Source organism: Leucoraja erinacea, chromosome 32 (genome assembly GCF_028641065.1).
Source record: "Leucoraja erinacea ecotype New England chromosome 32, Leri_hhj_1, whole genome shotgun sequence".
Classification (NCBI taxonomy): Eukaryota; Metazoa; Chordata; class Chondrichthyes; order Rajiformes; family Rajidae; genus Leucoraja; species Leucoraja erinaceus.
Window position 1 is genome coordinate 13342072 of NC_073408.1, and position 72089 is coordinate 13414160.

Below are 72089 nucleotides of genomic sequence, written 5' to 3' on the forward strand. Positions count from 1 at the left end.
ACTGGATCTGAACCCCTGGCTCTGATCTAACCAGCACTATGGGTCAGAAGAACTACAACATTTTAAAAAAGAAGTCTCACCATCACCATCTCAAGGAAATTAAGGATGGACAAAGGACATTTATGGCTTTATTAATGATACACACAAACCAGGCCTCACAATCCACAACTCTTCAAACCTGTATCACACCTATTTTTCTTATCTCTGGCCTTTGTTCCAACCATCTGCTGGTCAAAAAATCCCCACACCTGTGTTGACCTATTACCTGCCACACTTTGCCCCGCCTCTCTCCTTTTCTAGCTTTTTTTTTCTCCCCCCACTACAATCAGTCTGAAGAAGGGACTTGACCCAAAACATCACCTATCCATGTTCTGCCAGATGCTGCCTGACCTGCTGAGTTACTCCAGCACGTTGTGCCCTTTTCTATTCAAGAACAATAACACTTGTCAATTTATATATTGCTTTCTCTCAGTCCAACCAAAACGCTACTCCATAAAATCAATAGGTGGAATAGTTTGCATCATTTACCTGATACATCAAGTAATTTTTCTTCCAAGCCATTTTGTCTGCTCATTGTTAAACTATCATGATGTTGTCAGTCCAAATGTCTGTCCTTCTTTGTGTTTGAGATTTTTTTTTGTTAAAACAAATCAATATTAATATAGTTCTGATGTGTAACCTATATGGAGAAAAGTGACAAATGACATGTTGAGCTGTTGGAACTGACATGTAAACCCCACGACACATGAGAGGAATAGATTAGGTAGAACCAGAGTGTCTCTTGCCCAGAGTTGAGGAATCGAGAACCACAGGACATGCGTTTAAGGTGAGGGGGTAAGGATTTAATAGGAACCTGAGGGGTACCTTTTCACGCAAAGGGTGGTGGGTGTATGGAATTAGTATGGAATTGGTTGCCGGAAGAGGTAGTTGAGGCAGGTACTATCAAAACGTTTAAGAAACATTTAGACAGGTACATGGATAGCACAGGTTTAGAGGAATATTGGCCAAATGCATGCAGGTGGGTCTAGTGTAGATGGGACATGTAGGTTGTTGTGGGCATGTTGGTCCGATGGGCCTGTCACCGTGATTTATGAGTCAATGACACTATGCTCCGATGACAGAAATATATAATATATATAGAAACGCCATAAAGATAGTTCACATTGGTGAGTTTTTTAAAATCAGAATACACATACTCATTATGCAATCTTCCGATGCGATGAGATTTGGGGTTGTTATTCAGCCACTGCATCTTGGGAGATTACAACAACTGAAAATAGATCTTCCATCTATGGTTTTTTTAGATCGAGTGACACCACATATTCTGATGTAAATTAAGAGATCGGAAACAAGCAATTTGAGTAGATGTTAAACTCATCATCCAAAATGTTAATAGCGTAAAAGATATTATCCAAATGTGAGATTATGGTTAAATAAGTAATGAATGTGCTTTGTGGCATTTGGAGATTTTGTATGTGTCATTTCAATGTAGCTGCTGGCATTTCCTAACTAATGGCTGCTGTTGCCAGCCTTTTTATCATTACATTTACATCCATTTAGATTGAACTCTTGTGTTTTAAAATATTTTATATCAGTTTGTTATTAGTTTATTTATCATTAAGAATTTCGAAATATCTTTAAAATGTTTCTGAATGTTGAAAAAATTCAGAGACAGATTGAGTGTTTGATATGTTTGGCAGCTGGCTAAACTAGGAATGAACCTTGTGTCGAGTCAATATTTTCAGGTTTCATGGATAGCATTGTTTTACTCCCGAATCCTAATATCCACCCTCCTTCCCCCCCCCCCAACCACCTTTCTCCCAGAGATGAAGGTTGGTGCTGGCTTTATCCTGCAGGTTCTCACTAAGTGGAAGCAAATAATGCAAGTGGGAATGGGAACTTAGTCCAATGATCAAAGGACTAAGTGGCAATTTCCACTTCAAACAAAATGTATACCAATTTCCTACTGTGTCACTCAGTGCAACGGACTTCCAAACAGAAGTAGAAAAAACTGTCCATCAAAGTTACCAGATTGTGGCGACAATCCTATTTATACTTTCTCCAGTATGAACTTCATACAATGCTGATCTCAGAGTGAACCATAATCTTCTCTGCGGCAGTGCAATACTTATCTTTTCAATAACGCTAGTCAAACTATTCTGGTCAATATTGGTTAAAGTAAAATACATCCAGAATTGGAGGCCATTACATAGTAGTTACGATTACTCAGTTTATTTCCCCATGGGCAATAACAGAGCTAGCACAAATACCTTTGTATTGTTATCAGAGCCTTGCTGGCAAATATTTGTCAAAGAATGTCATATAAGGATTGTTTAGGAGTCATAGCATGGCACTTCAGCAGCGTAAGCCTGGTTTATTGTCTAAGGTAACATTGAGAATGCCCAGTTTAGCAAGGCGCTGAGAAGTTGCCAATGGCCATGAAATCTTTGTAATTAATGTACTACAGAGTGGGTTGTTCCTACAACAGATGTGGCAATTGTATATAGCAAAACCTGACCTTACATTTCACCCCCATATTCAATTAATGATTTTTGATAACATTGTTACCTTTTAGTTTGGTAGAGTAGGCATTTTTATTAATAGATACATGGTAATATAGTTGAAAAATTCTCCTACTGTTGGAGAATTCTTTTAAATGAAACTTTAAAAAATGGAAAAGGAGAGCTGCTGGAAGAACTCAAAGGGTCAGGCAGCATCTGCAGAGGGACATGGTCAGTCAACACTTCAGGTCAAAATCTGTCATCGGGACTGTTGTGGATGTGACTTTCTGAAGTTCAGTGCCTGGAATAGCAGTTGAGGAGGTCATGACCTGAAACATTGACTCTCCATTTCCCTCCACACATGCTACCTGACCTGTCGAGTTCACTTTTCTTTTGCTCCAGAATTCAGCATTTCCTATGCCTTTAAAAATGGATTAGGTTCTCTAAAAGGAGGGCTGTTTGTTCTGACAGACTTTTGCTCAAATGACGTGGATGAAAATTGACTCTAAGGCGCTATATCATCTGGTGCCTGATGGACAACATTCATTAAATGAACCACTCTTTTATCATTATCACACTCAAAGTGAAGCAACTCTGTCATGTAATTCTTGCGTTTATCGATACCTATTTGTTTTGGAGAATTCACAACATAGCCCAACTCCAGTAACCTTTACTGCCTGACAATAGCCACTATGTGTTATACCACACTGCAGTTTGCCATGCCTGTTGTCTGACTTTTAAAATAATATTGAAGGTGATATGCTTAACCTGCAGTTTGATTTTCAATGTGCATTAATTAAATGTTTACTGAAAATTGTGCATGAGTATCATACGACTCCTAGCAACGAACATTTTTTAAACGATTTGTCAAACCCTTGGAAACATCAACATTAAAACATGTACATGAAAACTCTAATATGGAGATCTACTGTACATGACCACAGTCTCTTGGCCTGAGTGAAAGAGAACAGGGAAGACAAAGGCAAATTTAAAGTAGGGTACGGGATAATTCTTAACATATTCCACCCATTATTTAACTTGTAATAAATGAATTCACATCATGACTTGGCCAACTAAGGGGCATCATGTGACTCTTCCACTTTGTGTGGGACTATATGTTAATCTACAGAAATCAAAGCTGATGCTGTGCGGCAGGCTTGAGTTTACAACTCTAATCGGGGCTGACACAGAGCTTGTAGAACTGGTGGAAGTGTTAAATTACCTTGGCAGAGCTGTCACCATGAAGAACAAAACATCCTGAGGAGGACTGACACAGCCACAAAATCTTTATTGAACCATTTGGAACAAAGTATCTTGGAGAAAGCCAGGCGACAGCTCTGTAATGATATGGTGATGGTATGTCTACGATATGGCTGGAGACAAGGTTGGGTCATTTTCCTGGAGATTACATCTTCAAAAAGCCAACTGTCGCCTCTAATTCATTCTCATCCTTACCGTGAATGATGTGTAACTGAGCCATATTTTCAGTCTGGCACAGATGCAGGGTTCTCGTGCAGCCTGTGAGGTTGAAAAAGAAGACAATCTGTAAACTTGTTTCCCAATGTGCTGGCGTTAGACAGTTTCCCCTACGTACAACTGGCTCTTGCATTCCAGCAGCTGGGTCATAAAGCTTACAATGGAGACCCTTAATAACTCCAGAATTGCTGAACATCACTTCAAAAATAACAGAGCAACAACAGCCCATCTTTAAATTCCCCACTTGCTAAGAAAGGCTTATCATTCTATGAGCATACCTTAATCTGTGGAGCTGAGCAGTTAAATAAACCCAAAGCAAGACACTTTCAATGAAGGGAATCTGAAAGAAAAGCAGAAAATGCTGGAAATACTCAGCAAGTCAGGCTGCATCTATAGAGAGAGGAATATTCATGAAATCATGCACTCGAATAGAAATTTTTGGAGCCCATACAATGAGTATTGATTAACTCTGTCAGCATTTCTGATTAATAGGTCTCAGCATTGCTCCTGAAAATGCAGTGAATCAGGAACATGGTAGCCATGTTCTCCAGGCCCGTTTCGCATTTCCAAAATTGACTTTAAAAACTCCTTAAGAAAAAAATGCAAAGGCCCATTAAAGAATAATTTTCACTTTGGATTTAAATTAATTTGTCCCTAAAACAGGCACAAGATTATGACCCAGGTACCACATTACTCACATAATTTCCAACAGTCAGCACTTAGCCAAAATTCATCTCTCACGGACTTAATGTTTTGTGCCTCACAACCATGTCCTAAAGCTAACCATTTAACCATTTATATCCCTCAAATACATTGCGGCATTGACTGCCATAATTTCCTTCCCTAGTCCCTTGCTGAGAGGAAAGGAGCAGTGCTGATCACATTTCTTAATCAAGGCAGTGTTCTTTCTGTGCTGCCGCTTATCATAAACCATTTGAAGATAATTTTCTTACTTGGTAGTTCAGTGATTTGAAAATTCACTTTCTTGCCTCACTGATTTTTCGAGCTGGATTTTACAATGAGAATTCCAGGCAATACCTGAGGGTCATTATCATTAGAACTGCAACATGGATGTGCTGCATTTTCACTGATTGTGAAACTCCACCTCTTCAGACTGAGGCAGCCAACATGTAATAAGCAAGAATAAACATGGTAAGTCCACACATTTTTCACTGATCACACAGTATGATGCCTCCAGTGATTATGCATGTACTGTTCATGTTTGACAAAACATATGAATTTTGAAGATAGACACAAAATGCTGGAGTAACTCAGCAGGACAGGCAGCATGTCTGGATAGAAGGAATAGGTAATGTTTCGGCTCGAGACGCTTCTTCAGAATTTTGGATTCTTTTGGCATATATATAATATCTGGCAAATATATGCTTTAATTTTGTGTCATCCAAGTAAGATTATTTCATATTTGTTTCAGAATGCTTCAATCTATAATAACTGAAAATTGTATTAAGTTCTCTTAATTTTTAAGAAAGTTATGGGCTTTTGACTGTTCTCGATCACAGCTTTTGAGAAGTCAATGGAAAAGCAATAGGAAACAAGATGTTAATTTCAGAGTAAGAAAATGACCATAACTTTTTTAATACTGAAGATATGAAAGTGAATTAGGTGTCAAATGAAACTTCTTTTTATGCTTTATATGATGGGATAAATTGCAGACTTGATTTTCTAAATCTCAAAATTTTGTAACATTGCTACCATATTTCATGGCAGTTGCTGTGGCTTTGCGTTTCCTTTACAGAATGCAAGTAATCAATAGGTTATTTTACTCAACGAGGCATTATCAAAGTTCCGTAACAGTAAGCCGGTTGGTACCAATTTAATGATGCACAACCAGTTATCCGTTGAAAGATGTTTCTGATTGTCCATATCTTTCTGTGATGTGTAACCAAAGTACCACACTGCATTCATTTGGGGACCAAATTGAAATTGAAATATTCAATTTGCTGCTCTCTCCCATCAATACATGTTGCAGAGTTTTGTTGCACGATTGTTTTCCTTATAGGGAGTTTTAATTTTCCAGTCTAGTGAAATCAATTTTGAGACATAATACAAATCGCAGACCAAGAAACAGGTTTAGTTGTGAAGAAAATTGCACTTGATTGTTCAGCTTTTTGTTATCTCATTTTTAATACATCTTGGCTTCCAATAATCTGCAATGTCCTGAGATTAATGACAAAGTGTGAAAATTCCAGGAGAACAAACTCTTGAACATCAACCAGTGATGAAAAAAAGTATAAATAGGTGAAGTTGTATATCGGGAAATCTATTCTTGGAGCCTGGTGATAAGGAAGCCTTTATAGGATTGGATAAAGTGTCCGAGGAGGTACGCATGGAAAAGGAGGGATATCTGGTTCGGGAATTGCTCTGCCAAGGACAAGAAGGCTCTTTTTGAATTAGACACCCCCCTGCCTCACAGTGGTGGGCAGCAAACAAAATCATTCTTTAGAGAGGATCCATTCCTGGGGGGTCATCCAGTGAGGTTGAATGGGTAAATTGGGAAAAGAAAAGGGGAAGATTAATTTGATGGGTCTGTACAATAGACACCTCAATAGTTAGCAGGAGCAAAAACAATGCAGATAACCTCAAGAATAATAGGCTTGTAATAGTGGGAGATTTTAACTTTCCAAATATCGTCTGAGACTGCCATAGCTCAAAGGGTTTAGAAGGGGCAAAATTCTCTCAATGTATTGATAGCCCTACTATAGAAGGGACAGAACTCGACCTCATCTTGGGGTACAAGGCAGGGCAAGTGACTGATGTGTATCAATGGGGGGGCACTTTGGGACCAGTGATCACAATTTTATGAGTTTTATAATAGTTAGGGAGAAGGATAGGACTGGGTCAAAAGTTGGGACAAGGCCAATTTTGTTGTTACTACGTAGAATCTTTAAGTAGTTGGTTGGGGAGACTGTTTATAAGTAAAGGAGCATCTGGTAAGTGGGAAAATCATGGTACAACGAGAGCTCAAGGCCACCATATTTCTATCAGAGTGAAAAGCAAAGTTTGCAATAGTACAGAATCTTGGATGTCAAGATGATTCTGGTCAAGAAAAAGTAGGCATATGCCAGATATAAGCAGCTGGGATCACCCGATTCCCTTGAAGAGTGTCAGGGATATAGAAGTACACTTTAGGGCAGCAAGTAGTAGAACTGCTGCCTTAGAGTGGCAAAGACACAGGCTCGACCCTGAACTTGAGTGCTGTCTGTGTGGAGTTTACATATTCTCCCTGTGATCATGTGGGCTTCTGTTTGGGTGGCTTCAACAAAGCATAATGTAGAAATCACTCCCTAATTACCACCAACACATGCCGATCAGCTGAATTACAGATGGCGATGAGTCACAGTAAAGGAGGGAGACCAATCGATTAGCCGAAAAGTGCCAGAACAAACACCTTGCGCTCAACGTCAGTAGTTCAAGTTCAAGTTCAAGTTCAAGTGAGTTTATTGTCATGTGTCCCTGATAGGACAATGAAATTCCTGCTTTGCTTCAGCACACAGAACATAGTAGGCATTTACTACAAAACAGATCAGTGTGTCCATATACCATAATATAAATATATACATTTATGTAAAACCAAGGAAGTAACTTGGCTGGAAGAGGAAAGCAGAGGATCCACAAACTGGGTCGATGCGATGGAATGCTGGTGGAGAGAGTAAAAAATTCCTGGGCATGCACATCTCTGAAGACCTGTCCTGGTCCCCAGCACATTGAAGCAATTAAAAAGAAATCCCATCCATGCCCTTACTTCCTTAGAAGATTGACAAGTTTTGCTTTGTTGACAAATATTCTTTTGAAAGTCTACATGTGTACTGTAGAGAACATATTGACTGGTTGCATCACAGCGTGGTTTGCCAACACAAACGCCCAGGAATGAAGATGATTGCAAAAACGGTGACCATCACACAGTCCATCACATGCACTGACCTTCCCACCGTCAATGGGATCTACAGTAGTTGCTGCCTCAAAAAGGCAGCCACCATCATCAGAGACCCACACCACCCTGGCCACACTTTCATTTCATTCCTGCCACCCAGAAGGCATAAAAGCCAGAAAACTGTAATTTCCATGTTCAGGAGCAGCTTCTTTCCAACCCCCATCAGGTTATTAAACACTACAACCTTCTAATAAGCTCAGAACGATGTAGAGATTGGGACATTGTTTTTGTCTTTGCATTTTTATTTTTTCATTTATTATCTATTTTTCTATCAATAATTATTTATCCATAAAACTGTCTGCCTATCGTGTTTGCAGAGTACAGCTGATTGGCCTAGTTCCCCCATTAAGACAGTCAATGCCGTTTACTGCTTGCAAAGTAAACTACTAATCGCATGAAAGAGTCAGCCACAATAGCTGTTTTGGACACTAGCCAAGTGTATTAGGAGAGTCTGGGTACAAAAACTCAATAGCAATTGGCAGAGCACTCTGTTCTTCCTGGGGTGAATCACAATAAAGTAGGTAAAAGTATTTGCCCTAAGTAGCAGTCCTCGGTGGAGTCTGTGAAGATTTTACTAGCTTACAATGATTGTATTGTTGAGAAACAAACACTGATAGATCTTCAGATCTTTTTGTTTGGCAATCCCTTGAGATGAATTACTTCCATTCCACTGTTTTTGGGTTCTTAATGGGGGGGGGGGGACACTCCAGATTTTTTTGTTTGCTGATGGGCAGGCAATGCTTAAAAGAATGGTTGGGTGGGTAGCTTGTATGGAGGTTAGCTCCTTCCACTTCTTATGTACAGCCTTTGAGTGCTCCCAGTGCACTTGAACTCCCTTGAAGTTCTCCATATCATCCCAAATGCTCAAATGGTTAAAATCAGAGTCATACAGCATGCAAAATTGCCCTTCAGCCCAACTTACTCATGCCGTCGAAAATGCCCCATCTACGTCAGTCCCACCAATTCACATTTGCCCCACATCCCTCTAAACCTTTCCTATCCATGTACATGTCCAAATGACATTTAAGTGTCATTTTAGTACCTGCCTTAACCATCTCCTTTGACAGCTCATTCCATATACCCAACACCTGCAACACGGAAAAAAATTGCCGCTCAGGTTCCCATTAAATCTTCCCCCTCTCACTTTAAACTTATGCCCTCTGGTTCTTGATTCACCTACTCTGGGTAAACAACTTTGTGCATGTACCCTATCTCTTCCCGTTATGATCTCAGGCCCCTCTATACAAACACCACTCAGCATCCTACACTCCAAGGAATAAAGCCCTCCCCACTCAGCCTCTCTCTATCGATCAGACCCTCAGGTCCTGGCAATATCCATGTAAATCTGAAGAAGGGTCTCGACGCAAAACATCACCCATTCCTTCTTCCCAGAGATGCTGCCTGTCCCGCTGAGCTATTCCAGCATTTTGTGTCTACCATTCATGTAAATCCTCTCTGTACTTTTTCCAGCTTAACAACATACTTCCTCTTGCAAGGCAGACCAAAACTTAACAAAATACTCCAAATGTGGCCTCACCAATATCTTGTACAACTGTAACATGACATCCCAACTTCTGGACTTTCTAGGTGATCTTTCTCCACCTGGTGATTTAGGGACTCAGGTATATAAAATTAACACAATAATGTGGCAGAGAGTCTCAGAAGTCAGCAGGGACACTTCATTTCTGCAAAGAGGCTTTGAGCCCATCTTTCAATCTTATATCCTTCAATCTGGCAATTATTTCTTATGACAGAGCTTGGGGTCTTGCCTATGCAGGGTCTTTTACAGGAATCTAGTGTTGTGAACAATATTACTTGAACAACACTGTTGACAGAGCGTAAAAAAAACTCTGGATACTGCCTTGAAAAGGACAAGGATATTGTACAGACCCAAGGAACTGCAAATGCTGCTTTACTAAAATAAAGTGCTGGAGTAACTCAGTGGATCAGACTGAAGAAGGGTGCTGACCACAAAACATCACCTATCCATCGTCTTCCAGCGATGCTACATGTTTTGCTGACTTATGCCACCATTCTATGTTTTTTTTTTCCGACATTGTTTTCTCCCAATCCAGTGAATTTGAAGGATTTTGAAGAATCAGTTTTTCCAGTGCCTTGAAATTAATGGAATGAGGTATATGAAGTCAATATAGTAACGTTTCTTCAAATTAAAGGACAAACCGTTATTTTATGAAATATAACAGACAGCAGGAGCCAAATTAACTAGTACTCTTTCTATTTCCTTCATTTGAATGCCTAGGGTTTTGTTGCAGGATATTTCTAAACAGTGACGATTCAAGTGTAAGTAATGCCAATTAGTCCACTATGACATCAAATGTGCCAAAAAGCAAACAAACCGTTATTTAAAAAAATATTTTATTGTATTCAGACAATTGAACAGTAAGAAAATGGCTTAAAACTGACCTTATTTTCATTCATATGTCTTTGCTTGGGAACAAAGGTCATTAGTACATGTACCTGTGTGTGTGTGTGTGTTGGTGTGTGTGTTTACATTGCAATGCATGTTAATGAGACACGTTACAAGTCTGTGGGTCTGCTGCCGCTGCTGATGGATATGTAGTTGTGAAATTGTCATTATCCATGAGCACTTTGCATGCAAATTCAAACACTAATTGCGGTATGTATTAATTGACTACCTTCTGCCTCAATTAATACATAACACTAATTGCGGTATGTATTAATTGAGGCAGAAGGTAGTCATTTATTCCTGTCTCCGGATTGTCCATTTATAACACACATGGCCAGTAATGGCGCAATTAGCCACAGTGGCCTTTAATTACAACACAGCCTTATCATTTAGAATGTTAAACATAGTTTAATTACAAGAACAAATCTGAAACATGATTGGCTTTTGACATTTGCGGCTAACAAGTGGGAAAATAAATCCTGCTTTCAAAGCTGTGACAAATTGGAAGAAGATGAAACAGAAAAGGAGAATGTCATGCAGCTTCATAAGGCTGCTTATTTATCCACTAGGATTAGGTCAGATTTACTTGCTCAAGCCCACATCTCAGCTCCGATTCCCACATACTCTTGATTCCTTGGCATGACCAAGAATCAATCAGTCTTGATCTTAAATGCGTGATTGAGCATCCTCCTCCCTCTGTAGTAGATAATGAAGGATTAGCAACCATCTGAATAGGAATACTCGATTGATTGAATGGACTGAGAGATACAACATGGAAACAGGCCGTTCATCCCACAGAATCCTTGCAACATAGATCACGTTCACACCAGTTCTGTTATCTCACTTTTGCAATCACTCCCCACATGTCAGGGGCAAGTAATCTACAAAATTCTCTTCACCTTGGTCCTAAATGGCCACCCTGTTATATTGACACAACTTCCCCATGACAAAGGGGCAGTCACCAGCTCAACACTCCTTAACGTGATTGAATTAAATAATGTGAAACAGCATTATTATCATTTCCATAAGAAATTCAGGTTATTTGTTATGAAAAAATTCTGAGGAATTGAGATTTGTGCATGGAATGGTTACTAAAGACCAGGTAGAGCCACAAGGAACTGCAGATATTGCTTTACAAATAGCAAGTAACCATTCAAGCATCTTTTTTTACAAACCACGACATGCTTGGAAAATTATGAACAACTGTCAGCAAAGAGATATTTACCAAAGGTTCTGTTGAAAAGTTAAAACTGAGGAAACGCAGAGTACAGGGTATTGCAAAATTTTATTAACATAAATATTGAACATCAAATCCTGTGCCACTGCAGGGACCTAATTGGCGAGTTTAGCAGAGTTTGCCCTCGACCCATACTCGCAGCGTGGTCGAGGGCATGTCCTAGGAGGTCTTTGTAACACTCCTTCATGATCAAGTGTAGTCCCCGCGTACTCGAGGCCTCAGGTTGTGGCGTATTTTTTAGCATGCGGAAAAATGCCCCCCCGAGTAAAAAAGGTCGCCATTGGGGGGGGGGAAGATATTTTTTTTTACTCGTGGGTTTAGTCGGAGTAGGACGTAGTAGGTCGGCATGTTACTCGTAGGTAATCAAAGGCAATCCAAGGTAGTCAAAGGTAATCGAAGGTAATCAAAGGTAGTCGTAGCTAGTCTTCAACATAGTCGAAGGAGGTCTTCAACATATTCTTAAGAGGTTCTTTACATAGTCGAGGAAGGTTGAAGGAGGTGTTCTACTTCGGCGATACAAAAAACTTATGACCACTGACACTTTTCATACTCTCAAAGTCTAAGCCCCCGGCTGGCGATGGCTTCTACTCTTGCAAGGTCGCACATTAGGTTAGAGCCCCACAGTGCAGGACAGGCCATTCCAAAGGGGCTGTCCCACTGCGGCGACCTATTCTTAGGAGGTTCTTTTGGCGAGTTTTAAAAGTGTTTGCCCTTGACTCTCCTAAACACTTTGCAGCATGGTCCCACAGTGGGACAGGCACTTAAAAGGTTTTTGTTAACTCTCCTTCATGGCTCAAGAGTAGTCCTTCCCAAGAGTAGTGCCCTCGTACTCGAGGCCTCACCTAGACCTGCTAAAAAAATGCCCGCGAGTATAAAAAGGTCGCCATGGAAGAAAAACATATATATTTTTTACTCGTAGGTTTAGTCGAAGTAGGTCGTAGTAGGTCGGCATGTTATTCATAAGTAATCGAGGGTAGTCAAAGCTAGTCTTCAACCTAGTTGAAGGAGGTCTTCAACATGACACTTTGTCAAACTCTCCTAAACTCGCCAATTAGGTCACCGCAGTGGGACAGCCCCTTAACCATGACTAATAATTGAATTGAAAAATGTTTCCCTCCCGTTACCGTTTCTAAACTAATTATCAACGATTTGTCCAGAGAGAAATGACCAATGGCATTTTATAAGTGTTTCTGAAAGTGTGAAGGATGTTATAAATGTCTAACATAAATGTCTTGTAGATTGCCAGAAGTAGAGGATAAATTATATAAAGGGAAAGATGGGTCAATATTGTTTAAGGTAGGGAAAACTTCAGTGCTTGACTGGAGTAATAGTTAAAATAGGTTATAACCTTAGAAAGAAAATTAAATAATCAGAAAAATATGAATTAGCCATACTCTGAAAAATACTCATCTAAATCTGTAGGCACATTCCAGGAATATTTTGGCGTTTTACCTGTGTAAAATTTGCAATGTTCATTTTTTCAAATTGCCCATCCTATGACCACATTTGGACTCTTTCTTTCAAGGTGTGTTATGGTACGTGTAACCAAAAAATTAGCTATGTTTACACATTCATTTTTATTACAATGCATTGTTATGTGCTATACAAGCCCAAGGAAAACTAATATTTTTCAAAAAATTTAGCCTGAGCTGTTGCATAAATCTAAAATTAAAATATACACCATTTGCAGTAAGAAATTGATATTATCTGATACTCGTTCTAGTGTGAAAACATATTTAAATTTTAAATGCATGGATGTAGTTGTGTATAGCAATTAACATATGATTGCATCTTTAGCCCTATTATTGTCATGAACTACACTACACATGTGATTGTATGACATAGAACAATTAATTCCAATTAATCAAAATGTCCTATTGCAGTAGTATAGATTTCTTTACTGGGATGCAAGTTCTGAAAGGTCTGAGATTACATGACAATGTGATTTTATTTTCTGATAACTAATTTAGCTAAATGAGTTTTCTGCTAGACTAGGCATATGGTGATTTTGCTTGTAAAAGTGTTGGGAATGGTTAAGTCATAAAACAACTTAAACTGCAAGTGTCATCAACAAAGAGTGCTGTTGGGAGAAATAGTATGGATACAGTGGGGGAAGTCTGGAGATTGATGAAGGACAAATTCTGGCTAAAAACTATTTTGGAGATATCTAGGCCTAGGGTAACTGTGTTGTAAGAATGTTCAAGCTTTCTTTTAACTTCCCCACGATGCTTTCCACTAGACATGTCTTGAATGTGGTTTTGAATTAAACATAACATGGCAATGATTATTTCATTCTAACAGGTAAAAATGAGCTGGAAAATAGAAAGTGTTTTTTTACTGGTAGAGATGAGCAGATTTGGAACATTAGACCAGGCAGCAAATATTCCTCGACAAACACATCAAGCTGATGCAGTTCTTAATTGCTCTAAACACCCTGGCCAGAAATATATAAGTCTTCAATCTTGCAATATATGTAGACTACATTAACTATGGAAGAAAATAAACAGGAAAGTCAATGGTATCAATGTGACTGCTCTTGGAAAAAAAACTAACGAGACATTTGGGGAGAAAAACCATACAACCAAAGATTAAAGAGCCATAAACTTAACTGGCCAATTGTGATTTGTGAAGAATTCATCACAAACTATGCAGAAAACTAAACTAAGGAAGAACAGCTATTAAAAACAACATGAACACTTTTGTTTTCCCAAATAGCGTATCTATATTACTAAAACTCTGATCTTGACCGCTTTTGGACACTGTGCTGCAATTTCCGACCGAACGCCGCCACCTACGGCCGTCATTTTTGGCCACCTCGTTCAGAGCCCCCCTCCGCCTTACGGATGCGGAGGATTTTTCCATCGATGACATATCAGAGAGATATTAATGTTTTTAAAGCATTCACCATCCTCTCTGCTGCCCCTGCTGGAGGGAGAGGGGACTATAAAACCAGGAAGTGGTGTGCCTCACTCAGTCTCTGCAAGATGGATGAAGCCAAGGGTAACGTCTCTCTGAGCTCTGAATAACACCGAACAAATGTCATAATCGCTGATAATCACTTATAGAAATTAAATGATCTTAAAAGCATTTGTAGGAGAATAATCTCTGGCAATAAATACTTTTGCTATCTGCATCAAGCAAACAAGTGAAAAGCATATCTGAAACTGATACTCGTCAAACCAAAAAAATCAAACATTTGAATTTAATATTCAAGAGCCAGAAATTTTAACAATGCCGTCCTTATTCAAGCAAATGGATAATTCTTCCTGTATTAGCTGTGCATGTTTATTCAGATTTAAAAACATTTTAATACCACAATTGATTTAAATGCTGGTTTTGTTGATGTTGTTGTGAATCTTTGCCTCCCATTCTCTCATCTGACATTCCTAATCTACTTCAGAAATCTCAGTCTGAGTACCATGTTCACTTTGATTGTCACTTTGCTCACATTAGATGGTATTTTAATACAAAGGAAAGTTTCTGCTCTATTACCCTAAAAAAATTAATTGAAATAGACATCACCAGTTCAGACAACTCGGAATGGGGAATGAAGATTTCAAGTGGGGAAATAAATAATTTTTCCATAAAAAAGTATTTTTTTTACAAAATACGCTATAGAACTTGATTCAAAAGAACAGTGGAACGGAAAAGTCTTTTCAGCCGCATGAGCTCCTCGAGCTTATTCCAGCATTCACAGCTATGTGCCTTTGTTCTATAATCTTTGATACTCTGAGCCGGCGGAACATTTCCAGCATCGGTTCAAAAACATTTTCTGAAATTAAAAACCCTGCAAAGTGGAAAATAAATTTCAAATCAAATTTACTTGAATTATTTAAAGTGGAGGTAGATATGTTTTCGAATGTCTGGGTAATTGAAGGTTATGAAGGAGATTTGAGGCCAGTGTGGATATGCAATGATTATATTGAAAGGCAAGGCAGGCTTCCAGAATCAAAGTCTATACTCCTTATGTTATTCTGTTCATGTTTTTGCAAGGTAGGCTAATTATGAAAAAGCAGTGGTCTTCTTCTCCTTTGAACCGATGTGGGGAATGTACTATCATTATTGTTACAATGCTGTTTGGGAGGATGGGTCAGCTAGAGATTATGTTGATATCCAAGGCAGGTTTGTGTGTGATTGGGAATGTATTTGTAGAATTGCTCATGGTCCATACTGGGATCACAAGAACCTCTTGTTTTTCTATCATCATTTTCAGTGACCATCTCCTGTGATTAATCTCTCAATGGGTTCACCAGTACTCTATCAACCTAACTCTTCACCATCATTTGGATAGGCCTCATATGGAGTGCTGTGTACAGTTCTGGTCGTCCTGTTACAGGAAGGATATGAAGGCTTTGAAAAGGTTACAGTGGTGGTTTACTGGAATGATGCCTAGTTTAGGGGATATCAGCTACAGGGAGAGTTTGGACAGACTTTGATTGTTTTCTCTGGAACGTGAGAGGTTGCGGGGAGACTGGAAGTCGTATATAAAATTGTGATAGGGTCAACCTTTTCCCCAGTGGGAAATTAAAAAAAAAAAATCATATACTAGAGGGCATAGGCTTCAGGTGAGAGGGACATGGCAGATGTGCCGGCAAGTTTTTTTTTAAATTAATACCGAGGGTGATAAGTGTCTGGACTGCACTGCCAGGGATGGTGATTGAAGCAGATATGTTAATAACATTTATAAGACTTTTGGATAGGCATATGACTATGCAGGGAATGGAGGGATATAGGTTGTGTGCAGGTAGATATGTGATGGTCTTGGCATCAGGTTTGGCCCATACACTATGGGCTGAAGGGTCTGTTCTTGTGCTGTATAGTTCTATAATCACTGATGCTGCATATGTTCACCCTTTCAAATCACTGATAGCCTTGATCACCAATGCTCAAGGAGTATTGACCCCATGATCAATAACACTCCCAACCAAAATCACATCATCTCTGATAATCAGCGACTGCCCACCTCCTCCCCAATCACCTTCCCAGCTATCATGGACCTCAACCCCATGCACACCCATGATCAAGCTTATGCATTCACAACCACAGTATCTACTTCTCATCAGTTCATGTCCATTCACTGATAGTCCATGGCATTCCTTTATCTGTTTGACTCTTCAGGCCATCCTGTTCTTCTTCGACACTGCTGTGGCCCTTCAATCTCTACTAGCCCATCGCAAATGCCAACCTGGCTGCTCTGAAACCTGCCCCTCATGGCTTGCAGCATTCCCTTACTAGTATCGAACTAGCCTGTCAATCAGCCCCATTTCCAACAGGACACTTGCTAATAAATTCTACATGCATGCATGCTATAATCCTAGATGTTCAGGTGAACCTGACCATAACCCCTCTCCTATGATTGGAAATTTAGTTCCATAATATTGTGGAACTGTGTTATAAGAGGGGGGCATTTTACATTCGTGTGGCAATGGACTTTGTGAGAGGAACATTCTCAACATCTGCAAGTCAGGTTTCATACAAAGTGAGGAGTTTGTTCATCTACAATACTTACAATTACATAGACATTTCCTGCTCAGATCATTCTTGCACACAATAATTTGCTAGCGGTTATGTGTACCCCAGCCTGGTTCTTCATTGTTTAATTCATTCAACATTTAAAAAAGGATCTCGACACAAAATGGCATCTATTCCTTTTCGACAGTGATGTTGCCGACTCCGCTGAGTTACTCCAACATTTTGTCTAGCTTCGATTAAAACAATGGCTTTGTTCATTAACTAATTAACCTTCTTGTCCTCCCCATTCAATTCCTTCAGATCGGTTCCTGTTTGTGTTCTTTTAATGTGTTAACAATTTAATCCATTTTAATTAAAATAACAAATGTAGAAATTTTAAATCACCCTTCCTCGAAATGTTATGCAGTGTCATTTATTAAGAACTTTATGCTTGGCATCACACATTGCAAGTGGGATAATCCGATATGTGTACAGTAATATGGCTATGTTGTGGAATCAAAACTGCACATCCTGTGAGATTTGGTAGAGATTTTTCAGTAAAGCGTTGGAAATAATTGTTCCTCTATTGTACTTTCAATGGATGTTGCTAGGCAACATTTCTCTGTTGAGCTGCAAGGGAAAGAGGTGGATAAAAGCTAAACAGCATGTTTGTCAGGCATATAATTTGACTACTGCAGAAAGCTGACTGGGGACTGCCGAGCAAATACACAACAGTGGAAAAAAAAGAGAACAGACTTCCTCTATCATCCTTTTGCATGTTATGGCTTTCTGAGAATGAATTTTGAATAATCTTTTTTGAGATGCAGTATTTATTGTTTTGCCTCTACATTGCATCTGATAATATGCTCTATAGTACTATGAATGATGATATGAATATTGTATTCATCTAAGCAATTTCATTATATAAAGCACATGATTAAAGTAAAAATGATTGTCCATATGACATTCTATAATAATCCAATTCATGAAATATGAAACCTTTTTTGATCTCGCATGCAACAAGATATTGCACAATTACACCATAAAGTTGGTATTAAAAAGGGCAGTCATAAACATTATATGTGTTACAATGTCAGGCGCAGCAATAAATATTGAACCCTTTTACAAATTAGATGAGTTAATTGCGATGTAGAAAGTATGAACAGTTGGTTCCTCAAGGAAACAAAGCAATTATTTTGCATAATCGCTAATGTAACATACAGCTAGCCGTTATTACTGCTAAGACCCATAAACCATAAATATGTTTGGGGAGATGCTGACAGCATCGCATCTGCTATTTCTTGCCCATTCACGAACTGATTGCACAAAGTCCCAATGGGTCAGGCACCCTCATGTTATCTTGAAACTTTCAGTTCAGAACCCTTTATTCAAAAGATGTAAATTTGGCCTTTAATGTGAAAACATAGGTAGGAACTAGAATAGGTTCTTAAACCTGTCAGTCTGTTCAAGGACAACAGGACCAAACTTTTACATCAATTTCCATTCCTCATATCCTAACCCTCGATTCTCAAAGTGCACAAGATCCTATCAATCTCAGTCTTGCAAATATGCCATGATTCAGCATCAATAACATTCTGACTGAGGGAATTTCAAAAATTAACAACCCTCTAAGTGAAGATATTTCTCATCCCAATCTTAACTGAACAACTCCTTTTTTCCCAGCCTGACTCACCAGCCAGAAGAAACAATCTCTTCTTATCAAGCCCTCCATGATTGCCCTCAAATTTCAACCTCCAGATGAGCTGGGTCCATTCTCCTTTATCTATTCAGATTCAGATTCCGATTCAACTTCAGTGTACAGTACAGAGACAACGAAATGCAGTTAGCATCTCCCTGGAAGAGCGACATAGAATATGATTTCAATAAATAAATCTATTTACATGCATACAGTCATAATGTTTTTCCTGTGGGAGGAGTGTCCGGGGGGGGTGATTGGCAGTCACCGAGGTACATTGTTGAGTAGTGTGACAGCCGCAGGGAAGAAGCTGTTCCTGGACCTGCTGGTCCGGCAACGGAGAGACCTGTAGCGCCCCCCGGATTGTAGGAAGGTAAACACTCTATGGTTGGGGTGAGAGCAGTCCTTGGCGATGCTGAGCGCCCTTCGCAGACAACGCTTGCTTTGGACAGACTCAATGGAGGGGAGCGAGGAACCGGTGATGCGTTGGGCAATTTTCACCACCCTCTGCTGTGCTTTCCGGTCAGAGACAGAGCAGTTGCCATACCATACTGTGATACAGTTGGCAAGGATGCTCTCGATGGTGCAGCGGTAGAAGTTCACCAGAATCTGAGGAGACAGATGGACCTTCTTCAGTCTCCTCAGGAAGAAGAGACGCTGGTGAGCCTTCTTGACCAGAGTTGAGGTATTGTGGGTCCAAGAGAGGTCATCGGAGATGTTGACCCCCAGGAACCTGAAGCTGGAAACACATTCCACCTCCGTCCCGTTGATGTGGATGGGGGTGTACGTGCCGCCCCTAGACTTCCTGAAGTCTACAATGAGCTCCTTGGTCTTCTTGGAGTTAAGGGCCAGGTTGTTGTCAGTGCACCATGCTGCTAGGAGCTGGACCTCCTCCCTATAGGCCGACTCATCGTTGTTGCTGATAAGGCCAATCACCATTGTATCATCTGCATACTTGATGATGGTGTTAGTACCATGTACAGGTGTGCAGTCGTAGGTGAAGAGGGAGTAGAGGAGGGGGCTCATCACACAGCCCTGTGGAACGCCGGTGTTCAGGGTGAGGGTTGAAGAGGTGTGCTTGTCTAACCTAACAGACTGGGGTCTGGTGGTTAGAAAGTCCAAGTATCCAGTTGCAGAGGGAGGGGTCGATGCCCAGGTTACCGAGTTTGGTGGTCAGTTTAGAGGGTATAATGGTGTTGAATGCTGAGCTGTAATCGATGAACAGCATTCTTACGTAAGTGTCTCTGTTGTCGAGGTGGGAGAGGGCGGAGTGAAGTGCCATTTAGATAGCATCCTCCGTACCCCTGTTCTTGCGGTAGGCAAACTAATAGGGATCCAATGTGGGGGGGGTAGGTGTGCCAGGACCAGCCTCTCAAAGCACTGGGTGATGATGGGAGTAAGTGCAACTGGGTGGAAGTTGTTGAGGCTTGCCGCAGTGGAGTGTTTTGGCACCGGCACGATAGAGGTGGTTTTAAGGCACGTGGGGAGAACGTATTATTGTTTTGTGCTATTAAAGTTTCCTGGGGTAAACGGGAAGAAAAAGGTTGGGAACCCCTGATAGATGATGGTGGTGGTAGCAGAATTAGCTCTGGATACTTCTAGTCTCCAGCCCCGCGAGATGGACACTTCTGCTATGGGGTCCTCGCCCAAGTATCATTGCATGAAAAATGTACAAAACAATGAATTTTCATTATCAGGGAAACAATACTACCCAATCTTCCCTGCACGGATGTTTGTATTGATACTAAATTTAAAGCATCTTGCATCTATTGCTCTGCTCTTAGACTGGCTCTTTATTCACAACCTAGATAGTTAAATATTAAAAGTGATTAGCACACCTTAGAATCTTTCATATTTCACAATAAATAAAAAAAATCAAACCAATTAAAAAAAAAGTGTAGATTAGATTTACAGGTATGATTGCAGGGTTCTTGGAAATAAAGGGATTTTATGATGGCAAATGTCTAAATAAACATGTCTGAGAAGTTTGCAGCCAAGCTCTGCAGCCTGACACAACAACAGATTTGAGAGTTGCCTCCGTGTTTTAGTATTTGCAAGAGTTTTGCTCCATTTGTCTTTATTTGTGCCTTGACAGGGATTTTGTACTGATAATGATGATACCCATGTTTTATGGATGAAAGGTGCAAGTCAGAAATTTGACCTTTAGTTCAATTTGCAGGTGTTTATGATAAGAATAAAAATGTGGCAAACAGCCCAAGCTATATCTGGCAGCAACTTCTGATGTCCAGACTGGACAATAAAATACACAAATGTTGCCGTCGGAGAAAAGATCTACTCATTCCTTTTCCTCAGCGCGCATTGTCGCAGACTTGACCTGTAAACAACACTAAAATAGGTGCAATAATCAATCTATAGCTATCCATTCAATATGGCTGAAAAATGTTACAATGGGTATATTCGGTGAAGGTTAAGTAGCAACAACGTTTATGTTGTCCTGAAAATGTATATTTTCAATAATTCAGCCTCATTAGATTTAGTTAGAGTGTTATACAGCATGGAAACAAGCTCTTCGGCTTTACTCATACATGCTTACCCAAGATGTCTATCTACGCTAATCCCATTTGCCTGCATTTGGCCCATATCCCAATAAACTTGTCCTATCCATGTACCTGTCCAAACATCTTTCAAACATCCTAATTGTACCTTCCCCCACCATCATCTCTGGCAGCTCGTTTAGTAAATCCACCACCCTCTGTGTGAAAAACATACCCCTCAGATCTTTACCCATTCATCTTAATTCTATGCAGTCTAGTTTTAATATTCTCCTACTCTTGGAGAAAGACTGTTACTTATCTATGCCTCTCACAATTTTGTAAGCCTTTATAAGGTCAACCCCTCAACTTCAGTCACTCCGGGGAAAACAACCCCAGTCTAGCAGATATCTCCTCATAACTTGAGCTCTCCAGCCCGGGCAACACTCCCGAGTCTTTTCTACACCTTTGCTTGCTGAATCACATCCTTCCGACAGCATGATGACAAAACTTCACATAATATTTAATGTGCAGCCTAATCAACGATCTGTATAGTATAAATGCCCCAACGCCTGTACTCAATACCTCTGCCGTTGAAAGCAAATATACCATATCTCTTTTCACCACTCTGTCTACCTGTGCCACTACTTTCAGGGAACTATATACTTATGTTCTTGTCTTGTTGTTCAATTAAACTCCCCAAGACCCTATCAATCACTGATTAAACTTTCCAAAATGGACCACTTTGTACTTCTCCAATTTAAATTCCATCAGTCATTCCCTTACCTATTTCTTCAGTTAGAGTCATAGTCACAGAGTGATACAGTGTGGAAACAGTCCCTTCGGCCCAACTCATCCACGCCAGCCAACAATGTTCCAGCTACCCTAGTCCCTGCGCTTGGTCCATAACCCTCCAAACCTGTCCTATCCATGCACCTGTCCAACTGTTTCTTAAATGATGGGATAGTCCCAGCCTTAACTACCTCCTCTGGTGTGAAAACGTTACCCCTCGGATTCCTATTAAATCTTTTTCCCTTCACCTGGAACCTATGTCCTCTGGTCCTCGATTCCCCTACACTGGGTAAAAGACTCTGTACATCTACCCGACCTATTCCTCTCATGACTTTGTATATCTACCCAGCTTACTCAACCTCTCCCTATAGCTCACACCCTCTAGTCCTGGCAACACCCTCGTGAACCCGTCCAAGCTTGACAATATCTTTCCTATAACGTGGTGCCCAGAACTGAACACAATATATTAAATTCCGTCTCACCAACGTCTTATACAACTCCAACATGACCTCCCAACTTCTATACTCAATACTCTGACTGATGGGCCAAAGTGCCAAAAGCCTTTTTGACTACCTTATCTACCTGCGACTCGACCTTCAAGGAACCATGCACTTGTACTCCTAGATCCCTCTCTCTGCAACACTAGAGGTCTACCATTTACTGTGTAGGTCCTCACCTGCTTTACCCGTCAAGCCCCTTGCATTAAATTATGTGCAGTTTAAACCAACCCTCCTTCCCTGTTCTCCGGCTTTTTGCCTATTCTGTCCATTAACCTTTCCCACACCATCCTCCATACCGACATCTAGTCTCTCCTGTGCCTCTGTCCTGCATGAGATCCCACCCACCTGCCAATCTAGTTTAAACCCTCCCGTGTAGCATTAGTAAACCTTCCCGCTAGGATATTGGTCCCCCTCCAACCACTCTCACCACTACGGCTCTGCCCAATGTCACTCTTCCCCGTTGAACCTCAGCATCAAAGTTGGAATCACAGTGCTGGCTACCACTCAATCTTTTTGTGTCGTCCGCTTCCAAGAGGGTGTACCTGTTTTCAGCCACCAGAGTCTCCTGCACTCCATGTTCACTCTTATTTCTCACAGTCACCCACCTTCGCTCTTCCTGTATTCTTGGTGTGACAACCTTACTGTAGGTCCTGTCCAGGAAATTTTAATTTTCCAGGATGACCCCGAGGTCATCCAAATGCTGATCCAGTTCTCCAACACCATCATTCAGGAGCTGCATCTGGACACAATTTCCTCAGGTGTGGTTTCCAGAAGTACCAGCAGTGTCCATGACATCCTGGAGGAAACACACTGCACCAACATCCCTGCCATTTCTCAAACGGACAAAAAAACCCTACAACTTTCGAATCAAGTGTAGCCTCCTTGCCTCAGTCATCTCACCGAAGACTCTCGAGCCAAAGACTCACACTTCACTCAAGGCACTTCACCTCAGCAAGGCCACTCCCAACAAGGCCGTCCCACGACAGCTGCACTTATTTTTTAATCTCGTACATAATTAAATACTCTAGGGCTAATTAGTAAATTACCTGTATCTGGGTCTTGGCGCTCTTTTTAAACTGTGTTTCCCTGTGACTCACCTTTCTCACAGCCTTTCAAGCCAATATTCTCTTCTCTCTGCTTCTGCTTGCTGCTTCTCCGAGCTAGTTGATCTAGATCCTATTGGAACCCTAGAAAACCTTCTTCACAGGCAACTAAACCACTGATTTGTGTCATCTGAAAATCTATTCATGCCACATCCATTCTCTTTGAAATCATTTATGTATCCGACTAACAATAAGAAATTATTGCCAAACCTTGTGGCACACAACTGGTAAAAGGTCTCCAATCCAAAAAGCAACCCCCCCCCCACACTATCACCTTCTGCCTCCTACCATCAAGCCAATTTTGTATTCAACTTGCTTTCTCACCCTAGATTTATGTTGTTTTGGACTGTTTGTCAACTCTACAGAGTATAATTTTGAGGGCAGCTGTCGAATCAATGTTTTTACTTCACCATTAACAGCAAAGTCTGAGCCATTATTAACTTAGGGAACAAATTGTAAATTCACCAGTTTCCAAGAAATGGGACTGGAGATGGCATCTTCCAACTGGAAACATACTCTTAAAGAATTCTATACAGAAATGTTTTACTGCCAGTATCCAGTTGTATCTTATGGGTGATGAATTCCAATGCTGGCATTTGTCGACATTGGACCGGAATTTTAATTAGCAATTTCCATCACCTCTCCCATGAATTGCCAAATGAATCATGGAAAAGTGTCTCCTGTTAACAAATGAACAAAAACTAAGATTACTGGTTCCATCTTGGAAATACCCAACCTTGTGGGTGGATTAGCAGCAGAATCAATGATGACAAATATGAAGCAAAATAGAATTAATAAAAAATGAATGCAAGTAATATTGATTGTAGAAATTGGTAAATCGCACTTTAGTTCAGCAGTTACGCAGGTCATGACATAATCATGTCACCACTAGAGGGTGCAATTGCACAGGAACATTACTCATGGATTTTTCCTATATGTAGAATACTGCAGGTGACAGTTAATTTGCAAAATTAACACGTAAACAAAAGGTTTTAAATGTACCATTTTTCATCATATCTCAGCTGTATGACCCAGTTATTACTGTGACAGCACTAGTCCTAAATAATACATTATACTTGAGGCATTAAGACTTTTTACAGCGATTCTTAAAATACTTTATGAGAGGGAGACACTCGTCCGAAGATGTGGTAGAACATAAATCATTCATGTCCTTGTAACTCTGCCAGAGATCTATACTGTTCTTGCCTTCCCTATTCTTTTCTCCCAAAGGTAGTTAGCTTGCATGGTGGTTTAGTTCCTGGGATCGCAAGTGCCCAGAGCTTTTTGCCCAAGAGACCAATTTGCATGCGAGTGCTTGTGGTCTATTTTATTATAAGGAGTCTCAAGGCTGAGGCATAAAAATATTCGCACATGGAGAGAATCTGACGAGGAATGTTTTCATAATTATAAAAGTGGAAAAATAAATCATGACTTATACTTGCATCTCTGGAGGTATCCAGTTTAATTATAATGTCATTCCACCTCTGCCTGAACACAATGACCCCGAGAGGTTCTGTTAATTCAGGCAAACACAGGACACTACTTGGTCCCTGATGCCTGCTCTGCCATTCAATACGATTGTGGCTGATTTGATTGTAATGTTATATTCCCCCTAGCCCTGCTAACATTTCACTCCCACCTCTTTGTTTATCAAGAATCTATTTACCACTGTTTTCTGAAAAAGTAAACTTGCCTAACTGCTGCAAAATGGATATGTATGGAACAACAATTGCAGTGCGCCTATGACTTTGGCCGATTTCTCAATTTCCAGAAACCACTGTGGACTCCTCAAGAATATGAATTGTAGCTCTGTGCTACTGGGGGAAATTATTAATACGTGGAGAATGAGCCATGAACTGAGAATAATAAAAAAAATATTCAGGACATTAGAAGTACAAATATCAATTATAATTCAAATATCACCCATGACTAAGTTGCTATCACTTGCATGGAATCAGAATGATTTGGGAATAAAAATAAAAAGAGTACTGGAACCCTAAAATACAAGCAGAAAATTATGGCAACAACTCTGCAGGTGAGGCAGCATCTGTGGAAATAAAAACAATGTTAATCGTTCATGTTGGAAAAAGTTTGTCAGAACTATCATACCTCGAGTGCCATTCCCTTACACCAAGGGTTCTCAACCTGTGGGAAGTTTACCCCCAGGGGGTAATTTTTGCCTACTCGGGGAGTAAACCGATTCTGGATTTATACATATTTTTTCTCATTGACTGACTATGGTTCTTATATACCGGTATCTGTTCATCATTAGTTGTTCATATATATATATATATATATATATATATATATATATTTTACAACAGAGAATGAATCTTTTAGGTAGCTCATGACACAAGTGTGCAGGCAGAAGATTCTATGAAGAGCATCAGTACTCAAGTGGTTTGTTTCATATTGCCAAGAATCAGTGTTTCATGCAGGGGGAAAGCTTCATTTCTTACAATCAAATTTGAACAAGCTTGTTATATTGAAAAGAGAGTGGAGAGTTTTGTAGCCATTTCCAGTGGGCAAGGACATTTACTTTCTTGACAATTACATTTAATTTTAAATGGAACACAGGAATGATAGCAACTACTTGTCACCACTGGCCTGATAAATTTCTTGAGATATCACTGTGAAAACCTCTCGGTATATTGTGCATCTGGCTCTCAGAAGTCAATCTTCATTAAACATTGGACATCATTTTTAATTGCTATATTTCTGGGTAGAGTTGACCAATTTATTAGAACATGTTTTATTTTATCTAAACTGTATGTCGATTTTACCATTTGCTTCCCTTTAAACTGTCTTGATTCTGTGTCAGTAGTCCAAATTATGGACACTATACAATGGGAAGGAAAGGGGGGCAATATCTGCTGCTGCATTCCTCCTCCATTTTACAAAGTCTGGCCTAACAGTGCTTTGAATTAACTTTCAGACGGAGACTAATTTCACAGTACTCAGTGAACATTGATATATTCTGAATACCATTACTTCATCTGGCATGTGCCAGTCTGAAGAGAGGTCTCAACCCAAAACGTCACCCATTCCTTCTCTCCAGAGATGCTGCCTGTCCCTCTGAGTTACTCCAGCGTTGTGTGTCTATCTTCGGTTGAAACCTTCGTGCAAGAACGAACTGCAGATGCTGGTTTAAATCGAAGGTAGATGTAAAATGCTGGAGTAACTCAGCGGGTGAAGAGAAACGTCACCCATTCCTCTCCAGAGTCGCTGCCTGTCCCACTGAGTTACTCCAGCATTGTGTCTATCTGCAGTTCCTTCCTGCAGATAGACACAAACGTTCAAGAGTTCAGTGTTCGTCATATGTACCAGGAATGGAACAATGACATTATTTGCTGTGGGTTTATGACTACATTAACACATAATACCGATTCAACAAACAGAAACAATAAATTATCAACTATATTAGTTAACCAGACCATAATCGTCCAAGTTGAAATAATGCAATGTTGTACAAAGTCCATAGTATTTGGTGCAGAGGTCAGGCAGAATCTCTGGATAGAAAGAATGGGTGACACTTCAGGTCGAGACCCTTATTCAGAAGGTGTTTGTGTGATGAAGGGTCTCGACCCAAAACATCATCCATTCCTTCTGGCCAGAGAAGTTGCCTGTCCCACTGAGTTATTCAGCATTTTGTATTTATCTGGATCAGTTTACTTGTTCAGGCTATTCAAGCCTTCTAAGTAGTTTACAATACTCTGAGGTTTTACTCTGCAGCCTTGGGTGGATACAGCTTTAGATCCCTGGAAAAAACCAAATCAGTTTCTATCCTGCCAAAAATGGCTACTAGTTATTTCCTGTGTTTCCCGGTGCATCTTATCAGGCAAGTCCATTTAATGAGTTGCTACATTTCTATGAGGTTGCTGAACACCTGAACAAAATAAACAGTTCAGGTGAGTAGCTCCACTGCTTCTAGTATAACTGCTGTCAGCAGCTTATTCATTAATAAATGTTTTAATCAATGCAATTGTTGTAAGCTTTATAAATCTTTCCTTTGCACATTCAACATTGCATTAAAAGCATTTATAAAAAAAAATTAAAACCACCATTGAAATAATTGAAAATAAGATTATTTTCACATTAAGTCACATAAGATTATTTTCACCCACTACAGTTATTTTGTTGGATCTGGTGGTAATCATCAAGGTTTATAACTATCTAAAGTCAAGAGCAGTTGTTTTTCTGTTGATTTACATTTTGCATAACACATTTGCAGTATGACATAGCAGTTTTCCAACAGCAAGATCAAATTAGAATCTACCCAAAAGACTTTTATATAATTTTTTTTTTTTTTTAAAAGCTGGAATAATTCAGCTGGTCGGGCAGCATCTATGAAGAACATGGATAGGTAGTGTTTGGAGTTGGGACGGTTCTTCAGACTATCCAGCAATGCTCCCTGACCCATTGAGTTACTTCAGCACTTAAGATTTAAAAAATATATATTTGCAGTTCCTTGTAGAAAACATAGAATCTACCCCGATTGCCACACACATTTTCACAAAATGAAATATCCATTAAAATCTATTCATATCAAAACTGAGATAATTTTTTATTGTGAATGACATTTTCATTGTAATATAACAGCTTCTTGTGAACAAAAGATAATTTAAACATGCAGACAGAACAAAGGCATGTTGGCCCTCCATTGTAAAATACTGCAATAACATGGGGCTTTGGTAAGGCCATATCTTTAATTTCTCTCATTGTGTATAACACATTTTCAGTATTACACAGCGGTATGGCAAAACCAAGATCAAATTAGAATCTATGGTAAGATAGGGTAGCACAGTGGTAGAGTTGCTGCCTTACAGAATCAGAGACCCGGGTTTAATCCTGATACAGGTGCTGTTGTACGTTCGCCCCGTGACCGCATGGGTCAGTTTCCCCCCCTGCACCCTAAAGACAAATAGGTTTGTATGTTAATTGGCTTTGGTAAGAAAATTTGGAAACTGTACCTAATGGGTAGGAAAAAGCTAGTGCACAACTGATCGCTGGTTGTCGTGGAGTCGATGGGCTGAAAGGGCTGTTTCTGCACTGTATCTCTGTAGGATAGACTTTCCTTGGAATCCATGTAGAGCAGTTTTACTGGATTAACCTCTGGGATGAAGGCTGATCCGATGAGATATTGTAAAAGGAGGTCTACAGTCTTTGGAGTTGGAAAGAATGCGAGGCAGTCTTGTGGAGATGTACAAGATCCCGGAAGGTTTGTCAGGGTTGATGGGGTCAACTATTTAGAAAAGAAAAAGGTGTCTTTGCTCAGAACTTTGTAAATATTTGCAATTCTCCAGTTCAGAAGGCCATGGATTGAATATATTCCACACTGCCATTAGTGTGGGTGCTGTCAGGATTGAAGGATATGGAGGTTGGTGGGAAAATAAATGATCAGCCACAATTTTGTTGAATGATGGAACTGGCTCAAATGCCCAATTACTCCTGATATTATTTCTTATGCTTTTATGTTAGTAAACTGCTTTTGAATAAGTTAACAAGAACTGTTTTAATACATCAATACCATTTCAATCCAGTAAATGGAAGTAAACTTCCACTCTTCTCTGCTTGAAGTTAGAAAACAAATTTAGAGTCAGTGGAGAAAAATAATTTTACATCAGTAACAGACTGCGATTTAGTTATTTTCCCTCTGAACCATTTGACAGCAAGCTGTTTAATAGATTTTATTTTTGGCAATGCACTTAATTTGCAGGTTATTGCACTTAAAACGAATGGCTCGAGAACAATTTATCCTGACACAGCCTTCCTAAGATTGATTCACAGCAGTGAACAGCTGAATTCTTGGTAACAGCAATTTGAGCTGAGGGCACGTTAGCTGTCAGAAGGATTTGACTCAGTCTCCATGCTAGAGGCCTGGATCTTAAACCTTTTCCAATGGATGATTGTCATCCCACTGCAGTGGAGAACTCATGCTATTAGAGAGACAGGACAAGGTTCAAGTGAAAGTAATTAAAACACTTCCCTTCAGTTGACTCAAGGTGAAATGGCAGGAGGTATAGCAGTTCACAAAGGATGCTGGAAGAAATAGGTTAATAGCAAAATAATATGTTAGATAATGTGTTCTGAATGGAATACTGTATGATCAGCAAACTGTACAAGTCTATGGAGACACAAGAGACTGCAGATGTTGGAGTCTGGAACAACAAGCAATCTGCTGGAGGGCTCAATATTTCAAGCAGCATTAACATTTTGGGTTGAAACCCTGCATCAGGACCAGCCCTTTCCACCCACAGATGTTTCTCAACCTGCTGAGTTCCTCCAGCAGATAGCTTGTTCCTACAAGTCTTGTGCTGTGCAAAATAATTGATCAGGCCGGTGGAAATAGGAGAATTGCAGACCGTATATGGTGAACAGTAGTGAGATAAAGGTTATTTTTAAATAGTGGCAAATAGGCCATTACTTAATGCAAAATAGATTAAACCTAGTTGTAACCAATATAATACTATGCTAGACAAACAAAGAGCACTATTCTTCTCTTTAAAACTCTCTGGGCTTAATTCTTCTCTGCTCTCCCATCTGGCAAAAGCTACAGAAATATGAGAACGCATGCCACCAGTTTCAGGGACAGTTTCTTCCCAGCTGTTATCAGACAACTCAACCATCCAACCACAATTAGAGAGCAGCCTTGAATTATTTTCTACCTCGTAGGAGACCCTCGGACTTATTTGATCAGACTTACCTTGCTCTAAACGTTATCCATGTTATTCCCTTTATTCACTGTGAATTGCTCAATTGTAATCATGTATTGTCTTTCCACTGACTGGTTAGCACGCAACAAAAGCTTTTCACTGTACCTCAGTACACGTGACAATAAATAAACTAAATTCATTCCTGTGTGTTGGTTTAACTGCTCAAATTTGGAATGGAGTGAGGTGACTCAAGTAGGCTTCAGAAACAATATGCATCTGTGTCATCACTTTTACTGAAAAATAAATATGACCCATTGCTCACTGGGATCATGATCAGATATTACCTAGTGGTGTGTCCCTTCTCACCCCTCCCTGCTATTAATATTAACCCGCTATTGTTTAGCATCACACTTTATAAATAACAGTTTGGACTAAGTTCAGCCCTATCATAGGTGATGAGGAAACTGCTGTGGGATCAGATTTTGGACATGAGAAGTGAGGCTAGGGGGCATCAACAGTGCTCTTCATCAGTGATTACTCACAAGTAATTTGTCCACCAGGCACTGTGTGGACTCCACCAGGAGACCCCACTCCAGAGCTTACAGCCTTGCCTCCATTTATATTCCTCAGATAACATGTCAAGGAATATTATTACAGTATGACAGTAATACTTGCACTGTTCCATTGATAAGCGGCAATCAATGGAGAATCCAACCTTCTGCTTCTGTTACTTCGATCATCAAATTGTCCACTGTAACCATCTTACTGGAAACTAATCATACCAGTTGCAGCCATGAGATCAGATACTTCCCACTCTAGATTCCTGATTTCTCCCCCAAGGATTTCACCATATAGTGTGAAATTTGCACTTACCTAGATGGATGTGGGATCTAAAAACCGAAAGACCTTAATGCCATCCATGGAAAGCCACCTAATTAATTATCAAGCCATGCACCATCTAAGTCATCTATTTCTTTGAGCAGGCTACACAGGCATGCTATTGATAAAATGCATTGCACAACATAACAAGCATTTAACTAGGAACTCTGCATTCCAACTTGGATGTACATTATTTTTCCACCATTTCCTCTGAGCTATAATTGAGAAACGCCCTGTCAAATAGCAAAGGAGAATTACATTGCCTGCTCGGAGTGATCACTGTCAACTGGGGATAAGTGCTGGACTTGGATCGAATTGAAAAAAATCATCGTTTTCCACAAGGTTTTATTAGAGCTCTTGCACTCTCATGTTGCATAAATATTTTTCAATTCTATCAAAATACAATAGAATGAAGAAAAAACCTTGAACTAAAATTTGTTACAAAACCATCACAATGCTTCTACGTATTGCAGTGTTTGTTAACCTTGGAGACAAAAGAGACTGGAGATGCTGGAATCTTGAGCAAAAAATAACAAACTGCTGCAGGAACTCAGCGCGTTGGACAGATGACATTTTGGGTTTGTTTATTGCTCATGTTGCTAACCTTCTTTCTTTTGTCACCGTCCCTGCAATGCCACTTTAACTCTAATAGTAATAACAAGGATGGAAGCCAAAATTCTCAAACTGGAATCTCCTCTTTGTTCATGCATTTGTAGATCATTTTTAACATTTTAACAACTCACATTGCATCAATTTTTTAAATACTATTATCCATTCTGCTGCTAGCAAGCTAAAGAAATAGTAATGATCTATCACGACCATCTATTGCACAATTCCTTATGAGTAGACAATTATTCCACCTTTTAAATGAAAGCATTTTCATTGCATAAGAATCCAAGCAGAGCATAAAAGTGGTATTAGAATGAATTGCAGTCTATTTTCAACAGTAATTAGTTGAAATTGATTTTCTATGGTTGAAGGTTTAATTTAGGCTTCTTTGTTTCAAAGTTTACTTAGTAGCACTGGAACATGTAAAAAGTGATCATTTGATCAATTTTAAAGTTATTCACATCTTCCAAGTCTCCACATTCTCAGAAAATTAACTGTACATAAAATCTTTAACTTTGGTTTAAACTCACTTTTAAATAAAATGTCAAAAAACATTAATGCTTTTTAAATTCCTTCATAGGATGTGTACATCACAGGCATAATTTACATTCATTATCTAACCTTAATTATCCCCGAGATTGAGAGTAGATTTAAAAAGTGAACCATACTGGTGGATCAAGAATGACACCGCCCAGGCCAGAATGGGATTATATTCTCTAAAAGCCATGTGTGAACCAGATGCATTTTAATCAACTAATCAGTTTCATATTTACCATTTCCTCAGGCTAATTCTCTAAAGTTAACTACCCATGAGGTTTTGCTGAATCATTGACTATAGCTCTGCTTTCAATACCCCATTCATTATCCCATCCAAGCTAGTCTCCAAACTCACAGAACTTGATTCAGCACATCCCTCTGTAACTTCCCTCCTTGACTTCACGATCCACAGACCACAATCAGCGATGAATCCTCCATGATAATTCTCAATACTGGTGCCCTACAAGGATGCATTCTTAGCCCTCTACTATACTCCTTATGCACTCACGACTGTTCAGCCAAATACCGATCAAACTCAATCTACAAGTTCACAGGCGACACCACCATTGTGGAGGTTGGAAACCTTGTAAGTTTGTGCCAAGACAACATCCACTCCTTCAATGCCAGCCAGACAAAGGAGATTACGATTGACTTCAGGATGTGAAACAGTACACACACCTCAGTCTACATTTTGGTGGCAAGGTGGAGATAGTGGAAAGCTTTAGGTTCCTAGGAATAAATATTATTTGTCCTGGACCAGCCACATTGAAGCTCTGCCCAAGAAAGCACACCATACCTTTATTTTCTTAGAAGGCTTAGGAAGTTCAGCATTTCCCCCCCAAAAAAACACACTAACTTCTACAGATGCACCGTAGACATTCTCTTATAGGGGTGCATCACAGCTTGGTTTGGGAACAGCTCCACCCAAGACCACAAGACATTGCAGAGTTGTGGACATAGCCCAGATCATCACACAAACCAACCTCCCTTCCATTGACTTAGTCTACATATTCATGTGGCCTCGGTAAGGCCACCAGCGTAATCAAGGATCACTCTCACCTCGGCCACTTCCTCTGCTTCCATTGGGCGAAAGGTACAGAAGCTTGAGAACGTGTATACCTCCAGATCCAGATTCAGGGACAGTTTCTGTTATCAGGCAACAGAAAGGTCCTTATCAGCTAGAGTGTAGTCATAACCTCCTATCTACCTCATTGAAGACCGATTAAGGATGACTCAAATGTCTCCAATGTAAGATAAAACTCTTAAAGATAGCAGAGTCAAGGGATATGGGGAGAAGGCATGAACAGGGTACTGATTGTGGATGATCAGCCATAATCACATTAAATGGCAGTGCTGGCTCAAAGGGTCAAATGTCCTACTCCTGCACCTATTGTCTGTTGTTAAATCTTGAACTAAATGTTGTTTGCTTGGTCATTATTTGGACCACCGTGCAAGGCTTGATTGTATTCATGTATGCCCCCCCCCAAAAAATAGGATATCACTAAAAGCTTTTCACTTTACCTCAGTACACATGACAACAATAAACTTGAATTGACTTTAAGATCAGATGCTAATAGATTAGTACATTATGATTCTGTCCCCTTTAGCAACAATTTGTTTCCCACTTGCCAAAGCGATTTAGCATCAAGAACCCAGGTAAAACATATCAATTTACAACCCCTGAAGTATTTAGCTTTCCTATTCACACAGGTTGTTGTAATTACTTCCTACATTGTGAGTGTGAAAACAATCTAAATGTATTGTATTGGCTTGCAAAGTATCAGGAGATGTGGGTGTGACGTAAAATGTAAGACTTCCTTTTCTTTTCTTTGTATCATCATGAAGGAGAAAGTACAACTCCAACAATCCAGTTACTGTGCACCCTATAGAAAGCTTATTCCTCTCAACGAGTCCACACAGAAGCTTAGAAGTTGTTCAGCCAGACCTAAACACACTTCTCGGCATCTGCATACAATGGTGTCCGTCTTGTCGCTTCTTGTGCATGGTGGTGGAAAGATTGGTGGAAACAGGGCCGCGACGTGAACGCTCTTTCCTTGACCCCTATAGAAAGCTGCAAACTATTCACTGCATGTCCTAATATGTTCACCATATTTTGATAGCCACAGCTTTACCTTATTAAACCATATTTCCCTCAATATCTGCTCAAATTATATGCTTGAAATTTCTAGGAGATTTTGGGCTAACTTGGGCTTGAAATGTTCATCCTACTATCCAAGAAAATTGACACCAATTTTAGCCAAAATTCTTTATGTATTTTGCTGCTTCTGCCTTGCATGCTCTGATACTGGTGATTCAGGAAGTCAAATGCTGGCACAGATTTTTGCCCAAAATTTAAACCACCAGACAGCAGAACAGAGAATGCTCAAGTCATGAGGATTTTTGTAACAACACAAGATAATTTCTCATTGAGGCTATCCAGAGACTGCTTTTCATCTCAAGTTGTACAGGTGAAGGTGAATGTGAGATCCTGTAAAGTGCTCCCTTCTTACCGCAAGAACGTGTACAGCTGCACAGAGAGAGAACAGACAAAGTTTACAAAGGGTAAATATCACTCCATGTTAGGAAGGCAGAATATCATCTTTAACCTTTCAGTGATGCATACTTTAATCTTCTGCTGCTTGTCATACGAGGACATGCACCTGATCCAAAACATCCTCTCATTACCTTCTTCAAACCAATGAGCAATCATAAAAAGTATTCACAAACATCAGAGATATTGTTTGAGAAATTGTTAAAAGAAATTACAGACAGTCCATAACCAGGATCCATGGACAAGCAGGTAATACTTTTACAGTAGGTTACACAAAAAAGCTGGAGAAACTCAGCGGGTGCAGCAGCATCTATGGAGCGAAGGAAATAGGCAACGTTTCGGGCCGAAACCCTTCTTCAGACCGTCTGAAGAAGGGTTTCGGCCCGAAACGTTGCCTATTTCCTTCGCTCCATAGATGCTGCTGCACCCGCTGAGTTTCTCCAGCTTTTTTGTGTAACCTTCGATTCTCCAGCATCTGCAGTTCCCTCTTAAATACTTTTACAGTACTTGGATTTCTGGGTGACATTAACATCCATATTCAGGTTTTCTGTGCTACTTAATTCTCTACAAATTTAGCAATATCCAAGAAGAAACATCCCCCCCCCCCCCCCCCCAACAAGCTCCTCTATTAACCAAAGAATCATTAACCAAGCTAAAAAATCCATTTGGACTTCCATTAGCCAAGCATTTCACTTGGAAATGGTCTTAATCCAAAACATCACCTAGCCATGTTCTCCAGAGATGCTGCCTGACCTGCTGAGTTATGGCAGCACTTTCACATTTCACTTCCAAGTTATTTTTTCCATATGGTTGAAAAAAAATGTGAATCAGCTCATCTCTCTACACATCCCATGAGGATAAAGGGCTATAAAGGGACCCCTTTTAATTCCATCAGAACCAAGGAAAAGTTCTGATGTAATTAAGGCCATTATTCTGTAGAACCTGTAGACTTCACATGCTGATACAAAGAACACCAGATACTGGTTTATTTAAAAAAAAGACAAAGTACTGGAGTAACTCAACAGGTCAATCAGCATCTGTGGAGAAAATGGATGGAACACAAAGTGCTGGAGTAACTCAGTGGCACAAACCTATCCATGTCCTCCACAGGTGCTATCTGACTCGCTGAGTTACTTCAGCACTTTGAGACTTCACACGCTCATTACTTAGCAATACTCTTGATTAAACATCCTTCTGAATACTGGGCCTACGAACTTTTGTTGTTAAAGGTAAGTTTATGGCCAATTAAAAGCATTTAACAAATCCTTCTGATTCAGCTGCTATCCTATTTTAGGTTTTCACAATTATTTGTCTACAGTCTATCCTCAGAAACACAATCTCTGCCAATGTACTACACCTATATGGAGTTTATAGTTTATAGCTCATGTGTACAAAACATGAACTAAGCACCCTTTTAAATACCTGGATATACTAAAATTAATTTAGCTCATACAAGCAATTGTATTTTCTTTTTGGTGACAAGTTTCAATCTGATGTGGAGAACAATTTTGCACAGTTCCAGTATTAATTTCCTTTCCAACATCTGCTAGGTTTCAACATAGGCAAACTGAAGAGGCAGTTTCAGAGCTTCCTGATCTGGGTGAGAAGTAATCTTAAATATTGCTAAGAAAATCTTCAATTTTGGAAAATTGTCATTTTGGTTTCTGATGGTTTGAATGCAATGTTCTGGGCATCAATCTACACCAACATTTGATACACCTGAATCAGTGAAGCAGCTGCCAAAGGTCTTCGCATGGGGGGGGGGGGGAGGGGAGAAGGAAGGAAAAAGGGGAGGAGGAGGAGCCCGAGGGCAGGGGGATGGGAGGAGACAGTTCGAGGGTTAAGGAAGGGGAGGAGAGAGCAAGGGCTAGCAATTTTGCCCTTACATGGATGTTCAGCAATTTTGCTAGCCCTTGTTGTCGCCTCCCCTTCCTTAACCCTCGAGCTGTCTCCTCCCATCCCCCCGCCCTCGGGCTCCTCCTCCTCCCCTTTTTCCTTCCTTCTCCCCTTCCACCCCACCCATCAGTCTGAAGAAGGGTTTTGGCCCGAAACGTCGCCTATTTTCTTCGCTCCATAGATGCTGCTGCACCCGCTGAGTTTCTCCAGCAATTTTGTGTACCTTCGATCTCCTAGCATCTGCAGTTCCTTCTTGAACAAAGGTCTTTGCATACCTGATTGGTAACATGGAATGTTAGCACCTCTGTCTTTGGAGAGGGACTGGACATGAATGAATTGTTCAGTGACCATGGGGTGAATCAAACAAATCTAGTTGCATATAATAACCCAAGAAAGATATGTCTGTAAAGATAATATTCGTATCCAAGGTAATTTTCATGTGGATCGCTGTGCAGGAAGGAAAGGAATAGGCAGCATTAGATTTAAACCACTACACACCACAAGTGAGGGGTTTGTTACCAGTGCCCACAGCAGCAAGGGAATGGCTGTCTCTGGAATCTTAAGGGCAGTCTGCCGAGACTTGAAACACATGGATTATCCTCTTTCTGCTTCAAGTTATCATTAACTGGGATCCTTTGTGACAGCTGGCAGCAGAGAGCATTGGTTATTAATAATAATTTTTTTTTTTAAATCACTTCTGTGGATGAGTCGAATTTCACTTAAAGTTATGTTATCCAGAGACTTCAAGAAAAGTCCAGAGAGTTACCATATACTTATCTTCAAATTAAAAAAAACGAAACAAATCCATTGGGTTAAAAAGGCGACTTTGTCTTGATCCAAATATCACCTTTACTTATGTCAGATCAGGCAGATTCTTCCATTTGCAGGATTCATTCTGTACGAGCGAGGGAAGCATTTCAGTGGATGAGGTGCAACCTTCCTGGATAATGTAATTGGCATGGTTGAATTGCTGACAATATGTCAAAATGGTGAGATAAAGGTGACGAGGTTGGCAGGAACAGATTTTGTGAGAGATAGTGGGAACAAACAGATGCCATGGTCAAGTCCTGATCAATAGAATTTGTGGTGATTACATGTCTTGATGTTGAGGAGTGTTGGAGTATGATAATTGCAGGTGCAACAATTAACCTTGGTTACTAATCAAAGTTTTGGTGACTGTTAGTCATTGAACCTTTTCCAACAGTACATTCAAGTCCTTGGGACTTGAAACATGGCCTTGATTTCCACCCTTACCTTTTGGTCTGGTGGGTTTTCTGGATACCTGGGGACATTGTTGCTTTTCTCCACTTCCGGCACAGCACTGGAAAACCACAGAGCACCAACCATCCTGTCTGGAATTATCCTTGACTGTTGGCTAAGTCATCCTCGTGTAGAACACCTGGCAGCATCTGTTATATCTACAAGACACCTGCTATTAGGATACGCAGACTGGCTAGAATTTGGCATCCCGCTGCCAAGATCAGAACGCAAAGAACACTGGCAGCATCTAACCGAGTAAAAACAGAAACTGGATAATAGTTGGTTTCCATCTCTACATACTTTTTCAGTGGCAAACCTAATGTCTCTTAATCAAAAGTTACTCATTACCCAAGATTGAATCAATTATTACAGAGCATTTCCACTAATGATGCATTTCCACCATCCCCAGGGAATCAGTTAACACCGAGACACTTTACCATGGAAGTACAACATGGATTTAAAGCGTTTAAAATTGTTTAATTTACTAATTTGACTGAAGAAAATTGGAAAATGATTCTGCGGAAACAAAATAATAATAATAATAATAATAAATTTATTTATTTATGGGCGCCTTTCAAGACTCTCAAGGACACCTTACAAAATTTAGTAAACAGAATACAAAACATGTAAGCGGAATGAAACAAACAAAAAATAACGACAAAAAAATAAATAGTAAAGACATCAACAATACACAATTCAAAGACACAATTCAAAGACACAATTCAATGAGAGAGCAGCGGCAGCTAATCACGCCAGCGTTTATTCTCCCTTCCGGCAGCCATCTTGGAAACAGAACAATAAGAATCTTTAACATAGAAACATCCCCCCACAATGGTTACCATTATGGGGGAAGGCACAATGTCCAGTCCCCATCCCCAGTTCACCCATAGTCGGGCCAATTGAGGCCTCCACAGTTGTCTCTACGGAGGCCCGATGTTCCAGGCCGTTCTCGCCAGGAGATGGTGCTCCGGCATAGCAACATTTGCCCAGATATTCAAGAGACCCAGACAAGGCACAACACTTGACCCAATCAACATCTAGCAAAGTAAAGCTTTGCTCACCCGGGTTTGATCCTGACCACTAGTGCTGGCTGTATGGAGTTTGTACATTCTCATTGCGACTGTGTGGGTTTCCTCTGGTTGCTCTGGTTTTGTAAATAGCTCGTTCTAAACAATATTTACAGAAGATCGTCACAGGAATATGTATGTCTAGTTTGCATTCACCCAATCAGTTTCAGACAATTTACATCTAATTGTAAGAAACCTGCAGTTGTCCCATTCTTTCCCTGTAACTCTTATCCAGGCTCCAGAAAAGCTGGCACCATTCTGCAGCACGTCCCATTTCTGCAGAAGGCACATTTAAATTGACCAAATGGCCTTACAGCACACAAGCCTTGACTCAATTTTAATGTCCTGGCATCTCCAATTTGATCAGAATTAACAGTTTCCTCCCACATTCCAAAGAAGTACAGGTTTGTAGGTTAATAGGCTTCTGTAAATTGCCTCTTAGTGTGTAGGATAGAACTAGTGTATGGGTTATCTCTGGTCAGTGTGGACTTGGTGTGCCAAAGGGCCTGTTTCTATGCTGCATCTCTTAACTAACTTGTTTCTGCAAGGATAGGATAGGTTCTTTATTGTCATTATAACATGTAAACATGTACAACAAAATTAAAAATGCCAACCAGACAGTGCACCATTCACACATTATCTAAAAGCTAATGATACGTAAAAGGGAATATCTGAAATAAACAACTAAAATAAATAACATGAAAAAAAACAAGCATAAACACACAACCATACATTCTTCTGTCGATTGCACAATCCCTTTGGTATGTAGCGCTCCTGCGCTCATTTGGTGGCTATATTAAGTGTAGTTATTGCTGTGGGATAAAAACTGTTTTTGAGTCAGTTTGTCCTTGTCCTCATTGATCTGTACCGTCTGCCTGACGGCAACAGTTCAAACAGGGAGTGTCCGGGGTGGGAAATGTCCTTTATAATGTTCTGGGATTTCTTGAGACAGTGGGAACTGTGTAGGTCCTCCAAGGTGAGGAGAGGGCAGCTGACAATCTTCTGGGCGTTATCAATAGCCCTCTGGAGCGCTTTCCTCTGAGCCGCTGTGCAGCTGGTGTACCACACGCATACACAGTATGTTAGGATGCTCTCCATGGTGCACCGATAAAAGGACAGCAGCAGTCTCTGAGTGATGTTGTTCTTCCTGAGCACCCTCAGGAAGTGCAGTCTCTGCTGGACCTTTTCTAGCAGCGCAGAGGTGTTCACGCTCCACGTCAGGTCCTCCTCAATTTGGATTCCCAGGAAGCGGAAATCCGCCACCCTCTCTACACAGTCCCCTCTGATTATTAATGGTGTAATGTCCGTTTTCTTCTTCCTGTAGTTCATTATGAGCTCCTTGGTCTTTGAGGTGTTGAGGAGCAGGTTATTCTCTCCACACCACACTGTCAGCTGCTCCACCTCATCCCTGTAGGCGTACTCATCCCCCCCCCCAGAGATGAGCCCCACCACCGTGGTGTCATCCGCAAATTTGACAATGGTGTTACTGTGGTGGGCGGGGGTGCAGTCATGTGTGTAGATGGTGTAGAGCAGGGGCTCAGCACGCAGCCCTGTGGAGAGCCGGTACTGAGGCTGAGGGCCGTGGATGTGTGATGGCTCACTCCGACTCTCTGGCTGCAACCCGACAGGAAGCTATTTATCCACATGCAGGTGGAGTGTGGAAGTCCCTGGTCCCCCAGTTTGTCCACCAGTTTGTGGGGAAGGATGGTGTTAAAAGCAGAGCTGTAGTCCACAAAGAGCATCCGCACGTAGCTCCCCTGCTGCTCCAGGTGGGACAGTGCAGCATGGAGGGCTGTGGCTACAGCGTCCTCTGTGGATCTGTTCGCTCTATACGCAAACTGGTGGGGGTCAAAGCTTCGGGGCAGGAGTGATGTGATGTGACCCCCGACCAGTTTTTCAAAGCACTTCATCACCACTGGTGTTAGTGCGACTGGCCGGTAGTCGTTGAGGCTGGAGATGTGGGTTTTTTTGGGCAAGGGGACTATGGTGGAGGACTTCAGACAGGGTGGGACAGTGGACTGGGCCAGAGACTGGTTGAAAATCCTCGTACAGACTCCAGCCAGCTGGTCTGCGCAGTCCTTCAGCACGCGTCCAGAGACGCCATCGGGTCCAGCAGCCTTCCTTGGATTGATGGCCCGCAGCGTGCGCCTCACCTCATGCTCCTCTATCTTGAGGGTTAAGCTTGTGATGGCCAAGTTATGATGGTCTTTGTCATGGTAGGAGCAGTTTTCCTGAGGGGGGCATATGCAGGAATTGAAAGCAGGGACATATGGTCAGACTGGCCCAGGTGTGGTAGTGGTCTAGCCCTGTAGCCCAGCTTGATGTTGGAGTAGACCTTGTCCAGTGTGTTAGCTCCTCTTGTAGCACATTTAACATGCTGGTAGAATTTGGGGAGCATTGCCTTCAAGTCCGCGTGATTAAAGTCCCCTGCTATGATGTGAACAGCGTCAGGATATGTGCTCTGCTGGCTGCTAGTGCTACCATACAAATGTCCGATAGCCGAGTTAGCATTAGCATCCGGTGGTATGTACACAGCAGTTATCATGATGACAGTAAACTCTCTAGGGAGATAAATGGGCCTGCATTTAACAGTCACATACTCCAGGTCCGGGGAGCAGTGACTGTCTACAATCACTGTTAGTACACCAGTTGTTGTTCACGTACACACAGAGCCCTCCTCCTCTGCTCTTACCGGAGTCTCTTGTCCTGTCATGACGCTGTGCGGTGTAACCTACTAGCTCAATAGCAGAGTCCGGAATGAATGAATCAAGCCAGGTCTCTGTGATCAACAGAATGCAGCTGTCCTTGATGGCGTTGTTAGCTGCAGTCTGTAGCCTCAGTTCATCCATCTTGTTAGCGAGGGATCTGGCGTTCGTGAGAAACAGGCTGGGCAGCGGTGGTTTCAGTGGCTGCCTCCGTAGCCTGGCTAGCGCGCCGGCCCTGCAGCCTCGCTTTTGCCTTCTCTCTCTGCGCCGCCTTCGCCTCCTCCCCGTGGGGATGGTAATCAACGGAGAGCCGGGGCTCCTCGCTATGTCCACCAGGATCTTGTGTGAACGGACAAACTCGGCTGTAACACTCCACTCATGACCAGCTCCAATCCCAAGGAGATCATGCTGGCCGTAGACGTTGTTCGCCCGACAGAAAGTACACGGGACAAAAAACAACACGTACACAAAAAGCACGAAGCACCGACCGAAAGAACATTGAGCTGCCGCAGCTGTGTGCGCCACCATCTTGCGCCATTTCCACTCACACAAACGCCCGTTTAAATCAATTTTCAGTTATTCAAAATTATTCATTGATATAGTTAAGAGTGATGGCCTACTGTTGTTTTATTCATAGTTGAAAATGTGCTTATCATAAAAACATGTTTAATGTCCAATGCAAACATAAGATGTTTGTTTCCATGATAAATGCTTTTTCAGCTACACTAATGAAACTATACCGGCCTTTCAGTTTCAAAGGATATTTTAGCAACAGGGAAACATGCATTATTATAGTTCTAAGATGTACTGTAAAATGGTCCAGTGTATCTGTGATCATGGAAGAGTTTGAGCAACATTTTGATTTGAAAATACAAAAGCAATTTTGAGTGCAATGTGTTCACTTTTTGTGTTCATAAATTACAACACTTATTTCACAATAATTTATAAATTTGTCAAAATTGAGATGATATGGAATCAGAAATATGAAGTGAAATTGTTTTGATATTTAGACAATGTATTGAATGAAGTCATTCAGTAGTCAAGAAACATTTTTGGCAAGATCTAAACAACCGACTACAAATTATAATACGATTTGAAAAATAAAACATATTCTGTGGCAATAATCCTGAGAAAATTGAATAATGTTTAAAGCTAAGCAACATTGCTGCTGGCGAATACAGTTTTAAAAATAGATTGTGGTTTTATTCATAAAATTGCAATCGTTGATTTTTGCACAAAAATGTAGACTTGGTTGGAATAAATAATTGGCTGCTCTGTGCAGAGACGTCTCTTCTTGCCCATTCTCTACAGTAATTTGGGTGAGAAATCAACAGAGCCTTTTCAATCACAGCAGAGCTTATTAAGAGCCTTAATCAGCGGAAAGGTCAACAGCAACATATTGATCACGATATATTGATTCTGCAAATCAATGAAGTTCATTTGGTCGTGACTGCAAGCTTAATCAGGAGGCCTTCTTCCTTTGAATAGTGATTGCACAAAATGACTAGATGCTAACTGACAGCACGCAGCAGAGCTTTGTGAACATGAAAGGATAAGTTACTTAAACATCAGTTTCTACCAAATAGAAAATCCGACAGCCAATATTAAGTAGAGTTCTATGAACAGCTGGGAACCCCCCCCCCCCTCATAGTCTGACAAAAATTGATACAGAGTGCAAGAAATTTGCAAAACACTTGAAACATTTTTTAAAGAAAATAAGCATTCTTATGTGAACTTCAGGAGAATCAAAATCAAGATTAACATAGGATTTGGGAATGGGCATTTAATGCAGATTTGATGGACTGAAGTACCCATTTCCGAGCTGTATCGATGACTCTTGGGGATAGGTCTCAAGGCCAGAACTCTTTCTTCCATCCCTTCCAGTCTTGTGTAAAGGGGAGGTTTTGTCTTTAACTCCTCTTCACTTCTCCTGCTACCACTGCAAGCCCAGCAAGACCACAGCTGAAGTATGAAAGCAAAAAAAACAGAGGTCCCACAGCTCCAAACTTCACTATTGCAGAATCCAGCAAGCATTGCTTTAATTCCCCTTTAAAATAGCACTCGCACAGGGCTGCTGTGAATGACGCTGCGCATGATTATTGCTTTCACGCGATTCAATTTCACAGGGAGACATCAGTTATGAATGAGACAAGCATTGAAGACTCCTTTGAAAACTCTGCTTGCTGTGTGTGTGCATGCAATATCTGTTCACAACCATGCAATCGAAAATTATATTATGTTCCATTTATTATTCCAAGGCGTTGAGGCCACATTTGGAGTATTTTGTTCAGTTATGTGCACCGTTATAATAAAGATGTTGTCAAGCTGGAAAGGGTACACAAAAGATTTACGAGGATTTTGCCAGGACTAGAGGGTGCGAGCTTTAGGCAGAAGTTGAGTAGGCTGGGTCTCTATTCCTTAGAGCGCAGGAGGATGAGGGGTGATCTTATTGAGGTGTACAAGATCATGGGAGGAATATGACAGGCAGATGTACAGAGTCTCTTGCCCAAAGCAGGTGAATCGAGGACCAGAGGACACAGGTTTAAGGTAAAGCGGAAAAAATGTAAAAGATGTAATAGGAATCTGATGGGTAACGTTTTCCACATAAAGGGTGGGTGGATGTATGGGACAAGCTGTCAGAGGAGTAGGGTGGGTGGATGTATGGGACAAGCTGCCACAGGAGTAGTTCAGGCAGGGGTTACCCCAACATTTAAGAAGCTGTTAGACAGGTACATGGATAGGACAGGTTTGGAGGGATATGGACCAAATGTTGGCAGGTGGGTCCAATGCAGTTGGGATATGTTGGTCAGTGTGGGCAAGTTGGGCAAGTTCCACACTGTATCACTCCATGGTTATAGGGTCTGTCCCACCAGCATGTGACTGCATGCGGCGAGCGCGACCTAATGTGGTTGCTTGATCCGTACGGGGGCTGGTCCCACTTCGATCACCGGAGCCGTATGGAGTTGTGCGGGGCTGGTTCCGACCGCGCGGGGTTCCGAAAACCTGACACTGTCAAAAATCCCGCGCGACAACGGCCTGTCGGCTCGCAGCCGCATTGAGGCCCTTCGCAGCGCCTCGACGGGCGTACGCAGCGTCTCGACATCGTACGCAGCGTCTTGATGCCGTACGCCTAGCACGTGGCGTTGCGCGATGACGTCACCGCCCAGCGTGCCGTTACGTTATGACGCAACTGCCCGACGTTCAAATTCAGTCGGCCCGCCTCCTGCCCAGCTGATTGGTGAGTATGATGTCGGGACCAGTCCCGCACAACTCCAGACGGCTCCGCGATTGGAAGTGAGACCGGCCCCGCGGGGCCGTACGCCTCAAGCCACTACGTTTGGTTGCGCTAGACGCATGCAATCACATGCTGGTGGGACAGGCCTTATGACTCCAAGTCCGCCATCTGGTTTGAGTAATTAGTTTTAATTTCACTTCCATAATTTAACACAGTAGTGGCATTTAAAAACATTTGTTTTGCAGCTAAATTTATGTCCCTCATTTAAAATTGCCATAAATGTCTGGCTACAAGTTTAAAATAATCAGTCATAAAGTTCTACATTTATAGTGAAATCCACAAGAATATCTCCATTCTATTAACTCTACTACAAGAAGCACACAATTAAATTAATATTGTGTAATTTACTTCTTGCTATTATATCCCATATACATTCAATGTCTTTAAGGCAAGGCTGCAAAATGTACTTATGAGATAAATACTATGAGAGAATATAATAAAACATTTGTAAACTTAGCAATAGAAAAACAAAGTATATGCCCTAATCACCAACCATGGTGCCTAATGCCCCTGTCCCACTTAGGAAACCTGAACAGAAACCTCTGGAGACTTTGCTCCCCACCCAAGGTTTCCGTGCGGTTCCCGGAGGTTGCAGGTGGTTGCTGGAGGTTGCAAGTAGTGGAAACAGGTAGGGAGACTGACAAAAACCTTCGGGAACCGCACGGAAACCTTGGGTGGGGCGTAAAGTCTCCAGAGGTTTCCGTTCAGGTTTCCTAATTGGGACAGTGGCATTAGCCACCGTTCTCTCCACTCGCCCTTTCCACCTCCTCCCCCTTGTTGGAGTTCACTAACCAGATGTACGAAGTAGACAAAAATGCTGGAGAAACTTAGCGGGTGAGGCAGCATCTATGGAGCGAAGGAATAGGTGACGTTTCAGGTCGAGACCATTCTTCAGACCCGAAACGTCTCCTATTTCTTCACTCCATAGGAATGAGCGAAGGACTAGGTGACGTTTCGGGTCTGAAGAATGGTCACGTAAGAAAAGATCTCCATGGAGAAATGCCACGCTGGTAAGAACAGAAAAAGTGTTGAAAAGCTGAACGCAGGTTGCTAAAAACAAATCTCCAGGTTCACTATGACATCTATAGGGAGAGACTTTGCATTTATGGCTTGGAGCCGAGAAATGCAAGGCAGTCCTTCTTCTCTGACATCATTGCCAAAAACAATAATAATGCACATGTTTTTTTGCTACTGTCGACAGGCTAACAAACCCTCCTGTGTCAGTAGCCTCTGAATTTCTTTCCACCAGGACCTGCAATGATTTTGCCTCCTTCACTGTCAAAATTCAGAAAATTAGATAAGCAATCAGTGCCTTCCAATTTGGCCTTCCATCAGGTACAGGACATTGGATGTGTGTCATACGTTTGTCCACGTAAAACCAAGTTAAATGCCACGACACAATTTTGTGCAATCAACCATAAAAACCTGGAGGACATTATACAGCATCTGAAATCCTCCTCCTGCTGCCTTGATATTCTGGCAACAGGCCTTTTCAAAAATGTTTCAAATTATTTGGCCTTAGATCTTCTACAAATCATATACACGTCTCTTCTCTCAGGTGTCTTCCCAAAGGCCCTGAAAACTGCAGTCATCAAGCCACTCTAAAACATGAACAATCTAGACACGTCACTAATGTGCAATTACAAGCCCATATCAAACCTTCCATTTTTTAAGTAAAATAATTTAAATCATTTTTCAACAGCTTAACTTCTTGTCACTAAACAACTGTTTTGATGTCTTTCAGTCTGGTTTTTGACCATACCACAGCACTGAGACTGTTCTTGTTAAGGCCTTCAATGATATCTACTTAAATACAGACAATGGCAACATTTCAGATTCAGATTCAGCTTTAATTGTCATTGTCAGTGTACAGTACAGAGACAACGAACTGCAGTTAGCATCTCCCTGGAAGAGCGACATAGAATATGATTTCAATAAATAAATCTATTTACATGCATACAGTCATAGTGTTTTTCCTGTGGGAGGAGTGTCCTGTGGGAGGGTGATTGGCAGTCACCGAGGTACATTGTTGAGTAGTGTGACAGCCGCAGGGAAGAAGCTGTTCCTGGACCTGCTGGTCCGGCAACGGAGAGACCTGTAGCGCCTCCCGGATGGTAGGAGGGTAAACAGTCCATGGTTGGGGTGAGAGCAGTCCTTGGCGATGCTGAGTGCCCTTCGCAGACAACGCTTGCTTTGGACAGACTAAATGGAGGGGAGCGAGGAACCGGTGATGCGTTGGGCAATTTTCACCACCCTCTGCAGTGCTTTCCGGTCGGAGACAGAGCAGTTGCCATATCACACTGTGATACAGTTGGCAAGGATGCTCTCGATGGTGCAGCAGTAGAAGTTCACCAGAATCTGAGGAGACAGATGGACCTTCTTCAGTCTCCTCAGGAAGAAGAGACGCTGGTGAGCCTTCTTGACCAGAGTTGAGGTATTGTGGGTCCAAGAGAGGTCATCGGAGATGTTGACCCCCAGGAACCTGAAGCTGGAAACACGTTCCACCTCCGTTCCGTTGATGTGGATGGGGGTGTGCGTGCCGCCCCTAGACTTCCTGAAGTCTACAATGAGCTCCTTGGTCTTCTTGGAGTTAAGGGCCAGGTTGTTGTCAGTGCACCATGCTGCTAGGAGTTGGACCTCCTCCCTATAGGCTGACTCATCGTTGTTGCTGATGAGGCCAATCACCGTTGTATCATCTGCATACTTGATGATGGTGTTAGTACCATGTACAGGTGTGCAGTCATAGGTGAAGAGGGAGTAGAGGAGGGGGCTCAGCACACAGCCCTGTGGAACGCCGGTGTTCAGGGTGAGGGTTGAAGAGGTGTGCTTGTCTAACCTAACAGAATGGGGCTGTTGGTTAGAAAGTCCAGTATCCAGTTGCAGAAGGAGGGTATATTGGTATTGAATGCTGAGCTGTAATCGATGAACAGCATTCTTACATAAGTGTCTCTGTTGTCAAGGTGGGAGAGGGTGGAGTGAAGTGCCGTTGAGATGGCATCCTCCGTACTCCTGTTCTTGCGGTAGGCAAACTGATAAGGATCCAATGTGGGGGGTAGGCAGCCTTTGAGGTGTGCCAGGACCAGCCTCTCGAAGCACGCGGTGATGATGGGAGTAAGTGCAACTGGGCGGAAGTCGTTGAGGCTTGCCGCAGTGGAGTGTTTTGGCACCGGCACGATGGAGGTGGTTTTAAGGCAAGTGGGGACAACTGCTTGGGCAAGTGACAGGTTGAAGATGCCAGTCCAGACGTCTGTCAGCTGCGCAGCACAGGCCCTGGGGACACGCCCGGGGATGCCGTCAGGGCCAGCAGCCTTACGTGCATTAGTCCTACTCAGTACCACGTACACGTCGTAGGGGGTGAGTGTGAGGGGTTGGTGATCAGCAGGGAGCACAGCCTTGATGGCTGTCTCTAGATTGTCCCTGTCGAAGCGGCCATAGAAGTGGTTAAGCTCCTCAAGGAAGGAGGTGTCGCTGGATGTGGGGGTGATGTTTGTGGGTCTATAGTCCGTGATGGCCTGGATGCCTTGCCACATGCGTTGGGGGTCGGAGTTGTTGTTGAAGTGCTCCTCAATCCTGAGCTTATGGCAGTGCTTGGCCTTCTTGATGCCCCTCTTCAGGTTAGCCCTGGATGAACTGTAGGCTCGAGCATCGCCTGACCTGAAAGCGGTGTCCCGTGCTTTCAGCAGTAGCCTGACCTCGCTGTTCATCCATGGCTTCTGATTCGGGTATATGGTCACCTATTTGAGGGATGTGACACTATTGATGGTGGAGTTTATAAAGTCCAGAAGAGAGGATGTGTAGGAATCAATGTCCGTGTGGGAGTCAAGGGTGGCCTGGGCTGCAAACACCTTCCAGTCAGTGTTTCCAAAACACTGCTGAAGTGTGGAGCCTGCTTCCTCTGACCGCAACAATGAAGGCTGCCTCGGGGTTGTGAGTCTGTTGTTTGCTAATGGCAGTATGCAGCTCTTTCATTGCAAGCTTGGCATTAGCATCAGGAGGGATATAGGCTGCAGTCACAACAGTGGAGGTAAACTCTCTGGGCAGATAGAACGGTCTGCATCTAACCAAGAGGAACTCAAGGTTAGCTGAGCAGTGACTCTCGATGATGGTGGAGTCCGTGCACCATGCTTTATTTACATAAATGCACAGACCCCCACCTCTGGTCTTACCGGAGTCTGTTGACCTGTCCACTCGGAATAAATGACGCCCCGTTAGCTGGATGTTGAGCCAAGTTACCGTGAAGATCAGGATGTTGCAGTCTTTGGTCCAGTTGTGGGAGGTGATCCTTAGCTGGAGTTCGTCCATTTTGTTTGCCAGTGAGCGCACGTTGGCGAGGAAAAGGCTAGGAATCGGTACGCTGTGTGAGGCTGGCTCTAACGTGGCCTTTAACCCACATCTGTGTCCCCGGCGGTGCTTTCGGACGCGTCGCCGTCTGTTGGTGCTTCCGGTCGGCCGAGCTGGCTTGGTGCGCGCTGGTGTTCTGCCGCTCCGTTGCTCCGTGCCTCTGTGGCTCCGGTGGCGGTCTCCAGCCCCGCTGCTCCGGTGGCGGTCTCCCGCCATGCGGCTCTGCTGGCGTTGTCCAGCCCCGCGGCTCCGCTGGCATTTTCCAGCCCCGCTGCTCTGGTGGTGGTCTGCCGCCCCGTTAGTTGGATGGCGCTATCAGGAACGTCAATGTTGAGCCAAGTTTCCGTGAAGATCAGGATGTTGCAGTCTTTGATCAAGTTGTGGGAGGTGATCCTTAGCCGGAGTTCGTCCATTTTGTTTGCCAGTTTCAGTCTTAGTATTACTGGATCTCAGTGCTGCATTTGACACGGTCGACCGCACCATATTACTAGACTGATTGGAAAACTGGGTTGGACTTTCTGGCACAGTACCAAACTGGTTTGAATTGTACTTAAAGAATAGGGACTACTTTGTGTCTATACGTAATTGACAAATATGACATGTGGAGTTCCCCAGGACTCCATTTTGGGGCCTCTTCAGTTTAACATCTACATGCTCCCACTGGCTCAGATTATGGAAAACAACAAAATAAGTTACCATAATTATGCAGGCGACACCCAAATTTACATAACCATATCACCAGGGGACTATGGTCCAATACGAATACTGAGTAAGTGCATCGAACAATTCAATGATTGGATGTGCCAAAACCTTCTTCATTTAAACAAAGACAAAACTGAGGTCGTTGTTTTTGGAGCCAAAGAGGAACGATTGAAAGTCAGTTCTCAGCTTCAATCGGCAATGTTAAAAACCACGGACAAAGCCAGAACTCTTGGTGTAGTCATGGACTCAGACTTGAATTTCAACAGCCACTTTAAGACAATTACAAGGTCAGCCTACTATCACTTTAATATATAAAGGGTTAAAGGACTTATGTTTCAGCAGGATTTGGAAAAAGTTGTCCATGAATTTATCCTCAGTAGACTTGACTACTGTAATGCTGTCTTCACTGGTCTCCCTAAAAAAAAAATTGATTAGACAGCTGCAGCTGATTAATCGCTGCTGCCCGAGTCCCCTCTAAGACCAAGAAAGTGGATCACATCACTTCCAGTTTTGAGGTCTTTACAAAGGCTTCCAGTCTGTCAAAGAATTGAATTTCAAAATATTACTGTTGGTTTATAAAACACTGAATGGTCTCGGGCCAAAATACATTTCTGATCTTCTGCTACAATGTGAACCATCCACACCTCTTGAGGTCATCTGTGACAAGTCTGCTTTCTGTCCCCAGAGTCAGAACTAAACATGGAGAAGCAGCATTTAGTTTTTTATGCACCACATATATGGAACAAACTTCCAGAAAAATGCAGGTCCGCTCCAACTCTCAGTTCTTTTAAATCGGGGCTGAAGACTTTTCTGTTTGACGCTGCCTTTAATTAACTTAAATAATTATTCATTTCTTACACGGCACCGTAACTTTTATTCTTGTATTTTATACTTGTCTTATTCTATTTCAGCTTGTTTTTATTTGCTATTCTATTTGATGACTGTTTTTAATTGCTTTTGATTGCTCTTTAATGCTTTGTGTAAAGCACTTTGAATTTCCTTGTTGCTGAAATGTGCAATATAAATAAACCTGCTTGCTAAGTTGTGATTGTTGAGAACTTCAGGTTCCTAGGCATAAATATGACCAACAACAGTGTAGTTATGACCAAGCCAGCACATCACATCTCTAATTCATTCAAAGTTTGGGATACTTACAATGACTTTTATCAACTTCTACAGACGCAACATAGAAATGCATTAGTGCGGATTGGCAACAGCTCTGTTCATGACAAGAAATTGCCAAGAGTTGTGAGCGTAGCCCAGTTCATCACACAAAACACCGTTCATCCCTTCCATCAATAGCCCTCCAATCTACATTCCACACTTGGGAAAGCAGCTTCTTGGGAAAGCAGCTAATATAATCAAGGACTCTTTACACCTCTGTCATTCCCTCTCCTCCCTTTGGACAGAAGGTACAAAAGCTTGAAAGGATGTACCATCAGGTTCAGGAACAGCTTCATCTGTGCCGTTAACATATTGCTGAACTATCCTCTCATAAGCAGAGGGTGTGGTTCTAATCACCCAACCTATCTCATTGCGGCCTTACACGTATACAAAAAATCAGCACTTTCTCTATAACTGTAATGCTACAAGCTCTAGCATTACATTCTTCACACTGATATTTTTTCTTTGCACTGTTGTGCTTGGGTGCGGTTTGATTGTTCTCGTGCATGGCTTAACTTGACTCAATAGCATAAAAACAAAGACTTTCATTATCTCTGCACACATAACAGAAATAAACCAAATAGCAATACCATACAAAACAGATATTCATATTACTTGAGTAAAAAAAAAATCAGAGACTTATTTTAAATTATAAAATGCAAGATCAATTGATTGATGGTAAAATAATTACAAAATATTTCCACTGTCCTGAAGATTCAAAGAGCTGGAGTAACTTAGCGAGGTAGGCAACATCTCTGGAGAGAAGGAATGGGCCGAGATCCTTCTTCAGATTAAGAAGGGTCTCGACCTGCAAAGTCATCTATTCCTTCTCTCTGGAGATGCTGCCTATCCCGCTGAATTACTCCAACATTTTGTGTCTATCTTCAGTTTAAACCAGCATCTGCAGTTCCTTCCTGCACATTTCCACCGTCCCCTTCCCCCAACCCTGGTGTAGTATAAATCTAGGTAAGAGCAATATGGAACCAATAAAATGCCTGATAACTTTGCTTGCATGTAGAAAGATGATCATTAAGAGAGTATTATTTTACACTAAACAATGATTTATTATCAATCTAACATTCTATTATCTCTATTAAGGCTCTGAAATTGTTGCAGTATTGCTAGACAGACTGATGCAGTGGGATTAGAGAGAATTATACTGGCCTAATTACGAGTATACTGCAAGATCAGGGTGCTTTATTAGTCAGTAGTCACTTGGGTGCAGAAGAAAAACTGGGATTGGACAGACTGTAATATAAGTAATGAAGGCATTTGATATCACTTCTTACTGCCATGCCACAATGAGGCCACGGATGAAATAAAGACTGAATACAAGTGTTGGCTGCAATAAAGGTTCAACTTATCACAATTTTTTTTGTATTCTGGATGAATGATAATTATTTAGGAGACATTTAATTAATATTTAATCCTGTTAATATTTAAATCTCTCAAAGCTGAAAGATTTGTTTCCACCCCATTTCTGTGGGGTTCTGACACCAATGATAACCCATAGACTCTGCTACTGATGAGACAGTAGGTGGTTGATGTGGCAAATTGCAGAGTAGGTTGGGAGGTCCAGAGGTTCTACTGCTGCCAAATAGAAGATTATATGAATAAAAGATCAAGATTTACTCCCCAAGTCATTATTATCTTTGCAGATAAATTACAAGTCACTCTTTGCCAGCCAAGGTACTCTGTCACCCAGATGTGGCTTATCAGGCATAAAAGGAGTACATGCACAATGAATTGGCTGTCAATCAGCTCAAAGACGACTTAATCAGTTACTTTGTTCCAAAGAGCTAGTTTATCTCATCAGATCAGCTAACCTGCTACTGGAACGCCAGCTCTCTTTAGTGTTCTCCATTTCTCAACATCAAATACATCATGCAGTGATATGGGTACATTGTCTATTATACCCGTTTACTAATGTCATAATATTCAAACAAATGCATTGGATTTAACACCAATTTAAATGAAACAGAACATGCAAGAGGTTAAATTCACAAAGCAATCATTCATTGATTGTGGCTTTGAAAGACTGAAGATAGCGATAAGCCTAATCCAATGACTAAATGTTGTGCCTAGTCTACCCACCCCTCTCCCATATTGCCATCACTTGTTTGGTAATTACTGTCCTTTTTATCCCCTTAATTATTAATACTTTGAGCTTACATTCATTGAATATCAGTCCATTAGTAATTTTACCACATTTTTACCATTTTGCTCAAGGAAATGAAACATCAATTTATTACAAGAGAATCTCACATCAAATTAGAAACCAAATACACAATACTTTGATTTCAGCATTGTGGTTTATATATACTGAAGTAATTTAACAGAGGGCATCCATCACTGGCAGTTGTAACAAATAAATTGGCAGCACTATTAACAAAATAATAGAACTGCATTTTTATGACATTGTTAAGCACATCAATGCATCATTCCCGATGTTAGGGAAGTCCAGGACAAGGGGTCACAGCTTAAGGATAAGGGGGAAATCCTTTAAAACTGAGATGAGAAGAACTTTTTTCACGCAGAGAGTGGTGAATCTGTGGAACTCTCTGCCACAGAGGGTAGTTGAGGCCAGTTCATTGGCTATATTTAAGAGGGAGTTAGATGTGGCCCTTGTGGCTAAGGGGATCAGGGGGTATGGAGAGAAGGCAGGTACGGGATACTGAGTTGGATGATCAGCCATGATCATATTGAATGGCGGTGCAGGCTCGAAGGGCCGAATGGCCTACTCCTGCACCTAATGTTTCTATGTTTCTATCACCATATGGGTTACAGTCAATGAGATACGTCCTCAACGGCATTCACTGTCTGAAGAAGGGTCTCGTTCCGAAACGTCACCTATTCCTTTTCTCCTGAGCTGCTGCCTGACCCGTTGAGTTTTTTTGAGTCTATATTCACAGTTGTCAAGCCAGATTTTTGAGCATATATTCACAATTGTAAAGCCAGGTTTCATAATCAGCAATGTAATTAAAGCCAGGTAATTGTATTTCTTTCATGTGGTTGATGAGAGATATGACTATTTTGCCAAAATGCTTCAGTTTAATGTTTGGTCTCAAAATCAGTAGCTTTATTGTTATTTTGCTCACGACGATTATTTATTGTGCTCAAATCTTCTGACTCTGAATATTAGATACAAGGAACTACACATGATGAAACCTTGAGGGAAAATACCCAAAGTGCTGGATAACTCAATGGGTCAGGCAGCATCTCAACAGATAGGTGATATTTGTGAATATAGGTGACATGGACAAGTGACATTTCAGGGTAGATTTCCTCTTTGGACCCGTTGTGCCTGCAGAAATGTCCGAACTCGAAACATCACCTATCAAATGTTCACCAGAGATACTGCCTGACCCACTTGGTTACTCCAGAACTTTGTATTTTTAGCCTGAAATACTATCTCTTTATACAGATTCTGCCCAAACTGATTAATGTTTCCAGCATTTAACTAGATTTTGTTTTAACTAAGTAATTCTTCACACAGCTAGAATGAATATGTTGCCCAAGGATCTGTAATGGAGAAATTACACACAGAACTATGATCATCCCATTACAATTTACATGCCCATTTCAACATAAACTTCACTTAATTATCCTGCTGATGTTATTAACATACAGATATAATCATATTGAGACAAGCACAATTGAAGTTGAGAATTATATTGATTGTGCATCAATATCTTTCTTCTTTAACCATGACATCTGAAGTCAAGACCATTATTTACCCTCATAAGGGGTGATGTGTTCGAGAACGTGGAATCGTGCAAGCCTACACCAGGAAAACAGGTAATTTGATCTAATTGGCATGTGACAAGGCGGCACAGTCGTGCAGCAGTACAGCCACTGCCTCACACTGCCAGAGACCAAGGATCGATCCTGAGCTCAGGTCCTGTCTGCATGGAGTTTGCAACGTTCTCCCTGTCCTTCAGATGCTCTGGTTTATTCCCACATCACAAAGACGTGCGGGTTTGTAGGATAATTGGCCCCTGTAAATTGCCCTTCTTAGTGTCCAGTGGGATAACAAATGTAAACTGGTGCAATGGCCGGTGTGGATTTGGTGGCCCAAAGGGCTTGTTTCCATGCTGTATCTTTAAAAACATAAGCTTGCTAAAAAATTGACTGCACACCAGCAATTACCCATCATTTACCCAACTTGTGCAAATAACAAGGAACGTAATAATTACAGATAATGTTTCCATAACTTCAGCTCGAATTAGTGACTTAAGACTTCTTTATAGAATGATCATCTATCAATAAAAATGGTACAGCTGTTTACCACAGTCATTCCTGACCTCTTAATGAATCTTAACATTGCAAGTTAACACCCGGCTAAACAAGTGCCATCAACCTTCATAGACTCCTGATGATGTGACAATGTATACCATTAAGGAATCAGACTGTCCCAGAAAATCCATACAGCCAGGATAACTCGCACTCTGAATAGTTATCTTTATATATTTTTTCTTACTGAATGACCTCCATATTATTACAACCTCACTGAACAAACCTATTATTAAAACCTCACTGATGACCGCCGTGGATTGCCACCTTGTCGTGGTGGAGAAGCTTGTGTGGTCCTGAGAGCAATGCCGTCTGGAGCTCTGCTCCTGGTAGGGCCACCCATGGTGGTAAGGACGAGGGAGGGGGGGGAAGACTCTGACAAAGAGCAATCCAACCATCATGTGAACGATGGAACAGGCGGCGGATGACAGCTGACCTTAGTGCAGCATCACAACGGCTGGGAAGGCAGATGAAGTCTGCAGCAGAAAAGGGTCTCTGGTCGTCTTGGACTCCATGCCACTGGATCCTGCCCCAGATCTGTCAAGGACCGTGCAGTGGCTGTCTGTACCAGTGCCCCATGTTAAACAAAGTCACGCACAAGCGTCCTTCAACCCTGGAGACACCCATGGTCAGGCATGAGCAAGGGGGGGGGGGCTAAGAAAATAGGTGCAGGAGTAGGCCATTCAGCCCTTCGAGCCTGCACCGCCATTCAATATGATCATGGCTGATCATCCAACTCAGTATCCCATCCCTGCCTTCTCTCCATACCCCCTGATCCCTTTAGCCACAAGGGCCACATTTAACTCCCTCTTAAATATAGCCAATGAACTGGCCTCAACTACCTTCTGTGGCAGAGAATTCCACAGATTCACCACTCTCTGTGTAACCAATGATTTTCTCATCTGGGTCCTAAAAGACTTCCCTCTTATCCTTAAACTGTGACCCCTGTGAAGAAAAAAAAATCTGCTGGCCTGTATCTTTGCTTTTCCTCCACTGGTCAGGCACCCTGCTTGGGAACCACAGATTTAGTGCTGGTTTCTTTAAGGGTAAGCTCAATAAGTTGCCAGCGTTGCTCCAGCGATTTGCACTGCCTTGTTATATTAACGAGTCCTTCTGCTGAAAATAGATCAGTTCCAAAAGTACCAAAAGGCATTATTACATGGATAACTGCTGTCATCAGTGGCACATCTCAATACAATTTAAACAAACTCCAAACATCAGCTGGGAGCCTAAAAATCTTCCCAGCCACCAAGAAAAATAGTTGACCATTGACCTCACTCCTGGCAAGAGCCAGGCAAGAACAGACAGCTTACCGAAAACTAATTACATCAGTAGCCAGGCATTTAAGTTATTTAAAAATATTTTTCAAACACGGACAAAAATTCTGCCCCGCTTACAGAGTGTACACATAATGAAAACTAAGACAGTGTTTGAAAAAGATTTTTAAATAACTTAAATGCTTAGCTACTGATGTAATTTGGTCATTTAACTTGGTCTAAATATAAACATTGTGATCAAATATTATTTATATTTAGGCCAAGTTAAATTACCAAATTTAACATCAATCATTAATCAGTGCAATCAAGAAACTGTGCAGAAAATTAAACATTTATCAGAACATTAAACATGATAATATAAAAATAATGATACTCAAATGTTTGTAATAGGAAGTGGTGGTGTTTTAATTAATTGTTGAGAATGCTTTCACAACCAAAATATAGATTTTTAATCACCATTTCATCCAAAATCTGTGAATAATTCAGTTTTAAATAACAGAAAATATGAACTTACATCTTGCAGTGATTTAGCCCCCTTTGTCTTCTTGTGGCCACTCTGCACACAACTCCAGACCCAACTCCTGCTCTCTCAGTCCTGTTACTATTAAGCTATTAACAGCTATTTTATTTACTATTTACTAGTTGCTATTAAAAATAAGCCAGCGGTTCACTTTCCACGGTTTCCGTGCCATTATCTGATACATCTACCTCATGCCTGCTCTTCTCAACAAAATAAATCATGAACCCTGGAAATTTGGGGGAAATGGAAATCAAGGCAAGAAATTATCAGCTGCTGATATTTTGATTAGACCCCAGTTATTCCAATCATTACGACTACTGCTGCCACCTGTGGACAATAGGTGCTAGCAATCTTTTAACTAACCAGTTAAGGCCTATTGTCTGACTATACACTTTCCCTTGTGTTCCTTCTTACTTGCCTCATTCCCTGTTCCCAGCCTCAGTCCTCGCTTAAACACCCACATCTCAAATAATATTCCGTCAAACATCAGCCTGAAATGTTAACTGTTCCTCTCTCCACAGATATCACCCGACTTGTTTAATCTTTCTTCAATTTCCTGTTCGTATTTCAATAAGTAAAGTGGATATTATTTTTGCTTCGTCTCCAACAGTAATTATATTAGTTATTACTTGTGAGGTTTAATAATGTCAGCATGAAAGTCTTAGCAGCTGTAAAACTTTACTACAGTTAAAGCATGCGAGCTGGATGTTTTAAAATCTGGCTGATGTGGAAAGGTCATTTTTCTGGGTTCTTGGTTCTTAATTATTCAGTATTCATGTAGTTACTTGAAGTCTGACTCAAAATCATATAAGTTTCCAGAATTCCAGTTAGAACAGGACAAACCAAGTGACAAGGGTGATTATGGCTGGGAGATGGAAGGATTGACAAATTCGGCTGCACTGTGACCACTATCTCTCAAGTACAAGTGCAGGTTTACTTACAACATGGTGACTAAAGCAAACCTGTGTACATGGTTGCGGCTTGTGACGCTCATGGTATTGCCATCGACTCTCTCCCCTGTAACTGACAACCTCTACATCCTCCTCTCATCAACATTCAGCCTAAATAGCACCAAGGCCACTGGCAGAGTGGTTCTGGTGAGATTGCATGTGAAGTGATCCAGACAAAGAACAACAATCATAATCAGTGCAACTACTGAGACCTCGTCCGTCCCAATAATCTGCTACAGAACCCATTTCTCAACTGTTTCCTCAAACTTGGAGCACTATGTACAGTACTAGTCACCACACTACAGGAAGAATATTAGAACAGTAGAGTCATACAGTGTGCAGTGGGGGGTGGTCATAGGCAACTGTTAGGAACATGAGCTTCCTTCTCCCCCCTACAATCAGCCCGAAGGAGGATCTTCAACAAAAACGTCACCTATCCGAGCTCTCTAGAGATGCTGCCTGACCTGTTGAATTACTCCAGCACTTTGTGTCCTTTTGTGTATTAGCCAGCATCTGCAATTCCTTGTTTCTTCCACCTCTCTCCTAATGTGGACTATCATTAGCAATCGGTGGAAATGTTTGTTTATAGCCCATAGATTATGCTCACTAATTTCAGAGTTGCCCATTCATGCTTTAAGCTGAGTGAGATGGTTCTCTTTAGTGCTGCTGATGTAGGAGAAAACTAATGACGAGAACAATGGCTTTGTTTCTTAAATAAGGTGGAAGTTTTTAGTGTCGAGCAAAGAAACTTGTTTTGATTCCAAGGAGAAATCAATGAAGCCTGCCAACCTTCAAATTGCTGTAAATTGGAATTGTTAACAATGAATGGCTGAATTCACTGAGTTCAGGCTCACTGATCAATGATGCCATTTAGTTTTTACGTGCATTGCGCACAAATGTGTGGAACTGCCGGAGGTGCTAAATGACGTTTACTTTAGATAGAAAGCAAATATCTCTCCTTGAAACAAATTATACTGGATTTTGAATATTTTGAATTCAGAACAATAAAAGAAAGATTCTATTTAATGAGCTTTCAACTCTCTCACTGTTATTATCCCGTGTCCAAAGAGATAATTGGTTTTCTTTTTTTTTTTTTGAAGGAAGAGAACTACTGGAATACATCTAATGGTTTTCAGAAATAATACTCTATTTACTTGGCAGAATATTTTTCATTACTGAAACTGTAAATGGTCCTAAATGGAGGCAAGTAGTCTATTGTTGAATACACACAAGCCAAGCGTAAATGATATTTAGGGAGAGAGAACTCTAAAGGAACATAGGTACAGGGATGCACTGAATGGAAGCTTGCATTTACAAAGCGGATAATGCTGGGTCACTTCAGATGAGATAATCAGGACATAGGTTAACATTAGAAGTATATTTCTAAGAAAGCGTAAAATGCTGCTCTGCTCCACACACCCACCAACAAGATCTGCTCTCCCTCCATTCCTCTTTTTCGTGCAGATTTCCTGCACATTTTGCCATCTAGATCAGTACATGGAACATGTCATAGCCATTACAGGAACTTGTTTCACAGATGTGTAAAACTGGCCAGATTTAATAGAAACCCGAGGGGCAACATTTTCACACAGTGGATATATGCAACAAGCTGCCAAAGGAGATATATGAGGCAGGTAATATAACATAATTTAAAATATATTTGGACAGGTACATACTGTAGATAGGAGAGGTTTAGAGGGATATGGGCCAAACACAGGGAGTATGGAACTAGTATAGATGGTGCATCATGGTTAGCATATTCAAGTTGGGCCAAAAGGCCTGTTTCTGTGCTCTATGATTCTTTGACTATCAGTGATTCTATGACTTTATCCATGATTCTATGTCTGGCAGCTCAATCGTCCAGTTTTAGATGTTTTAGAGAGGGATATAAAAAAGATGGGAGAAATTACATTATTGATTCGGGAGATTGTCATAGCTATACTTGGAGAAGACATCTTGGATGTCGCATCCAGCAAGGTCATAGGGCAGAGTTCAAGAATAAAAAATGAACAATCACTTTTATATTATGGGGTTCCTAATTGTCAGTGGCTCATAGAGGGACCGATATGCAGGCAGATCATGGAAATCTGTCAAAACCTTTTGTTTGTTGTAGTAGGTGAATTTAATTTACAGGGCTCCCTTAATGCCAATGGGTTAGTTTTAGTTTTGGAGGTACTGCATGGAATCAGGGCCTCTAGCTCACTGAGACCATGCCAGTCATTAATTATTGGTTCATAGTATTTTTATTTTATAACACTTTTTCTTCCATTCCCTACACATTAGCAACAATTTTATAGAGTAGCCAATTAATCGACAATCCCACGTACCTTTAGCAAATGGAAGGAAACTGGGGCACCCGAATGAAACCAATGTGGTCACAGGGAGAACGTGCAAACTCCACACCAACAGCACCCGAGGTCAGGTTTGAATTCAGGTTCTGGTGCTGTGAGACAGTGGAACTATCAGGTTGGGCGTTCCCGTGCTGTATGACTCTAAGACTATAACTCAGAGTAAAATATTTTTGTTGATCAGTTCCACGGTCAGAGGTTTGTCTTTGAAGGGAGTTTGAGTAAACTTGATCTTATTCTCTCGAAGAATGAAATAAATCACATTGAAAATTACATATTTGGGACAGCACTGGATGGGCTGGATGGAGGAGTATAGACCAACTGATGACAGCCTTAGAATAAAGGGTAAACTGTTTAATACTCAGATGAAGATAATATCTTTAGGTATAGGTTTATTATTGTCACATATACCAAGGTACAGTAAAAAGCTTTGTTTTATAAGCTATCTAAACAGCTCTGATATGCCATGCATAAAGACAATCAAGTCAAATTCAAGTACAATAGTTAGGGAAAGGGGAAGATCTTCATTCAGAAGGTATGAACATTATCTTGACAGAGATTCAATTTTTTCCACATCGTATCTCCGTCCCCACTGCAGCCTAACATCGTGGAGTTGGTGGCCTTTCCTGGAGACTGACGGGCACTCCAGGCCACAGGAGACTGTGGGGCTTTAACATCACGGAGCTTGCGATCCTTTTGCCAGGGATCGGAGCTCCAACCGTGGGGCCTGTGGACTTTAATATTATGAAGCCTGCAGTCTCTGGTAAGAAGAGGCCGACTCGGGAGCTCCACGGAGAGTGTTTCAACCGCTCCGACGCGGGAGTTTCGATCACCCCGTCGGGGCTTTGATCATCGGCTGCGGGGGGTTTTGATCGCCCCGACTGTGGATGGTTTGACTGCCCCGACCATGGGAGAACAAGAGGAAGAAGATTGAACTTTATTGCCTTCCATCACGGTGAGGAATGTGGAATTCACTGTGGTGGATGTTTATGTTTACATTTATGTGGTTATATGTCTTGTTGCTTTTCACTTAGTATGGCTGTATGATAACTCAAATATTACTGTACCTTAACTGGTACATGTGACAATAAACTGACCTTGAAACCTTGAAACCTTGGACATTGGAACTCTCTATCCCTGAAAGCTATGGGGGCTCCGTTATGGAATTCATTTGGACCAGAGGTCAAGGAAAATGAATCAAAGCACAAAGCGGAGGGAATGGATAGGAACCACTTTAGGTTAGGACCTTTCTTCGGACTTGAAGGGCCTGAAGTCACTTTCAATCTGCAGAAGGGTCCCCGTCTGAAATGTCACCTATCCATCTCTCTACAGAATTACTTCATCACTTTGTGTTTTGATTACAATTCCAGCATCTGCAGTTCCTTTTATCCTTAAGGGATATGGAGTTAGTAACTGCTATTTCTAAGGTCAAATTTTTGCATTTTTGTAAACATTAAGATAAAAAATGACGTACATCTGTTTCATTTTCTTTAACCCAGTTTATATACAATGGATGACCATATAGAAGCTGTTGATTGCACTGGAGAGGAAGTATTTAGCATGTTTCTTGAATATTCACAATTTATTTTTCGCAAGTTTTTAAACTCCCCTTAAGTTACATTCCCTATCAAGGTGAGGGGAAGCCGTGCATTCTTTAAACTGCAAGCGCATCTATACAATAGTGTCTCCTTTGTTTATATGGTTATTATAGTCAAATGAGTGGAACTACTAACAAATCACTGAAGAGTTTTTCCAGCAAAAAAATTATAATAATGTTCCATGCTGTTCGATATCGAGGCAATTAATTCTGATTATTTGCCATTATGTTGTTTTATTTAAAATAAAGGGAAATTATGAGATACCATGAGACAGAAAGAAACTGAAAGATACAAGTATTTCAAGGCTTCTAGCTATTGATTTTATGACATGTTTCAAACCTTTGATTTGATCCTTTGCTAAATTTAGTCTTGAATTAAACATTTATCTAGTTATCCTGTTTTCCTCATCTTTAATAATTGACTCTATTGGCTGTGTGGAATTTGCTCGTGCTCCGTGTGACTGCATGGGTGTCCTCTTGATGCTCCGGTTTCCTCCCACATCCCAAAGAAGCGCGGAATTGTAGGTTAATTGGCCACTGCAAAAAAATTCCCCTGGTTGGTAAGGAGTGGATGACAAAGTGGAGTAACTTAGAATTAGTGTAAATGGATGATTTGTGGAGGACATGGACTTGGTGGGCCAAAGGGCCTGTTTCCATGTTGCATCTCTAAACAGAACTGATCCATCATTCTCCAAATACAGGCAGTCCCTGGGTTACGTAAGGGACTGTGAGAACTAGCGGTAAGCCTATTTCTCCGTAAGCCAGAAACATATTTTCTATTGGTATCAATATTGCATCACTCAACATGCACTTGTTATAATTCTTTCATTCATTGAATAATCACTTTAACCCTAATTAATCTAATTGAATATGAACTGTAATCAGTCATTGTTGAGCAACAATAAAATGTTTCATGGTATTATTACTATCTTGTAAAATGCTTGAACGATGTATGGGAGAGTTTGCATTGTCGTATTTTCATGAAACAGTTCATTCATAATCTATGGACCTCTGTTGTTGATGGTTCATTCAGTTAATCTATTACACCTCCACATTGTACTCCTTCACAATTGTAAACTGAGCCACATGTAACAATTACCTTGAAATTTGTCTGCATGATTGTTTAACATAAATCTTGGTTATTTTAATAGGGACATTGACCTATCCATCATAAATGAGTTAACGATTCCAGTAAACTAGCAAGGGAATTTTATGTAAAGGTGTGTTACCTACAGTATATAAACTCAGAAGGGATCTAATTTTCCTTAGGGATTCCACCGGGAACTACAGCCATTGTGATGTTGAAATTCCAGCTCATGTTAGGTGTGTTTGGCTCCAATAGGCATGAAGGGTAGCAGCAACACAATGCAAAAACAATCTTGGAAGAGAAAGACCAGGCAGATTGCCAGCAGATCTTCAACATGTTTGGATGATAATTTAAAAAGGCATTCAGATGGATCATGGAGCTCTAGAGATTGGATAACAAGTCCTGTGGGGAGAGGTGCTGGCATGTTGCACAAACAGAGAGAAACTGAAAAATCTGTGGGGACTGAACAAAGAGGAGAAGAAAATAATGAGCTGTTGTTGTAGAATTGCAGGAGTTTGAAAGTCCCAATGTCTCTCCATCCTCTACTTGTCAGGTTAGGAGTTAGACTTGCAAAACCATGCTGTTCTAACAACATTTAAAAAGCTCAGGCATGCTAGATAATTACCTCCTCCACTAACCAGGAGACTTACTCCCTTCCTTAGCAGCACACCGGTGGATAGAGAACTGGCTGGCAAACAGGAAGCAAAGAGTAGGAGTAAACGGGTCCTTTTCACAATGGCAGGCAGTGACTAGTGGGGTACCGCAAGGCTCAGTACTGGGACCCCAGCTATTTACAATATATATTAATGATCTGGATGAGGGAATTAAAGGCAATATCTCCAAGTTTGCGGATGACACTAAGCTGGGGGGCAGTGTTAGGTGTGAGGAGGATGCTAGGAGACCGCAGGGTGACTTGGATAGGCTGGGTGAGTGGGCAAATGTTTGGCAGATGCAGCAGTTTAATGTGGATAAATGTGAGGTTATCCATTTTGGTGGCAAAAACGGAGAAGCAGATTATTATCTAAACGGTGGCCGATTGGGAAAGGGGGAGATGCAGCGAGACCTGGGTGTCATGGTACACCAGTCATTGAAGGTAGGCATGCAGGTACAGCAGGCAGTAAAGAAAGCGAATGGTATGTTGGCTTTCATAGCAAGAGGATTTGAGTATAGGAGCAGGGAGGTTCTACCGCAGTTGTACAGGGTCTTGGTGAGACCACACCAGGAGTATTGCGTGCAGTTTTGGTCTCCAAATCTGAGGAAGGACATTATTGCCATAGAGGGAGTGCAGAGAAGGTTCACCAGACTGATTCCTGGGATGTCAGGACTGTCTTATGAAGAAAGACTGGATAGACTTGGTTTATACTCTCTAGAATTTAGGAGATTGAGAGGGGATCTTATAAAAACTTACAAAATTCTTAAGGGGTTGGACAGGCTAGATGCAGGAAGATTGTTCCCGATGTTGGGGAAGTCCAGGACAAGGGGTCACAGCTTAAGGATAAGGGGGAAATCCTTTAAAACCGAGATGAGGAGAACTTTTTTCACACAGAGAGTGGTGAATCTCTGGAACTCTCTGCCACAGAGGGTAGTTGAGGCCAGTTCATTGGCTATATTTAAGAGGGAGTTAGATGTGGCCCTTGTGGCCAAGGGGATCAGAGGGTATGGAGAGAAGGCAGGTACGGGATACTGAGTTGATGATCAGCCATGATCAGCCATGATCATATTAAATGGCGGTGCAGGCTCGAAGGGCCGAATGGCCTACTCCTGCACCTAATTTCTATGTTTCTATGTCACACGCTTCATCTAAATGATCATTCCAGCAACTTCACAGATCTACTTTGACAGGACTTCCCAAACCTGTCCTCTCAATCACCTGGAATGGTGGAGGGAAAAAACACCACAAGGTTTCCCTCTGAACAACAAAATCTGCGACTTGGAAAAATTGCAGATTGTGAGCATTGTGAGCAATTTTGGGCACTATATCTGAGGAAGGATGCGCTGGCCCTGGAGAGCTTCCAGGGGAGGTTTGCAAGAATGAGCCCAGGAATGAGTTGGTTAACCTATGATGAGCGTTTGACAGCACTGGGCCTGTACTCGCTGGAGTTTAGAAAAATGAGGGGGGGCCACATTGAAACATACCGAATATTGAAAGGCTTGGATAGAGTGGATATGGAGAAGATGTTTCCACTAGTGGGAGAGTCTAGGTCTAGAGGTCATACCTCAGAATTAATGGACGTTCCTTTAGGAAGGAGATGTGTGCGGATGTGGCGCCAACGTGCGGGAAGCTGAAGCAAAGAAGTGTAGCCAAATAACTGAATGGAAACGAAGCCGAAATGCCAACCAACCGAAACCGAAAGGCTGCGTCGCCTAAAAGCAAACTCACCGAATGGCCGCTCTGCCGAAACACCACACACCCGAAAGATGGCGTCCCTACAAGCCAACTAACAGAATGCCGCTCAAAAGAAAAGTCAAATAATGTCCATGACGGCTGGGGGGCGGGACTTGTCAGCGATTGGTCCAGACCCCCGTGTCCATCACATAACTGTGGAGGGATGGACATTGTCCCACAAGTCCAGCCCCCCGGCAACGTCATGTCCGTTATTTGACTTTTATGTTGAGCGGCAATTGGTGTGTTAGGTTGTAGGCGACGCCACCTTTCGGTGTAGCTGGCGTTTCTGCTTTGTTTCCATTCAGTTATTTGGCGTTTCGACTTTGTTTCCATTCGGTTATTTGGCGTTTCGGCTTTGTTTCCATTCGGCTATTTGGCTTCCACTCCTTTGCTTCGGCTTCTCGTCCGTCGGTGCCACGTCCGAGTACCGTGGAGGCTGTCAATGGATTTTTTTAAAGCAGAGATAGATAGAATCTTGATTAGCACGGGTGTCAGGGGTTATGGGGAGAAGGAAGGGAAATGGTGTTAGGAGGGCGAGATAGATCAGTCATGATTGAATGGCAGAGAAGACATGATGGGCCAAATGGCCTAATTCTGCTCCTATTACTTATGATCTTATGACCTCACATGTAATCATTCCTACAAGGTTGTTGTTTGATCAGTATTTTGGGATGCATTATTCATCAGTACAATTAAAGTATCTTCCTCACAATGGAAGAATTGATTGGCAGACGTGGCTAATCACCACCATCCTGAGCAATTAGAATGGGTTGAAAGGTCAGCTTTCCTATCTGTGTCTGTATACCATCTGTTTATGGCTTGTGAATCTGCCTGAACTATGATTCTATAGATGGTGCTGAGGCAAAATGTAGTTAGCCAGAGGGTGGCGAATCAATGGAATTCATTGCCACATACAACGGTGGAGGCCAAGTCATTGGGTATTTTTAAAGCTGGGGATTGATAGGTTATTGATTAGTAAGGGTATCAAAGGTTACGGGGAGAAGGCAGGAGAATGGGATTGAGAGGGAACAATGGATCAGCCATGATCGAATGGTGGAGCAGATGTGATGAGCCAAATGGCCTAATTCTGCTCCTATGTCTTACGGTGATATGAGAAGCTACATCCTTCAAAGCCGATGAAACTCTGTCTACTGGTAGTAGTAAATAACTGCAGAAGGATTGGAGGATATTCAGGTTGCAAATAGTAGGTGGGGTTCCAATCAAGATGCCCGCCATGTCTGGTCCGGTAAGCATTTTGAGTGTAAGGACTATACACTGTCAGGTGACTGGGTATTCCGTTACATTACTGACAGTGGAAAGGCTTTCCGAATTCTGCCTTTTATCTTGTGGGTTGGATCAGTAGTGACCAAAGACAGAACGTGTGACAAATGAGGCAAGTTTAACAGCAAGATCAAAAGACCAAACCAGATAAATAAAACAAGGCCACCATGTTTCAATTTCATCTTTCACCATCACATTTGTCAGCTACAGGCTCATACCCAGAATCATAATTCCACTTTGTCAGGTTAATACAGCCAGTGCCATTAAAGACCCCTTTCATCTTTGCAATGGTATTAACTGGATGGCAGATTTGCCGTGAAAGGGAATATATTATTTTGCTCGCTTCTGAATTTAATTGTGAAAATAATTGCTATAAAATATGGACAAAAATGAGAAAGAAAATGAAGGCAAATTGCTTTTGAACAAACACGATGGAATTTCATGACAACTTGCGCATGAGGCCAAAATTCTGTAAGCAGGCACAGTGAATAACCTAAATACCAGTAGATTTTTTTTAAATGTTCTACCTGCAAACCAACCCATTTCATTTATGGCTTTCAGTCCTTTCCATTCAGTCACATTATAATTTATTTATCTAGTCAAATATTTAATTAGAATAATTCCTTCCAGCCAAGCCTTCCATTCCCGTCTCAGTTATTCAATGCTAGGAATTCTGATCCAACCAATCTATTCAATTTCAATTGTGTTATCTGACATTATCTTCCAAATTGCCCTTCCATTTCATTGACAAATTCCTTAGATTGCAGTCTAACATTTAATTTAATTATTTTTATTTAAAAGCTTTGTATCCAAGGTTGCAAATGGACTATCAACCAAAGTTGGCTCTAACACTGAAGCTGTTTTCAGTGATCTTACACAACTTCCTTAAACAGTAAAGCAAAGGCTGGAAAAACTCAGAGAATTAGGCAAAATCATTGAAAGTTCACATTCACTCCAACGTAGCCATTCCTCCCCAGATGTTCTTCCTTGTCTTTATTTCTCAATTATTTCATCTTGACAGCAAACCTGGCATTCCTTCTATCTGTGCCGACGTCAACTCCAATTCTTGTGATTTGATTTGTTCCAGGTCTCACTATACTCCTCCATCAAATTGCACATTTTACCTCTCTACTCTAAACCATCCACACCAACTGCATTGTTCCACAATGCTCACAACATTGCCTCAACTCCTTCTTATCCTCCTTAACATTACCCACCAGCCATGCTAACAAATCATTTATTGCAAGCACATTAAGGGTTAACAAATCATCATTTATTGCAAGCACATTGCTGGCTAACAAATCATTTATTGCAAACACATTAAGGGTTAACAAATCATCATTCATTGCAAGCACATTGCTAGCTAACAAATTATTTATTGCAAGCACATAGAGGGTTAACCACATAAAGCACATAACCACATAAACCACATACACCACATAAAGCACATAACCACATTCAGTAGACTCACAGTTCAGTAGACTCACAGTTCAGAAGACTCACAGTTCAGAAGACTCACAGCAGAATCAGAGTTGTGGCCTCTCCCTCGCAATCTTTCAGAATGACTGACTCACGTCCAGGCATCCGGGATTTTATGGTCCTGCCCTCCCCCCAGAAGGGGCGTTACCTTCATCATGGTGATTGACAGGCGAGAAGACCAATCAGCTGATATCACTATTTTTTAAACACTCATAACTTTTTTATTTTTCATCAATTGGAAAAATCCTTGGGGCTGCCTCAGCTGAGGAGGACTGTGAGTAAGATGGCCAAAAATTCATAGCGTTAAAGGGTAGTGTTTTTTCTAAAATCAATATACAGCGCAGACAGGAAGTGGTCAAGATGAGGCTTTTAGTTATATAGATTTTAGCCATATTGTCTACTTTTAATTGCCTAACATTTGTAATGTTTAGTTTAGGCAGATCCTCCAAATTTTACAGACACCAGGTTAGGTTGGCATGAAACTACACAATTAATTCAGTATAGGCACCTGACATAGTGCTTGAGAGTTTAATGAATTATTTGCTCCATGTGAGTTAAAAATTAATTAGTTGAGGCTGAATCATCTGCCGCCTCAGTAATTTTCCTCAATAGTATATAATGCACGTGAAATGTTGATGTATTATTAAATTATGCCCCAATGTGGAAATAAATAATTGATTCATTCAAGTCACATGAACCAGAGGTCAATCATTTAAAAATATCTAACAGTTACATTGATTGTGTGAGCCTTATTAGAGAGTCTTTTCAAAAGAAAACCTCAGGTTATATTCCCAATCTCCACTGTGTCAGAACCTTTTCTCCAGGGTGGAAATATGTAATTCTAGAGGGCATAGCATAAGGTGAGAGGGGAAAGGTTTAATGGAGGCGTGCAGGGCATGTTTTTTTACACTGAAAGTAGTGGGGCCTTGGAATGCATTGTCAGGTGTGGTGGTGGAGGCAGATCTGATATGTTCAATTAAGAGGCTTTTAGATAGGCACATAGAAGTGCAGGGGATATAGGCAGATGAGATTAACTTGTTGATGAGTTTAACTTGGCATAATGTTCGGCACAAACATTGTGTGTCGAAGGGCCTGTGCTGTACTGTTCTATGTTCTATGTTACCAAGCAACGCAAATTCCTCATGCTATAAACACTAAGTCAATCCCTCTATCCTGAAAAACCTCTGCTCTACCAGGTTAAAATCTCTGCACTTCATTCCAACATGTTCAAGTTCATGAGTGATAGGAGCAGAATTTGGCCATTCTGCCCAACATGTCTACTCCGCCATTCAATCATGGAGGATCTATCTCTCCCTCTCAACCCCATTTCCTGCCTTCTCACCATAATATAAACAGTAGTAACAAATCCTGTTAATATTGCACTTACGGTTCACACAGAGGTACCAGGGGAAAGCCAAAGCAAAGCTGAAGAGACATGACAGGGTGGCTTGATCATTAATCAACCGATAGGCTTTAAGAGGTACTAATTAGAAGTGCAGGTAATGTCATCATGGACAGTTGATAGGCATGTGCTACCTACAGTTGGATTGGGTTCATTTCACAGAGATATGAGAGAAATCAGGGAAGGTGATCATGAGAGAACTGAAGTTAGGCAAATCAGGAGGTGGTAATGGTGTAGTTTGGTGGACTTCCTGGAATTGATTAGTGAGGGTTTCGTGAGTTTTCATGAATAACTAGGAGAGAAGAAGCTCGAGGACAAATGATGAGGAAACACAAACCTGTTAAAGCAGAGGAAGGGAACTTACTTGTGTAGGAAAGAACTGCAAATGCTGATTTAAATCGAAGGTAGACACAAAGTGCTGGAGTAACTCAGTGAGACAGGCGGTATCTCTGGAGAGACGGAATGCGTGACGTTTCGGGTCGAGGCTCTTGTTCAGACTGAAACTGTCTGAAGAAGGGTCTCGATCCGAAAGGTCACCCATTCCTTCTCTCCAGAGATGCTGCCTGTCCCGCTGAGTTACTCCAGCATTTTGTATCTACCAAGAGAACTTACTTCCTCAACTTAGCACGACGTCGCAAGCCCTACATATAACTACAATCGATCTTCCGTCGTGACACTTTGCGGTATTAATATTGTTATGCATGTTGTTCTGCATTACTTATTTAAGAACACAGTGTTTTTTTTTTGTCTGTAAAGACATTGTGTAAAGTTCTGAGCACACCAGGTATGTCAGTTTCTCAGTATTGTCTCAACAGTGACAACGAAATGCAACTTAATAAATTAGCCATTCCTTACATAGTACTCAGCAGTGAGCCAGTACACTTCCTATCACAACTGATAATCAAATCCATTATTCGATCATGGCTGATCTATTTTTCCCTCTCAACCTCATTCTCCTGACTTCTCCCTGTAAACCTTCAACATCCTTAGTAATCAAGAACCTATCAATTTCTGCTTTAAAAATACTCAATGACCGTGACAATAAATTCCACACATTCACTACCCTCGAGTTAATTCCTCCTCATCTCAAATCTAAAAGTATATCCTTTTATTCTGAGGCTGTACTCTCAGGGCCTAGACTCCAACCATCATTGAGTCATAAAGACATGCAGCGTGGAAACAGGCCCTTCAGCCCAACTTACCAGACCGATCAAGATGCCTCATCTCCACTATACCCACTGACGTGTGTTTGGCCCATAGCCTTCTAAACATTTCCGATCCATGTACCTGTCCAAATGTCCTTTTAACTGCTGGAAACATCCTCTCCACATCTAGTCCTTTCATCATTCAATAATTTTCAATGAGAACTTCTCTCATTCTTCTAAACTCCAGTGAGATAGACACTAACTGCTGGAGTAGCTGCGCAGGTCAGGCAGCATCTCTGGAGAAAAGGGATTCTTTGTTTCTACATTCTAAACTCCAGTGAGTACAGGCCCAGAGACTTCAAAATATCAACCCAAATATCCCCAGTTTAATTCACAATAATCTCCTCTAGACCCTCCAAAGCCCACACATCCTTCCTTAGATATTGGGGCCAGAACTGTTCACAGTACCCACTTTATGCAATACTATCATGCAATACTATCATCTTACCCACCACCTTTTAGTGAATCCAAGGGGTCAAGCTAAAAAGAGATAACAAGTTAATTACACAGTAAAAGAATGAATAACCATAATTAAGGCCAATGAAATAGAAAAAAGTGCTTCAATCTGCCAAACATGAGTAAAAGCCCCAGAATATTATAAAATGAAAATATAATTGGATTTATTTAGTAATTACTGGTTGTAACAATGATAGATTTTATATTACATGGCTTAGCAACTCTTGTTACGAAACAGCAGATTTCCTGACTCCCAGTGATCTATGTCATGCTAGACAAAAATAATTTCCTCGATTTCTAATTTTTAACCTCTGTGTCTGCCCACTTCATTCCTCGTTCCAATTCTCAAGCTAATTTTACATGACAGGTGTTTGAGAGACCGGGTGAAGTAGATGATAATTCTACTATATCCGCTGTTCCAGGTGTCAACTTCTCTACATCGGCGAGACCAAGAACAAGCTCGGCGATCGGTTCGCTGAACACCTCCGCACAGTCCGTCTTAACCTACCTGATCTCCCGGT